The sequence below is a fragment of the Cibotium barometz genome, chromosome 21 (assembly GCF_041138505.1).
Source record: "Cibotium barometz isolate CiBa-2024 chromosome 21, ASM4113850v1, whole genome shotgun sequence".
In the NCBI taxonomy this organism is placed as follows: domain Eukaryota; kingdom Viridiplantae; phylum Streptophyta; class Polypodiopsida; order Cyatheales; family Cibotiaceae; genus Cibotium; species Cibotium barometz.
The window spans coordinates 22,918,217-22,990,305 of record NC_141066.1 but is presented as its reverse complement, the minus strand read 5'-3'; the positions used below and the strand labels follow the sequence as shown (position 1 = coordinate 22,990,305).

Below are 72,089 nucleotides of genomic sequence, written 5' to 3'. Positions count from 1 at the left end.
TGAGGTTGTCCAACCTTCTATGCAACTGAAGTACATGGTTGCATCACAAAATTTTATTTTATTTTTATTATAAGCGCAGTCGAATGCTAGGTACAAAACTAGTCCCAATGGATCAAGATGAAGATTCGTTTGGTGCAGAAAATAAACTTCTTGATATTGATGTTGTTGAGAATGGTGATGTGCTAGTCAATATCTCATTAAGACAATGTTGCTCCCTAGCTCAATTGCGCAATGACATTCTGTTTGAGATAGAAGGTTCTATTTCAAAGGACTTTTTATTTATCTACAACAATAAGAAGGTACACCATCTGACTTATCCTAGTCTCATTAAGCAGTGCTATTAGTTTACTTTACCCTATTGTTTCATATTGCTTTTTTGCAGGTGCTCAAAAGAAGAGAGAGTTCAATAAAATGCAAAGACATTGAAAATTTGAAAATTGAGATAACATAGACTCCATAAACAAAGGTATTATATTCAATAAAGTAAAATTTTGTACAGAAGTGTTTAATTATATATGTAGAACATATTCTTGACAACCATTTTCTATTTATCTATCTACAGGCTGATCCAAAGGCTGCTCTACATGGTCCAAGCTCACCGTATCATCTTTTTTTAGAGAATCTGTTTTCTGTTGCTCCATCCTGTCGTGTACAGTCTCTTGGTGCTGCCCCATTGTCTCCTCTACTGTCCCTGGAGCATCTGTTTGCTGCTGCTTCATCTTCTCCTCAATAACATCAGCACAGCAGGTCCTTGTTCTTGTGGCTTCTCCTCATCGGCACTAGGTCCTTGTTCCTGTGGCACCACATCAGCATCATCTGTGTCATCAAGGTGTATGACACCTTCTCGGACTTTAGAGCTCTCACCCAACTCGACAGTAGCTGGTACAATAGGTTTGGGGGAGGCATACTTCAGAAACTTCCAAATTGTATCAGCTCTGAAACTATATACATAGTTTGAGCTGAAGCTATCTTCTCTCATCTGCAATGAGATATGATGATTTAGAACACTTTGTACCAATATCAATTATTTTGAAGCTAAATGAAAATTATTTTTTCTTACAAGCTCTGGCTGTCCTATCTCAAAATAGCTTGAAAGTATATATTTGGCACTAATCAGCACTCTCCAGCCGCCGCAGCTACTTGAATCATCTTGTTGTGGTGTTTGGACAGTTGGAAAGATATGTTAGAAACTGTTAATATCTGAACAAAATAAAATTATTCAATAAGTTCAAAGGCATAGCATGAAATAGACATCAGTAGAGGGAATGACTTTCTACCTCTAAATCTATTGGCTCTATTGAATCCAAAAGATTGACATTAGGAGGACAGTGATCCAATGCATCTAGAAGCCTTCTAATACAACTGCAATACATATAATTCAGTTAGTGTGCATTAAATCAAAATAACAAAGTTTAAAGTTAAAAATAGCACACACACCACTTACAATTTCAGCTCTCTGTGTGTGTTTCCAAGAGAGTTGAATAAAAAGCATTGCTTCTGCTGGATGTCAATAGAAGCAAAGCTCCAGTGGTGGTCACTGCGTAAGGAAAAAAGCATTAAGAAATCAAAGGCTACAAGAGTTCTCAATCTTGAAGAAAAATCCCAAAAGAAGCAGTCACCCACATACTTGTTATGGTATGGAAGTAGCAAAATATCGACAACATCAAAATCGCAGTGTCTGAACCAATTGGAAATATCCATGGGAGTTTCCTTTGGATCTCTTAACTTGAAGGAAATGGCAGGATCAATAATATGAACTGTATGCTGTACAGCGTGGTTAAGCCAGCTTCTCATCATCCTACATTGGACCAAATAATAATTAGGGTATGGTGTAAAGGAGGTACAAGAAGGATTGTTTTGCAAACAAATGTAAAATAAAAGACACTTACTAGAGCATTGTAAGAATGATAGTATCTGAGCAATACTCATTCTTATGAGCCAATGCTGCCAAGCATGGTTTTGTTAAGTCAAAATTATTCTCTGAAGTTTCATCCTTAATATTGACAACTATGTTAGGGCCCAGCTCCTGCAACCTTCTCTGTCTCTGCAGCTCCATCTGTACAGTCTCCACATCTATAACAGATTTGGATTCTTTTATTTGCTGCTTCAGTGAATCCTCATAAGCAGCTTTCCCTCTGGTGCTCTTGAGTGGGTTACTTCAACAACCTTAACCTCATCTACCTTAAACTTTCTTGTAGGTGGAATTAATAATATGTCTCTCATTTTTATGTCCTTCCATTCCACAGGATGGACCAGCTTGTCATACCTCCATCTCACTCTGGACAAAGTGTTGAAGTCTTTGGCCATCAGAGTTACCCTGTGAGCATGGGCTACTACCAGCATTGCATCTTCAAAATATTTCTCCAAGTAATCCTCTGCCATTTCCTGTAAGGAAAGAATGGTAGTCCTGTTCCACCTGAAACCAAGGTGCCAACTATCATATATGTCTCTCACTAGTCTCTGAAAAGGTGCCTTGGGGATTGCAAAGCCTATAGCTTTTTGTTGCTTCCTGATCTCCTTTAGCACACCTGCACCATGTTTCAATCTCTTGGCCTTTTGCTGGAGCAGGCTCATTAGCTTCCCCTTCCTGCCATGTGCAACTCTTCCCTTTGGAGGCACACTACATTCCCTGATACCTGCCCCAGCTGCTGCTGCTGCTGCAAGCCCTGGCCCCTTGTTGCCAGCCCTCCTTGTAGTTGACTTGGTTCTTGCCATCACTCTGACAAGCTGCATGCAAAGCAATGGAAAGAGATTACAGCCATGGAGAACATGGAATGATACAAGAAGGCAATGACAGGGGTGGATGAAGCAACATTTATAAATTTGCAACAAAACGCGATTTCGACAATTTGAAATTCCTAATAGCTCACTCTCGCGTTTTCCTGTAAATACTTGAAGTAACATGCTATTACATTCCTACAGTGATTTCTCTGTCTTTACAACTAAAAACAATATGGATTGAGTTTATGCAAGGAGTGTACAGCCTTGGATAGCCTAGAAAGACACAAAATCACAATGATAGGGGTGGATGAAGCAACAGTTTTATATTTGCAACAAAATGTGATTTGGGCTGTTTGAAATTCCTAAAGCCTTCTCCTTGCGTTTTCCTCCAAATTCATGAGGCAGCATACTGAAACATGTCTTCAGTCATTTCACTGTGTTTGCAACTTGTTGCAAGATGGATTGAGTCTATGGAAGGCAAGAAGTGATCAATCTCTCACTCAACCAGCCCAATTCAAAAGTCTTCCTGCTTGTGGTTGCAGTGGAAAAAGCTAAGGAATGCATATAATATTTATCATAATATCTAAGCTACATCACATCACTCAGTACCTTATCCTAATATACTATTAAACAAGAAGAAAAGGATATAGAGTGTCTTACTGACCTGGAAGCTATCTGTAGGTGTGCTGTGCTGGTGATGAGTACCCTGTGCTAGGGATGAACCTGTGCTGCTGGTCAGGATGCTGATGGTGCAGAGTAGGGAGGTAGAGAGGCAAGAGAGCTGAGAGGGGAGGGCCTAGATAGGAGAGATTAAACAGGAGGGAAAAGATTAGTGCAAAATACAAACAAAGTAGCTAATAAATACCACACGTGTGGAATGGAGTCGTTTTTTCACATGTGTGGATGGGACCTAGATCTTTTGGAGTTTGAAACTTGGCACGTGTGAATGGCACTTTTTTCCTTGGAACTTGTGCCAATCATGATTTCATAATCAGATCCATAAACACTCTTCCCTCCTCGTTTTTCATCCCTGCCAGCACCCTCCCATCATCCTTTTCCTTCCCCCTCTGATCACTTCCTACCCAACACACTCCATCCAGACTGCTGCCTGAAGACTACTACCACTGCCAGATCTCTAGGTTACCTAGGCTGCAGCTCAAGTTTTGAAGAGAGCAGAAGAATCACCAGTGCAACTCAAACAGCATGGAAAAGGAAAAGAAAGGTCAAAGATCTATATTCTTTTCAATGTTTTTTGATATATATTTCTTCCATCCATAGAATTCTTGAATCTTACTGCCCAGGAATCTGGTACATCACCCTAGGATTTGATTGGAGATGGATATCAATAGGACCTAGAAGTTTGCAACAAAATGCGAGGAGAGTGCTTAACATTTTCCAAATGGCCCTATATCGCGTTTTTCTACAAATTCTTATATTAGTTTTGGTTTTCATTTCTTCCTCATTGTTTTGCTCTCTTTGGCCCTGGGGAATTCTTCCTAGTAATCATCTACTGTCCAGGACACTGTGAGATGATCCTAGCATTTGATTAGAGATGGATGTCAATAGAAATGGAGAATTTGCAACAAAATGCGAGGAGAGTACTTGACATTTTCCAAATGGCCCTACATCGCGTTTTCTTGCAAATTCCTATGTCCCTTTTGGTTTTCACTTATTCCTCATTGTTTTGCTTTCTTTGGCCTTGGGGATTTCTTCCTTGATGATGAGAAAAGTTTTTGCTTTGGAACAGTTGATTCTCAGGCCCCGGCTTTCAAAGGAAGCTGGACTTTTCTGCTGCTATACTTAGACCACAGCAATCACCAAGTGAGTCATGTGTGCTCATGAAGAGAGTTGTTTGGTGATATCCTATACATTACTTGATTGCATATGTCAGCATATAGAATTCATGATATATAAATTTTTGTTCAGGCAAAAGCAAGAGACTGGAGCAGAAAGCTAAGTCTTCCCTTTCAAAACAAAAGAAACCAGAAGAGGACAAATCTCCAGATTTGCTCCTATTTGACTTTCTTCACAAGTGCAGGGCTCAGAGGAACTTCCACATACACCACAGTATTTTCAACAGGGAGTTCACTATGAGCTCTGTACTGGAGCATCACAGAGATTTTCTTTCAGACCATTGGGATACCTTCAAACAACTGACAGAGGCAGGAAGAATTGTGGAAGGTGAAAAGGTTTTTGTGCATATAAATCATATTGTATCCATTGATAGGCTGAGGTACCATGTGAATAGAAGATTTGACAGCCTGCCTGAGGAATATAAATTCAGCTATAACTTGCACACCAGAAAGTGGAGTACTTGAGGAAACCATGGCATTCCTTATGTACATTGTCTTCCATCAGCACTCTCTAGAAGAGCAAGGGCAGGAGGCTGAAGAAGAAGACACATCTGTAAGCAGAGGAAAAAGAGGATGTTCCTGTGGCAACAAAAATGGCAGAGCAGGAAGAAGATATTAACCTCCAGGATGAGGGGCTGCAAGTGGCTGCTCTTGACCTTGTTCAACTAAGGAGTGATACTCTTAGGGCAGCACAGCCAGTTGAAGATTTTGATGTTCAGAGCAGCAACTATGCAGTGCCCATGCTTCCAGGTGTCTTGATTGGTGGTAAAGATTACGTTTTCCTCCATGATATAGAGGGTATGTTCAATTTGAGGGAGGACTATGCCATTTCCCTTATTGCCCAGGCTTCAAGGCTTGACAAGGAGGTTGGCATAGAGGATGACCATTCACTACTGGCTTTGGAAACAACTTTTGATCCTGCAGAGGCCCTTACTATTTGTTTCAAAGAGGCTGAAAAGTTCTAAGAGCCAGATGAAGCGGCCTTCTAGCTCACACAGGAAGCTATGAATCTCTCAGCACTATACAAGGGAAAGCTTAAAGAAGAGGCTGGACTGGAGGGGAGAGGAATAAATCTTTGGAAAGATGAACTTCTTGTTGCTGATGAAAATGAGAAGGTATGATCTTGTTACTTCAAATCAAATACTTTATCTTGTGTTTAAATGTTTTGTAGTTGTGTATTATTGTCTCACTCCAATCTTTTGATATGTGGCAGCTCCAAATTGAGGATGACACATTCCTCCAGAGAACAAGTGGAAGCAGGCCGGCTGGGTTTGGCAAAATGTCAAGCCTAGCTCATTATATTCATGATCTAGGTAGTGCTAAGATCTTGATTTACCATAGGCAGTTGAGCAACAATTGAGAAGCCATTGTTTACTTCTTTAAATGTTTGTCTAGGGTTTTAGGTGGACATGATCTTTCATGGCAAAAGGAAAAGATCATTTTAATAGAGAGGTTGTCTGCCATAGATATATTTGGGGATTATGTGAATAAGAAGGCCTCTAGGGCCTCTTACTTTTTGTCTTACACTTCTTATGCATTAGCATGTGGTGTTAAGCAACCCAAATGTCTGGAGGGCTATGGAAAACACAAGCTCATAAGGTTTTGAGAGCCACCCATGATTGCATCAAACGACACAATCCAAGAAGAAGAACACGTGGAGATAGCTGAAGACAAGGATACTCCTCCCAGGCAAGCAACAAAGGCAAGGATTGATAAACAGACAGTCGACATCAAGCCAACAAGGAAGAAAAAGAGTCCAATCAAGTTCAAAAAGAGAGTTCCGATTGGCAGGCCCTGGGAGTAATAGGATTTAGTCATCAAATATAGCACAAACATTATGTTAAAGTTGAATTGATTTGTACAAAGTCTTTGATCCTCATCAGTTCCTTGTCCGTACGGACGATCAGTATCCTTTTGCATTTGTCCCATCGCCGTACGACACTTCAGTACTCTTCCCACACTCAGTAGCTTCTAAAAGCGTTCTAAAAGCGTTTGACACTCAGTACCTTATTGGTAAGGATCAATAGTGTGTCTAGCGTAATTAAGTAGTATTGATTGAATTTTTTGTGTGTAGCTCATGGATGTATTGATGCTTGTTAATATAGATCACATGTTTCACAAAAGAAATACTTTTGATGGAGTCTCAAAACATATAGGCATAACACCAAGAGTCACTTGTTCCACAAAATAAAAATCTACTAATTGAGTTTGAAAACATGTGGACATAACACCAATAAGTTACGAACTGCTATTCATGTTTACTTGTCCATTTATGGTTTCTAAATATCTTCGAATCCCTCCATTGTCTATGTCTCTCTGCTGCCATTGAATTGTCCAAAGTTTGTCTTCGTCTTTGCTTTTGGGCTAGAATAAAAGCAAGCTTGACTTTGGAACTAGCAACTTTTCTTTTAGCATGCAGCCTCTGTAGAATGCCGCGGTAAAACCATTGGAAGACTTCCTTCAGACTATTTGCCTTTTGACTCCCTCCGTAGTGTTGTGTGTGTCTGAAAAATGCATTACGTGCCATGTAGTGAGACTTCTCCATGCCTTGGGTAGACCAAATTGCTGGGCATCCATACTTTTTGACAAAATAGGGAAGGTGGTTGTAGATGATATGCTGTTTTCACAGAGACATAAGAATGCATAGTAAGTTATAAAAAAAAAAGAGGATCACACTTAAGGAAAAGAAGAAGACAGAACTTTACCATATAGTGAGTTATATTGCAGGCTGTCCATGCGTCTATCATTGACTTCCCAAAATGTTTAATTGCCTCTTCAAAGTTCTTGTAATCACTCTTTGTCCATGTTACATTGTCACAGAACATGAAGAGTTGATCAAGAGACCTCCACACCTCTGCCTTCACATTTCGTGCTTCCCCATCTGCCTCATGATCTTTCACGGCATGATGGACTTGCTTCCACAATCCATAATTAATCCTTGAAACTATTCTACCTTTCCTTACTTGCTTACTACTGTGTTTGGGTCGAGACAAGAATCTTCTTGCCTTAACACCACCAATAGAGGGCTTGATTAGTACCTCCTTGCCATTGGTAGACTTTTAAAAATCCTTTGTGATATGAACATCACCTCCATGCAGACCTATATCGGATAACACTTTTTCCAATGCTTGAAGAGCATCCTTTCTATTTTTTTCAGGACGGAGTTTCCAAGCAAATCCAATATACAAAAATACCAATTTCTCAATAATTCAACATAGAGCATGCAATGTGCATGTGTGAACATTACATAGTGGAATGTCAAGAATGGCCTTGAAGTCAGGGTCAACTTTATCTCTATTAGGTGCTCTCTTCCACCATTTGGAATCCATTACTTGAGCTGATTCTTTGCAGTAAAGACAAGGAGACTTTGAGTTGCCTCCTTTACTAACGTTATACATGCACTTAAGTGTTTTAAGATCCCCCACCATGTGCCACTCTACTTGAAAATCACCTTTTCCTGTAACATGGAGATTCTCTCCTTGCACTTGTCTTTTAATTATTCTTGGTATTTTTGTGTGGTGAAACACCCAATCTAGTGTTTCATGGTCTTCTGTCTTCACTTGTGATTATAGAAAACAAAAGTCTTACTATAAAATATTTGAAAACAATGACTAAAATCAAGTACAAAACAAAAAATGATCATACCTGGAATGAGCCTAACCACCATATGTGTTTCTCCGACTGCACACTGAAATACTTCGAACTCGCTTCAGTCAATGATGTATCAAGTGCTCCATTCATCAATGTAATAGTAATCCTTTCCATTTTCTTTTCCTTTACAACCTCACACTCATCCAGTTTGATAACAAATTTCAAAATGCCTTTGCACTCCTCAAATGTTATTCCATAAAACTCGACCATTCTTCTTTGAAGTTGTTGTAGATCTACAAATATATTGTTCCAAGGGTCATACACAGTGGTTCCTTTACCACCATGAAATATTTCTTCAATATGGATATATTGCCCAATAAACTCATCTATACTTTCATTCAAATGACCTCTTATCCTCCACACAGTTGCTGGATTTGGCAGTAAAACTCGTTTAATCTTTTGATCTCTCAAAGTTGAGGATATCGCATGGAAAATTGAACTATATCCCTTCCTGCTAACTCCACTAACATCAAGAGCCTCTTGGATTGTAGTACCATCAACTTGATTATTGGTGGATATAAATTCCTCTACAACATTGCATTTGATTGTTTTGTATTTTTTTTCTTCAATCAAACCTTTTGCTACACCACAAGAAAGCAATCCTTTCATTTGTTTAACAGGAAGAAGGTTGGGATCCATATTTTCTTTTGCAGGCTCCAATAGTTTCCTATAGTAACAACACAATATGCCTATATTATTCAACACCTCCAATCTTGTTTTGCGTTAATGGAAAAAATAGATATAGTCATTTGAGAGCCTTTTTGAGTATAAAAAATGAAAAATTTCAAACTAGCCTTGCTTCCTAAATTCTTCGCTTGCATCCACCAGTCCCAGCCTTCAAATTTGCAACGTTTTTAATCTTCCTGCTTCGTTGTCTGTCTCCAAGCACGGTTCTCTTCCTTCTTGCTCTTGTCAACTCTTTTTTACTCTTTGAATGCTCCTCAATTTCATTCTGCAAACTGCTGCTCCGATTTTGCACGAATGGCTATCTCTTACATCCTGGCCCCCTTTTCTTGTAGGTACATCGTTTTATATGTTTCTGCAAATGCAGACTGTGCTGAAATATAACCAAGAAGTCCATTTTGTCCATCGCCCGCCGCAAACCTCAGTAGTGTGGTTGGATTGACAAATGGAGGTGTAGAGTTTTTTACTAGACATTTTGGATATATGCTTCCATCGCACCATAAGTCAATATGTTGAAGCCCTTCTCTTCTCATATTTTCCCGTTGTTGAGCATTCAGCACCGTATCCTTTCGTCTTTTTTGTGCTGGATCATATTGTTCTTCTAAGTCGATATGAAGATGGTGTAATCGCTTCTTCTGAGATTGTGACTCACTAGTTTCGGCCATTTTTTGTACTTCTGAGGTTGCAAAGTTTACTTGTCAATCTCATAGTCTTTTTGTAACATGAATCGTGGAAGTGTGGCGGTATCCATGCAATCATTAAGTTCAGTGATGGATTCTTTATGAGAGGCCTACACACGTCGTCAAAAGAGATGTGGAATCTTCGGGAAACAAAAAAAAACTAAGGAGATATTTAATGCAAAATCATGTTAGTTAGATTATCTTATTCCTTTCTGAACTGATAGTTCGGTAGTCCTTACTGACAGTTCTGAGCCACGTTTTCATATTTTACTATTTTTGAGGTCTTTTAGGAGAGAAATAAATCAAAAAATAGTGAATTTCTTACAGGGCCCCAAAATGAGCTCCCTTTTTCCCTAATGTAAGATTGATGCATTTAATCTATCACTATCTATTAATGCATTTAATTAAACTATCTCTAATCTATAATCTATTTTAAGTCATTTAATCTAAGATTAGGCTTATATTAACATGTTTTCTTTATTTTGATGATTTAGTCATTTGAATAAGAAAGACATATTTATTGCATACATGTACATGGATTCCTTCTCTTCAAATGAGTATCTTTGGCACTAGAGTTACACTACAAGTAAATGCCTCCACAAAAGTGGAAGACTATCTCTTTTAATCTAGAGGTCAATCGGTATAGAGGGCACACTCCTAACTTAGAAGCGGATGACATGTCCATGGCCTTGAATCATGGTGCATCACATCCATGGTCTTGAATCATGATGCTTCACATCCATGGCCTCATTCATGAGCGTAATGCTCACACGTTCTAGCTTCCGACCTTTCACAATTTGACACTCATCTAGCTTGAGCACAAATGAAAGTGTGCTCCCCAAAACTGCAAATAAACGGTAATTTACAATATTCAAAACAAAATAATCGTCTTCATTTTCTACTGAAAAACATGAATAGTAGCAATTGCAAGTTTTCACCTTCTGGTGAAAGACCATAGAACTTCACCATAGCTTGTTATAGTCTCTCAATATATGAATAAAGATGTTATTGTAAACATCATAGTGAAATTCTGTACTTGTTGTCTTGATTTTCTTTCTGCTTGACCTTGTGTCTAATGTTAGTGTGCCCTCAACATGATAAAACTATCCTATAGCTCGCTGCACATCATAATTATTGATACACTTGACATTATGAATCACCTTGAGTGTAGGAAATAAAGTGTCAGTGATTCCTTGTCTTAGAAATGCATCTTTTACAACCTGATGGACTATTTGCAAGGCATTGATATGCATAGGATCTTATGTGTAATCTCTTTTATATTTTGCATAAGAACATATAATTATCTTGTATGCATTATATATGTAATTGCTACTATAATTATGAGCTCACTATGGTCGTCTATAATAGTGCATGCAGTTTGAATAACCCTTTGTTTGAAAAATAACTCAAGAAAATTGGTCACATTTGGGGGACTTCCCACTCTATCAAAATGAAGTAATATTTTTTAAACATCCATAGAGAATAAGCATAGATAAAGTAATAGTATAAGTGCTTAATGGTACCCAAATTAACACTAAGATTGGTGAAGAACTAGTGGCACTTATATCGATGCAAGTACTAATGTTTTGATCTTAATACTTTTTTAAATCATTAATATAATCACCCCAAAAGTGGATTAAACTATTGTTTGGAAAAGAATATACTCGATGCTCCACCCTTGCCCTCATGTTATTGCTATGGGTAATAGATGTGCTCTATTTTGTAAGGCCTTTTATAATATAAGGAGTAGCTATTGTGGTGAGAAACCCATCACCCACCAATTCCTATTTTTAAAATGGGATGGTGGCACCATCCACTAGTGTTTATATATGAGGAGTAGCTATTGTGGTGAGAGGAAACCAACACCCACCAATGTCTATATGAGGAGTAGCTATTTTGATGAGCACCTCAGGAGGACTAGTTCCTAGTTTAGACACTAGATGATGCCAGATGTGGCTAGATGATGGCTAGAGATGGCTTATGTAGATTTGGCACTCTTCCAAGTAGGATTCATTCTTGTGCAAGCTATGTGACTGCATTAAAACTAAGTACACACTGTTCTTGGGTTGTGGGGCTTATTTGAGGGTCTAGATAGACTTAGATGGCTATGTGAGGATATGGTTGGTTGGTCATTTTGGACCAAGCAGTGGGTTGGCTACTACTAACGTGGATGCCCTATGTCCATGCTAATCTTTGACACAAAAATAGACTGGATTGGTAGCCTTAGTAAGAAAGGCGGCATCCATCCTCTAGAGTCTGTCTATATCTCCCATCAAAGCTCCTTATTCAAACCACACGGGTGATCAGACAACCATGAGTTATAGTTAACATTTTCAAGTAGTAATATTATTTACTCTCCACTTGTTTCTACAATTTAGTGCTTGTATTATATAGATCTTGGTCTTCTGCTGTTGGATTTATTTACATGGTACCAAAGCATATGTTATAGGTAAATCTTGTTTTTAATTTGGCAATTTTCTTTTTAAAGGTAGATTTGGATACATGGCCTAACCTACAAATAATGTAACCACTCATGCCCCTTCTCCATCATTTGGCGATGGAAAAGTGCATGGGATAAGTTACAATCTATGAAAGCTTAAGGTTAGCTCTATTCTTAATCCATATGAGTCATAGGAAACTAAAACAGTGGTTAATGCAAGGATGGGTTCTACTCTAGATCTAACAAACCCACTCTTCTAGACCTTGCTTTTGCTTATACCTGGAGGTAAAGGAATGCAGATACTAGCATCAGTGATTCAATTATGACCCTGATTCAGCATACTACCATAGCTTTTGAAACATGGCAAGTGCTTAAGAACTAGTATGAGAGGAGGAATTAGAATTCAAAACCTTGAGAATCATCTTTAGCAATAAGGCATTTCCAAACATAAGAAAATTACAGTAATTTATATTGCAAATACAAGATCAGATGGTAGTGGGGATCACCAAGGCTAGTGAGAAGAACTCCCACATGCATGTGTATCAAATTGTTCCCCCCAAAGTTCAATTTGGTGACCTCACTGGATACTCAGGTGTGTGACCCGACTCTTATTTTTAGAACTTTGGCATAATGCTAGTGGAGGAGGAGATATGTTTCAAATCTAGAAATGGTAGTGATGCTGCATTCTCACAAATGCAAAGAAAGTCAAGGGGAAGGGGTCCGATATTCCCAATTCTTCTGAGAAGAAGAAGAAATCAAAGATAGAGTGTTTCTATTACCACTATGATAGAATGAGGGCATCAGTGACCCTTATATCATCGCTTTTATGAATAGAAATAGTCAGAGTGTCAAGGTCAAAGAGCCACTATAGGTGACGGTATTGTTTTGACAATATAAGCAATGTTCAACGGCATTTTGCTGGATGATTATACCATCTCTTAAGTGCCATTTCTATAAATGTCAGTCATCAATGGTGCTAGGATAAAACATTTTTTTAGGGTAGATTGGGGGATTCTCCTCAATCTATCCCATTTTAGTTTAAGTAATAGTAGAATACAAGTTTGAGAAATTGAATGACATAATCTTTATGGGACCAAAAATGGATAAACTTGTGTTATGTCTATTATGCATACTTTAATGGTATATACATTTGTGAGTTTCATGTTTGTGATTAATTTCTTTGTAAATTTATAAGTATGAGTGTCTTTGTGTGTGTGTGTGTGTGTGTGCACGCATGCATGTGCACGCATATGAGAGAGAGAGAGAGAGAGAGAGAGAGAGAGAGAGAGAGAGAGAGAGAATTAAATTCTTTGTAAAGTTATAAGTATGAGTGTCTTTGTGTGTGTGTGTGTGTGTGTGTGTGTGAGAGAGAGAGAGAGAGAGAGAGAGAGAGAGAGGGAGAGAGAGAGAGAGAGAGAGAGAGAGAGAGAGAGAGAGAGGGAGGGAGAGGGAGAGATATATGTTTATATGTAATTCTACATAGATAGATAAATTATGGAAGATTTTTAAAGAGAAGGTGATTTTGATTTGAAACTTGGTTGGAAGTGGATTTTTGGGGGTGATGGAAATCTCAGGTTCTTTGATGCATCCTCTACAACCATTTTTTTTTAAAGTTTAAAAGGAATGAAAAAAGTAATTGTAAGAAAACAAGTTCCCATGTGTCACTAGAAAGTATTTCTAATTGTTTTAATGTAAGGTTGCATAATATTTCTTGAAGTAATGATGACATATCAATGCAAGAGACTCGTACTATAGAGAATGCATTAGGCCGAAAAGGAGAACTTGGTAATTTATCATCATCCATGACTTAGCTTAAATGCATATACATGGGGGAGAGGGCACAACATTATGCCATTAACTAAAAGTTTGAAACGTGATTAAAACTTAGTAGAAGTAAACTGAGGGATTGAAGCTTGATTAAAACTTAGTAGAAGTAAATTGAAGGATTGAAACTTATTCGAAGTAAAAATCTATGAATTTTTGAAACGTTTTTGAGAGTGATAATGAGGGAAATGGTAGAAAGAGCTAGTGAGGGTGTAATCATAGACAGAGCTAACAAGGTTGCAATTAGAAGGGTAGATATGAATGGGGTTTGCATGCATATAGACAAGGGAAAGGCATCAACACTATGTCACTAGCTAAAAAATTAAAACTTGGTAGAAGTAAACCTCAACAAATTACTAAGAACAAAACTTCTTTCAGAGAGTTAATGAGGGCAATGGTAGATGGAGCTAGTGAGGGTACAGTAGTAGATAGAAGAGTTGGTGAGGGTTTAATAAGAAGGGAAATAGTCAATGGAGCTAACGAGAGTACTACATTATCTGCATGTCTAGAACAAAATAAGAGAGTACTACATTATCTGCATGTCTAGAACAAAATAAGAGAGTGGAAACTCATCAGGTTAAGCGTCCACCAGTAATAAAACAAAAAATTCCCATGAATATAACTTCTTTGATGAATAAGCCAAAAAATGGTAGGAGGAGCTAACAGGACTTTGCCACTAGCACTCAGATTGATATATAATTTGCCAATTATCTAAATCTATATACAATATGAATATATCTTTGAGGTCATTGGCCATGTGTCCAAATATTCTAACTTCACCGAATACATGGATCACTTCTTTTGTGGGATTATTACCCAAATCTTGTATATATCCCATCCCCACTTCCAAATGCCACAAGTCTCTAAAGAAATGGTCAAGTGTCCAAATCTAACTCTAATATGGGATGTATCACATCCTAATTTTATGGACCTATCCATTAACATATATATATATATATATGTTTATATATATATATATATATATGTTTATATATATATATATATATATGTTTATATATATATATATATATATATATATATCCTTATCCAATACCACTTAATACACATTTGGCTAATTGTCCAAATATATATAAATATGAATTGCCTCATGAACATCACATGTGAACTAGCCATTTCTGCATACCCTCTCCCAATGCCACTTCTTTAGTATTTACCTAGTTTTGGATAATTTAGCCATTTCTGCACACCCCCCTCCAATGCCAATTATTTCCAAATTTTTGATCGTGTCAAAATCTAATAGGGTCCTACTTTTTGTCAAGTGTCCATATCCACCCTCAACATTTGATTTTTATCACCTCTCTTGGGTTTATAGACCTATCCATTTGTAATGTTGCCCTATTTTTGGCTGTGTCCAAATCTACCTCTACATGGATTTCTAAAAATAGGCCCCTAGTTTTGGCCAAGTGTCCAAATTAATGGCTAACACATATTTCTAACAAGATGCTAGTAATAATGTGCCAGTTTTGGCCAAGTGTCCAAATCAATCTCTTACATGGACTTCTAACAAGGTCCTGGTTTTGACCATGTCTAAAGCAACCTCTAACATGGATTTTAAGGTCCTAGTTTTGGATAACGATCCTAATTTTACCTTTAGCTATATTTGCATGTATATATAAACTAGGACCATTGGCCCTAGTTTTGGCCAATTGTCATGATTGTACTTTTATTTATATCTACATATATTTGTGTGTGTGTGTGTGTGTGTGTGTGTGTGTGTCTATGTGAATATATGTATACAAGTCTAGTCAGCCAAAGTTTAAATTCTAATGGAAAAGGTGTTAGGGTAGGAAATTTCAAAGGTTGTATACATATTTGGTATATAATATCTTTCGTTGTCAAAAATACTATCATTATACTCATCGGAAATAACATTGCAAAAATTAGTTTTGGACACAATTTTTGACTATTATAGCGACGTTTTTATAGATGCTTATATGGATGCTTTTATCAATGTTTTTTCTTACGCCTGTTTCGACACACTAGAAAAAATTAGGTTGCATATCTTCAACCTCCCCACATGACCTTTTGGTTGTCCTCTCTCTCCCTTGCATCTATGCACTCTCCTACACCGCTATCTTTCTTGTTTTCATGTTTTCTTACACCTGCGTAGTGTTCTAATCTTTTTTTTGGGGGGGAGGGGTTTCGTAGGTTGCATATCTCTACTATCTATCCCTAATCTCTCAGAGGTAAGCCCCATTTTCTCTCCCTAATCTCTCCATATTAATTTGATTTTATTCTTTTAAAATGTAGCTGATTAGTGTGGGTTTTATGTTTTTGTGATGCAAGAACTCTAACAACTAATCTCAGAGGTAAGCCCTCTAGTCTTATTCTTTAAAAAAAAAAGATATTTGTCACATGTCACATGTTCATATGCTCTTGCTTATAACTTTCATATCCACCTGCATAACCATATCCACCTGCATAACCATATCCATGCACATATGCAGATGGAGGACCATACATATAGCCCAAAAATCACCCCCGGAATTACCCCCCAACCAACTGTCCCACCTACTCCACGTGTCATAAGCCCTAACTAATTTTTTATCTTCATTGTACAAGCCACCCCTGAGAAAGCATCCATGGCTAGAGCCTATTTTACCCATGGGACAAGCCAAGTGCAGGCCCATCGTCAACCATGACCACGATCACACCCACACCCATACCATCCCCTACTCAACCCTCCCACCCTTGGGCCATTTCTCCAACCGTAGTCATGGTATGCATCATAGGGGTGGTGGTGGTGGTTGTTGTGGTGGTAGTGTCACGGATGCATTTACCCCTCCATGAGAGCATCCACCCATACAGAGTGTGGCCGACACCCCCATCTCATCATGTCAATCTAGTTGACGTTTTGGTAGTAGCTCTGTTTAAAGCAGATCAACATCTTTACAGAGTGCGATAAGGGAATGTCATTCTCGATGATGTTGGTCAGAAAATGCGAGCTATGTAAACTAGTATTTTCCCATGAAACTCTAACCAAATTCTTCCACCCCATGGGAGAAGAAAATAAGAATTTGTAATCAAATCAAGAGCAAGTTCAAGCTTGCCCCAAGTAGCGAGGAAGTACCTAACAAGTGGATCTACAATCTTATGAGAGATTGTATGAAACACAAGAGGTCCGATGTCACCCAAGTGGTGAAAATGGGGGATAAAAGCCTTGGTTCATTGACCAAGAGAGATGGGATGAGGAGCTGAGGAAGCACACTAAAAACCCTCGACGATAATCGTAGCGAAAGGAAGCAACGGCAAAGAGACTAGAGAGCGTGGGGAGCTCGCACCTTGGGAGCGGTTGATGGGACTCACTTTATGAGTATTTTGTAGGTATCCATGCTTTCTCTAGCCTCTCATTTGTATGTCAACTAGTTTGTAGTTGTATGTTTTTAATTATGTTTTGTTTTCATGTATGCAGGAGGAGAGGGTGGTTGGACATCAGGCTACCGAGTTGGAGGAGCGTTATGCATTCACGCATGGCACTTATGCCTTGCTTCAGCACATTGAGCATGATGGATAAAATATAGATTGGACAGTTGTGGTTTTGGTAAGTACATCGTACCATATGCTAATTTGATGTTTTTGGTAAGTTTGAAATAGTTAATTTGTGGGTATTGCATTTGCTGAGAGAGCAGTTATTGGGCCTCCTCGTTGAGGCTAGCTCTCACAGATTCGACACCCACTTTAGCTCGCATAGTTTTAGAATTGTATAGATCTTTTTGGAATTGCACAGATCTTTTTTACACCCCTTTTGGGCATGTATAGTTTGCTTGCATATGCGAAAACTTTTTTGTATAAACATTTATCATATAAGTATTGATATCATGCAATTTGGATCAATGTCTCACTGTGGTTTGACATCAAGCAATGAAACTTGATTTTGTACATCAATATATATTTGTTTGTGTTGATTCTTTAAGTGTGTAAAATTTCACTTGAATGCAATAAATTTTTTAGATATTTGGCATAATGGTGTATCTAGGTATAGAACTGTACCTGTATGCACCATTATGCCAAAAAATATATATACTTTCATCCGTCGGTATAAGCGTCAAAAATTCCTTGCATCCGTTTGGTATGAGCGTTGGAAATTCCTTGTGTCCATTGATATTTTCATTGGTAAATTCCGACGTCCGTCGGTGTTTCTATCGATATAGTTGCCCATATATGCATTAAAAAAAACATGGGAGATACCGATGCAATTAGCGACATTTTTTTACGATGTCATTATGGATGGTATTATCGACGACATCATAGATGGCAATTTTGACATTTTTGTACCAATAATTTTTTTGACACGAATATAGACTATTGAGCATGCAATTATTTTACGTCAAAAAAAATGTCGGTATTGTATTGTCCTGTAGTAGTGTCAATAGTAATAGATAGTTGTAAATAGTATTAATTATAAACTACAAGACGGTGTACCTATGTAAAAGAAGGAAGATGTACCTCTGTAAGCTCCAAGAAATGGGTGGGATCCTCTTCATACTATTTTGGGTTAAGCCTCTACTTGCAAACATCCTTCTTATTTGGAGACAGCTTAGTGTTGTCTTTCGAGAAGTCAGTGACACATTGCACAATCTCAAAACATGCGCTTTCGACCTCCTTTGCTATCAATATATTTCCATTATTGATTTGTTGGCAATCATGTGGAGTGTTGCTCTCTTTGCAGCTCACTTGTCAACACTTTGCACTCTTTTGATAACACCCTCCAGTGATGTCTTCAAATTCTCCACAATTGCCATTGATATTGACTGGCTTGGAAAATCTGTCTTATCCACAACCTATTTCATATATCTCGATGTTGTATAAGCTTGGTCAAAATTTTTGCCTTTATACTCAAGTCAAGGTTTCTTGTCACTTTTTGGAAATGTCACACAGTTGTCAATGTCAAGTGTCTCGTGTTCCTTCTAGAGCTTTTTGGTCATACATAGCACGATTCATCTTCACTTAATAGACATATGTCAGATGTTCGAGATGAGGTTCTGATGGGTGAAAGCATGCTACGGTGTATGTACTATTGGCAAAAATAGTACAAAAATAAATGAGTACTAAATTCTTATTAAAAAATCAATAAATAATACCCACATGTACTATTTGGGAAACATCCATGATATAAAAATTGAAATTACTCACAAAGTACACAAATGCTTTATAACTGGTTTGTAATTATTATTTAGTATCCAAATAGTATGGTAAAATTCATTGCCAAAAAGAGTACTATTTTAGACACCCTATCATGCTTTCACCTTGATAGCATTAGGAACAACTTTAGATTCCACTATATTTGAAGATGAATGATCCATCCTTCATACAACCATATTTCAATGGATAATCTTGAATTAATGAATAGATCAAGAAGAATTAACATTAATACATGCATGCTTGGAAAATTAATCTTATTGTATGGAGAAAGTGATTATCAACAGTGGCAAAGGAAGAGACCAGATGATCAAACAACAAATACATGTGTCCAACTTGTGTGTGTGTGTGTGAGAGAGAGAGGGAGGGAGAGAGAGGGAGGGAGGGAGCTATGCAAGTGATCCTTTGTAAGAGAGAGAGAGAGAGAGAGGGAGGGAGGGAGGGAGGGAGGGAGCTATGCAAGTGATCCTTTGCAAGAGAGAAAGAGAGAGAGAGAGAGAGAGAGAGAGAGAGAGAGAGAGAGAGAGAGAGCCTACACCATGAGACAACGAGAGAGGTTAGAGTGAGCTAGAGAGAATCAATTAGAATGATTGCAAATCACAAAAAACATGAACAAAATCCTCATTATGCAGAGCAAGATTTGAATTTTATACAATTTTACTTAGGCGCTAGCCCGTAACTACTATACAATTTAGTACTAAATCTATGCTTAGTATTGCATTGTTTTTTTTAAAACCAAAAAGAGTACTTTTTTGGAAACCATACCATGCTTTCACCCTTTTCCAAACAACTCGAATATCTTATGAGATGATCTTAGGATGCCCCTTCATGAGAGGGGTAAAGATGGGGCCTGACTAGTCCAAGAATCATGACTACCTCCAATTTGATGATTCCATCATGAAGATTGATCTTGTGACTGGTTGCGTACATCCTATGGGTAGTGGAGGACTTGTTGAAAATCCTTCAGACACCACCACTGATTTAGCCCCATTACAATACTACTATACTTGTAGAGAAGAGGCCAATGTAAGAAACAATCCACCCTACAAGGATGCTAAAAAACAAGCTATTGAGGCTGAAGATAATCCAAACTTATGGCTATAATTGATAGTTGGGGAACCAGAGGATCTACATGCCTTACACGTAATGGTGAGGAGCTACCCAAGTTGTGCCATTACGAATGATCTGTGCTCTACATTCTGATGTCAAAGGGATTGGCTATAGTGAACTCAAGTCTACATGGGATGACTTTGACACACAAGCACTAATGGTGGTGAGTCATCTGAAATAGAGACTAGCAACAACACCAACTCCTTAGATACTACAAGCAAAAAAGATTTGACAATATCAAAAGAAACAAAGGGAAGTGAAACCAAAACTATAGGGAGTAGTTCTAAATTTGATACTGCTCCAAAGGGATTGGTTATAGTGAAGTCAAGTCTACATGGGATGACTTTGACACATAAGCACTAATGGTGGTGAGTCATTTGAAACAAAGACCAGCAACGACACCAACTCCTTAGATACTACAAGCAAAAAAGAGCTCACAATATCAAAAGAAACAAAGGGAAGTGAAACCAAAACTATAGGGAGTAGTTCTAAATTTAATACTGAGTCCCAATCTAAAGAAAGGGAGAGGGAGAGAGTGTGAGTGAGAGTGATTTATAAAGTACCAAAGGTAGCTATACTTTGATGTGAAGAACGAAGCAAATTTGTTGAAAAGTTAGAGAGAGTGCCATAATGTTTTTGACATTACAAATACACAATTACAATGGCCAAATTATATTGCAAGATGTGAAATTTACATATCAAGCTCTGACGAGATAAGCCAAAATTTGCATACAATCTATACAAGCTTAAAGAAAGATGTGAGCTAACCAAAATGTGTATGTACAAGGGGAAAGACATGGGCAAGGCCACTCTATGCGGAGCCTTCACTCAGGAGGATCAGGCATTAGTCCCTGCTGCAAAAACCATACAAGATGCTTTTTTTGGTATACCAAAACAACGATCTAACATCACAAGCAAAGCAAGTATACAAATCATAAGGTTAAGGCTTGCCGCACATACCATATCTGCAATGCGCCCCTAATTGAGGTTTGCAACTTCTGGCTCAAGCTTCTCCAAAAGAAAGTATGTGTTATGGTGGCGAGCAATGTCCTCCTGTTCTCCTGTTGTTGCCGGCAGCGGCCGACCAACCACTTGATTCTAAAATTACCAAAACAACAAGATAAGCATTGATACTTACAAAGTAGACATAACATCAAGTCACTGATCACAATCCTCAAAATCTTTGGTTGAATCTATATTTCCAATCATTCATTCATCAGTGTACTTATGGCATCATTGGCAACCAGAACGCTCACCACCTGTTCACTCACAGGGGCCTTTTCGATAGTTCCTAGCTCATAGGAACCGGCAATATATTCACATAACAAAATGGAATCTTCGTGGAAGATCGGCAAGATCAACCAACAGATCCATAAAAAAGAGCCATGGACTCATCCGTTAAGGACCAGCAAGGTCAATCAACCAGATCCATGCCCGGTTTCAGAAAACATCTCTTACTCCTTATTTCAATATCCTCCACGATGCACGTGTGGGTATCTTCCGCGACCTAGAGTCCGAGCACCGTATGGTCAGCACCCTCTAGGATCCTTCGCAGGTCACCTAGCGCTTCATTCATAGGCCGCTTCCTTGGTCCCTCATCCACCGTACCGGAAGCTCACCATTTAAATCGAACCGAGGCTGGTCAAGACCTCGGTCGACCTTGCTACGCGAGACGTCCTCCATTGACTCTCCGTACATCAGTTGCAACTTTATCAGGTAGGTCTTCATGACCACATTCTCAAGATAGTCAAAATGCTTCCTCAGCATTCTTAACATAAAACAGTCATTTACAAACAGATCACAAATACAGTTTCTATAATGAATTCATATCTCTCCAGTTTGTTCCACATCAATCCATATTACTTAACCCAAACCCAATTCATAAGTGTATCCATTCTTGACAAGATACATCATTTTCCATCCCATCTCATCAGATTCATTCACTTCACATAACATCCATTCCTATCTTTCTTAATTTACATTACGTCTCATCACATCCATTTCTCATTACATCTCATTCGTTCACATTTCTAATGCACCTTCTGAAAATCTTTTTGAACTTCTGTTTCAGGGGAACTTATTTTAATAAGATGAGGTATTTTTCTATCCAAAAATATTTAAAAACTGAATTACCACTCTCTAGAAGATTTTCTCTCTCTAGGCCAAAAAACTGATAGAAACAAGATCTTTTATATTTCTGAAGAGGAAATTGATTACAGGGAAAGATACTGGACATCATGAGGGCTAGGGGGAGGAATCTTACATTCCACCCCACTTAAAAAACACGAGATGTCCTCATCTTGCAGGTGGAGTATGATCTTTTTCATCTTCTTCTTCGTCTTCAATCACTTTCAGCATTACTGCTTTGGAAGTGGATGGCCGATTTGGGAACAACTCTCTTTGACTTCCCCTATTCTAAGGTGGAGGTCTTGCATTACTTTGGGTTGAAACTGCAAGCTGGATAGAGGATCTACCTCTGGGACTTCCCTGATTTTGGCGAACCGTGATTACTCTGGACGGAAGGGGCTGGAGTCTGGAATCTTGATCCAAAAGGAGTTGGGCAATCCATGCTGTGATGTCCAAATCCTTGACAGTTATAGCATTTCACTCTCTTGTTCAAGGGTGGAACTTCTGAAGTTAAAATCCACGGGTTTCGAAAAAAGGACATTTCTTCCATTCTGGAACTTCCCATATCCTGGGTTTGACCCTGATATCTCTTAGGCGGAGGAAGGATGGAATCACCTTCTGGGAATAAAAACCTTTTGAAAGGTGATGGTGCTGGCTTTGGCGGGATTTTGACATCAAAGGCTTCCATTCTTGACGAGATACATCATTTTCCATCCCATCTCATCAGATTCATTCACTTCACATAACATCCATTCCTATCTTTCTTAATTTACATTACGTCTCATCACATCCATTTCTCATTACATCTCATTCGTTCACATATTATATTATTCATTTCACATTCTGATTCACTTGACATCTCATCTCATCCATTCGTTCATATCGACTTCATATCCATTCACATACATATTCGCATTCATATATCCACATCCACATCCACATCCACATCCATACATCCATTTCCACATCCACATCCATACATCCATTTTCACATCCACGTTCATACATTCACATCCATATTCACATTCATACATCCACATCCACTTCCACATCCATATATCCATTTCCACATCCACCTTCATACATCCATATCCCCATTCACATCCACATTCACATTCATACATCCACATCTACATCCACATTCATACATCCACATCCACATCCACATCCATACTTCCCTTTCTACATCCACATTCATACCTTCACATCCCCACTCACATTCATACATCTACATCCACATCCATACATCCATATCCACATTCCACATCCTCATTCACATTCACATACATCCACATCCACATTCCATATCTACATCATTTCTTTCACATACATATAACTACATCCATTCATTCACATACATACATCTCCATCTATTCATCGTTCATTTTCATCTATCTGATTCGTTTCACATCCTCATATCTATTTATAGAATACAAGAGAATTCTCATTTTTGATATAAGATTTCTTTACGCTTCTATTTATGCATAAATTCCATTTTAAGGAGAATAACACTTTCGAAATAAAAATCAATCTTCCTATGCATAAATTCATTTTAAATGAGAATGACACTTTTGAATTAAAAATCAATCTTTTATGCATCTTCCTATGCATAAAATCAAAATTGACGAAAATAACTCTTTTGAGCTAAAAATAGATTCCTTTATGCATCTTTCTATGCATAAAATTAAAATTGATGACAATAACATTTTTGGATTAAAACAAATTCTTTATGCCTCTTTCCATTCATAAATCCAATTTAGTAGGAATTACATTTTTAGAATAAAAGAATTTCTCTTATGCATCTAATTTAAGCATAAAATTATTTATGATGAAAATCACACTTTTAATATAAAAATATCTTTTATGCACCCATTTATGCATAAAAATCAAATATGATAAAAGTAACACTTTTACAATAAAATAATAATCTTTTATGCATACCTCTATGCATGAAAATCAAATATGATAAAAGTAACACTTTTACATTAAAATAATAATCTTTTATGCATACCTCTATGCATGAAAATCAAATATGATCAAAGTAATAATTTTATAATAAAATAATAATCTTTAATGCATACCTCTATGCATGAAAATCAAATATGATAAAAGTAACACTTTTACATTAAAATAATAATCTTTTATGCATACCTCTATGCATGAAAATCAAATATGATAAAAGTAACACTTTTACTATAAAATAATAATCTTTTACGCATAACTCTATGCATGAAAATCAAATATGATAAAAGTAACACTTTTACATTAAAATAATAATCTTTTATGCATACCTCTATGCATGAAAATCAATTATGATAAAAGTAACACTTTTATAATAAAAGAAAATTATTCCTTTATGCATAAAAATCTATTTTGATGAAAGTAACACTTTCATAATAAAAGAAAGATATTCCTTGATGCATAAAAGTCTATTTTGATGAAAGTAACACTTTCATAATAAAAGAAAATTATTCCTTTACGCATAAGAATAATAATAATCAATATGCATCTTCTATGCATGAAAATGACACTTTTAGAGTATAGAATTGATAGGAATTACTCTTTTAGCATAATAAAAGATAATTCTTATTTCCAAAAAAATTACCATAATCTCCTTTGTATGGCTGACCATTTTTTAATATTTCTTACTTAATTTTGTCTTAAAAATTAACTCTAATTGATTTAGAGTAATCTATACTAATCAAAATTCACTTATAAAAGAGAAAACATTATAAAAAGTTTAATTCCAACAATTTTCACTTAGCTAGGATAAGAAGGATTGATTCTAAGAAGAGAGAGGGGAAAAGCCTTTCGGTCAAGGCATAACATCCATTTATCACTTCAAACAATCATAAACATTAGAAAAACATAAAATCAATAAAAAAAAATACAAGAATCTCTACTTACATAATTTCTTGGAGCTTTCCTTTGGCTTGATGGTTTGAGGGTTCAACTCTTGTTTGTAACAAGAGTGGCCACCAATCTTTGGAAGAGGGAAATGTCAAAAACTAGTGAATTATTAATAAATTCATAGTTCTTGGCTTGGGAGGAGCACAGTAACAGTGCATAAAACACTATTAAGTTTCAACAAAGGGGAGGGCTTCTATTTATAGGAAAAAGTGATCCTCTAACCAAGCAAACTGATTCTAGAGTTTTTGAGATCAGTTTGGTTAATTTTTGACCATTTTTAGGTCAGTTTTGCTCACTTTTTGGATCTAGTTGAAACAGGAGAGAGGAGAGATAAAAATATCTCATTATTTGGGAGTTTAAAACTCATTCAAGCATGTGAAATAGGCGCCCTCTTCATGAGGGGAATTCCCCCATGCAGAGGTTCAAAAATGCATCATTACTTCTAAATATCTCCCTTTTAACCTTGTCCTTAGTCAACTCTTCATCTTATGTGAGTATTTACTCATTTTTGGGGGATTTTTCTTTTATTTCTTCATTTATCTCCTCCCTACATTTGGATGAATCTTATTGGTCCAAAGGAACCTTAATTTAAAATTTCGAAAAAATCTTCACCCCCATGATAATGCCTCTACTTAATTTCTAATGCACCTTCCGAAAATCTTTTTGAACTTCTATTTCAGGGGAACTTACTTTAATAATATGAGGTATTTTTCTATCCAAAAATATTTAAAAATTGAATTACCACTCTCTAGAAGATTTTCTCTCTCTAGGCCAAAACTGATAGAAACAACATCTTTTATATTTCTGAAGAGGAAATTGATTACAGGGGAAGATACTAGACATCATGAGGGCTGGGGGGAGGAATCTTACATTCTACCCCACTTAAAAAACACGAGATGTCCTCATCTCGCAGGTGGAGTATGATCTTTTTCCTCTTCTTCTTCTTCTTCTTCAATCACTTCCAGCGTTACTGCTTTGGAAGTGGATGGCCAATTTGGGAACAACTCTCTTTGACTTCCCCTATTCTAAGGTGGAGGTCTTGCATTACTTTGGGTTGAAACTGCAGGTTGGATAGAGAGTCTACCTCTGGGACTTCCCTGATTTTGGCGGATAGAACCGTGATTACTCTGGACGGAAGGGACTGGAGTCTGGAATCTTGATCCAAAAGGAGTTGGGCAATCCATGCTGTGATGTCCAAATCTTTGATAGTTATAGCATTTCACTCTCTTGTTCAAGGGTGGAACTTCTGAAGTTGAAATCCAGGGGTTTCGAGAAAAGGACATTTCTTCCATTCTGGAACTTCCCATATCCTGGGTTTGACCCTGATATCTCTTAGGCGGAGGAAGGATGGAATCACCTTCTGGGAATAAAAACCTTTTGAAAGGTAATGGTGCTGGCTTTGGTGGGATTTTGATATCAAAGGCTTTGGCGAAATCCTTTTCCATTCTTACTGCTTCAGCCATTGAGATAGGTTTGGCATTCTTGACTAAAGTATCCAATGGCTCGTTCATTCCCTGAATGAACTTTGCCATCAGCTGCTCTTCATCCAATTGAGGGGAGTATTTAAAGAGAATGGCAAAAGCCTGATGGTACTCTTCAATTGTTCGGCTTTCCTACTTTAGTTCCAAGAACTCATTCATCTTAGTTTCAAGAAAGCCTGGGGGACAAAATCTCTTTCTGAGGTAAGCCTTGAGATCGGTCCAGGTTTGGGTATTTCAGTCGAGACGGTTTGTCTCGCAGTGGTTTCTCCATGCCACTCTAGCTGTCTCCACTATCTTTAGTCTTGAAAGAGCCATTTTGCTCTTCTCATTGTACCCGGTGACATCGAAGTATTCTTCCATTGATTTGATCCACTTCTCCACAGTCTCTCCCAAGTTTTCCCCTTCACCTTTGAAAGGTCCAGGCTGCGAACTATGAAGAGTTTTACGAACATCTAGGTCGAGCTCTTCTTCATCGAGTTGGGGGTTAACATTTCTACCACGACGACCTCGATCCATGTTCCTATCAATACGAAAATTCTTGTTAAGAACACCATATTGGGGAATATGGGAATTTCCCACAAGTTTGGGACATGTGGTCAAAACTTTGGATTTTCCATAACTTGAACACCATTAATCCAAAATGAGTGGTTTATGGCTCTTTAGAACCCATTTTTCAAGCGCTTTCCAATGATAGGTCACATGATAGGGCTTTGAGAAACTTACAAACATGTTATCCATGTCCCCCTTTTTCAGTATTCAAAAATGGGAATTGGGAGATTCCCAAATTCTCTAATATGGTGTTTTAAGTCTCGTTATTTATGATTCAATCCGAATTTTGATTCAACTGATTCCGGGGTTCTCTAAATAGGTCAGCTCCCTACAGAATCAAGGGATAAAGATACTCATATAGAATTCAGAATATCTCATTCATATCTTTAACACAGTAATGGTCCATCATCAGACTAAATTTTTCCATCTAAATAGTCCTCCATGGGGATTTCAATTTTTGAGATTTTTAATTTATCATCCATTAACTTGATCCACTGATCAAAAGTTAACAGTAGAAATCTGGCAGCACAATCCACTAATCTGATAGTGATTGGCTGAAGTCATTAACTTCATTCTAGCTACGAACATTATCACAGGGACTCGTCCCATTCATCCTCATTGCAGTTTCGCTCAGCTTATTACATTTCAACCAATTTTCAGGGATCATCATTTTTCAATCAGAATCCAAATCAACTCATCAGTTCTCAACCAGAATTTAAAAATCATATCAATCACATTCCAATTCATCAACTGGATAGCATTAATGCTTATAATTTCAAGTCTTAGATTTACTCGTATATACTGCCAGTAAAGAGCTGCAGTTATACCCTCGGTATATACGGGTATTCATGGTTCTTAGAACTATAAGGTAAATACCATCATGTCTAGACCTCAAGTAAGTCAGGGATTCCGTACAATTGCGGTACTTCCATCTGAAGACCCAATTACCAATTTACAAATTTCAGTTTAAATATCAAATTGTATGAATTTTATCACACAATTACAACCTTTTAGTGCCTCTTAATATATTTTTGACATATTTGGCTTCTCGGTTGATCCTCATTAGCCAAATAGCTCTGATACCAACTGTGAGATCCCTGTCCACACCGTGCAACGGATTCGGGGTGCTAGCAGCGGAAGTAGCACATCTTGCATGGGGCAGGGTCCCATTCTCAGGGCCTTGCCCATGGAAAGCACGGGCGATTCCACCAGGATAACTTTTCCCTAACGTAGTCAAAAGCCTTACTTAACTGAACTGATCTGACCGAACTCGTAAGTCTCATAGTCAGATCAGGGAAGAAGACTGTACTTGGATCATAGAGACCAACGCTTCTTCCTCATTGAGAGGCACAACCGTTGATTCTTTTCCATAGAACAATTTTTGTTCGGGATTTACTTCATCTATCAAACTAAACAGAAATTGAGTCTCGATTTACTGATCCATCAGTCCAGCCTAATCCCATCCAGTCCCATGGATTAGCCAACCGCCCAACCACTGTAGTGATGGGATCCAATTTAGAATTTGATTAGGTTTTGTCTCGGGTACCAGGGAAAAGAGTTCCCAGGCCCCCTAGCCAGAAGTTCATGCAAACATAAAACTAGTCACACCACTTACACACCCAATATGAAATTGCCTTTTTCTCTGCATCAACTAACTTTAAAACAATCCTTTAATGAAACCATTAAGTCACTGATCACAATCCTTAAAATCTTTGGTTGAATCTATATTTCCAATCATTTATTCATCGATGTACTTATGGCATCATTGGCAACCAGAACGCTCACCACCTGTTCACTCAGGGGCCTTTTCGATAGTTCCTAGCTCATAGTAAGCGGCAATATATTCACATAACAAAATGGAATCTCCGTGGAAGATCAGCAAGATCAACCAACAGATCCATATAAAAGAGCCATGGACTCATTCGTTTGAGGACGAGCAAGGCCAATCAACCAGATCCATGCCCGGTTTCAGAAAACATCTCCTCGGGGGGATCACTTAGCATAAAAAATGAATATCACGTGCGTTCAACAGAAGGAATTAAAAAAAAATTGACTTACAGATGTTTATTCACAGAAGGATTTATTTCAGAGCATATGTATGAATTTACAGAAGGTACTTTTTTATTGATAAATTTGACCCAAGGTTGTAAAGATAAGAAAGGTATAGGTGTAGTGATTTAAGCTGCAAGAGCATGACTTTCCACACAATGGATCCAGGTTCAAATCTTGGGAAGATTTTTTCCTGGATATAAAATTTGATTTTTATTTGGGCTGCAACGTGATGATTCTGAAATGAAAAGACATTTGATAATATTTGAATTTGCTTTTACTACACACGATTCATGTTTCCCTCATTTCTCTTTATAGGTGCGCATTCAAAACACGCAGCCTTCCTCTTTCGCAACCTGGTTTGAGTTGTGGTTGAGGTTGAGCCTCTCTCCCTCTCCTCTCGACCAAGCCAACGAAATTTTGGTGATTGGCCTCTCACTTGCCATTTCCTCCTCCAATGGCTTCTCCCTTCAGTTGCTCCCTCCTCTCTGGTTCCTTCTTCCTCTTCTGTTCAGCTTCTTTGGCCCTGCTCCTATTTTTTATTTTTTGAAAATGTATTGCTGATATACTTTGTTGATATTGCATGCCACAATCTATTTTTTATGTGAGGTTGATGTTGCATGCCACAATCATAGCTTAAAAACATACTTTGTGTCGCAGGCTAGATGGGATCTTTTTATAAGATTCAAGTGATCAATGATGATAATGAGGATGATTTAGGCCTTGTGAGGCTAAAGAACGATAAAGACGAGCCCACCTTTGCTTTGGTTCGTGAGCAGATAGAGGGCGATGAGCTTGTGATTGGATCCTTCGTCTTCATAGAGGAAAATTATATTATAAAGAAACGACAAGAAGAGCGATGGACACTCAACAATAAGGTTCAAGTACGCATTAAGAGGAGTGCCAATAGCATGCATGAACTTCCTTCTCCAAGTAAGGGACAATGCTCAAATCAGATTGATAACAAGAAAGGTGACACTTTGAGTGGCTCCACTTCCGAAGCTTACAAGCAAATTGTTAAGTGCAAGTGTTCTTGAGGAATGGGAACAAGAATGTATTAGAACAAAACTAAAGCTGAAACAGATGAAGGTTGAAAGGGATGATAGGTTTGAATTACATAGTGAATATGTCAATGGGAAAGCTCTAGTTCGAATATGGTGTCATGAGTGCAACTCTTTGTATGGCATAGGTTCAATAGAAGGGAAGTATGCTGCATATAATTGTCTTGCTAACTTTATGAGAACCCACATCTTGGAGAGCAAAAGACATGAAAAAAATTATATGGCATTTCGGAGGCTTGGAAAGGAGTCGATGCAATGTGTGCAGGAGGCTGATGAAGAACAAGATGATAGGAAAGAAATAGAGGCTTCAATAGAGACTCTACGCTTTTTGATGGAGACCAATGAAGGTATTGTTCAACCTTCATAAAGTTACTTAAATGTTTGAAAGATAGAATGGTTTTGGAAAGTCGATTTTGTAACTTGTTTGACTTTGTTATGTGTTGTATTTGCATGTAGGTTGGGACTTTGAAGTCGTTGCAGCCACACTACATGATTTTAAAGACAAAAGCTTTGTTCGCGTGAGGTGTAAGTATGATGACACATGGCTGCGTTTATGTCCTCCAAGGTCAGATCTGTGTACCATTCTCACAGAGCACTCAAAGTCAATCTTGCACACAAAGGTAGTCATGAAGGAGGAGTTGCAAACATCCAAGCCAGTTCTAAGTGGCTTACGTGGATGTCCTCGAAAGGGGAAGGAGCATGATCCAATGCAAACATCTCTCAGCAAGTTTGTGGTTTCTACAAAGTTCGAAAGATCAGCTCATGGTGATTCTCCTTCACTCTATAACAATGAAGAAAGTGGGAAATTTTCAATAGGTTTGAATTTTTTATGTTGGGGTTTAGGGAGTACCACCATAGCCATGGGGATCTTGAAGCTCCAAGAAAGTATGATTTGATTAGTAAATGATTAGTTGACCCTAATTACAATTTGTTCACTTATATACTTGCCCACCTTTTCACACTTATTAATGTTGGGCCCCTGTACTTGTCCGGCCATATCCATGCCCATGGGCTTCCCTTATGTCCATGACCAAGCCCCCTTCATTACAAACCATCCCCGCCCAAAGGTCTCATCCTCGAAACCATGTATAGAGAAGTGTATGAGCTTTTGGAAATCTTCTTGACTTCCCTCATGAATGTGAAAGTAAAATCGTTGCAATCCCGAAAAGTATTTCACACAAGAGAACTTCACATACAGCCATCCACTTTTTTTGTGTACATATAGACTGCACTCTATGATGTCCATAAGCCCACAGAGTCTTGTTGAGCTTTGATTGATGAGTGCTCAAGTACACTAATGGCCATGGCTGTCCATACAGTAAATTTACATCAATGACACCCTTCATGCCATCATCCCAATCCATGCATATAGCTGTCCAAAAACACCATACAAATGTACCTTCTTTATCCACTATGATCCATTGCTTGTAGAAGCTCTAGATTGTCTTTCATGAAGCCTTTGGACTTCCAAGAAGCTTCTTCATTAGGCAAGCCTCTCCAATTCACAAGGTACTCAACAATAGACCTATTACGAAGGTGTCTTTCCCTCATTCTAATCACCTTCTCCACCACATTGAATCATTCCATCTTCATCCATATGTGGCATCTCATCAACCACTTCCAATTGAGGTCCCACATACTTCTTCAAATGTGACACATGAAACACATTGTGGATCCTCATGGTAGAGGGTAACAAGAATTGGTAGGCAACCTCACCAATTCTTCTCAACACCTTGTAAGGTCCATAAAAGCGATAAGCAAGCTTTGTAATGGTGTCTCCCTTCAATGAAGCATACCTTGACTTAGGGATTCTTAAGACTACATAATCGCTTTGTTTGAACACCACATGCTTTCTTGACTCACCGGCTTATTTCTTCATTTGGTTTTGTGCCTTCGCCATGTTATCCTTGCACCTTTGCAATATTGCACACATCTTCTCAATCTCCTCTTTGGCTTGAGGATTCACTTTTTCCTCATTGAATGCAATAGAAGGTATATGAACCTTATACCCATACATGGCTTCAAATGGAGACATGCTAATACTCATGTGATAGGTGTTGTTATGACAAAATTCAGCTAGGTGTAGCTATCTATCCCATGAAGCTTGGGTGTCATAACAACAATGTCTCAAATAGATTTCGAGCCACTTGTTCACCCTCTCGGTTTGGCCATCCGTTTGTGTATGATAGGACGTACTTGGGGCGAGTGTAGTCCCCATGGAATCAAAGACACTCTTCCAAAAATGGCTCATGAACTTGACATCCCTATCCCTCACTACTTGCTTAGGTTTTCCATGCAACCTAAACACATGCTCCATAAATTGTTGTGACACCATAGAAGATGTATATTGTGGGATGACAGGCTATGTGACAGCTATTCTAGAGACTGGCATAGTTATAGCGCCAGCTCTCTCTTTTAGGGTTTTGTGAGTGTGTGTGTGCTTGCAAGAGCTCAAGATCTCTTCTCCCCTGCATCTTTTCATCTTGCAATAGAGGTTATACATGGATTCCATTGATGGACACAAACCATGATCATTATAATGACTTTAGAGATTGTAAGGATAACAAGGTCAATGATTTAATAGATGATCATATCCATAGTAGATCATATGGCATATATCTTGAGAGATTTGCATTTGATCTAGACATCTCCATAGATCCTATACTATTGGATATAGATTTATCATGGGATGTAGGTCACATAGGGGAATCATTGATGGAGATAGACTATGTTTATGAGGATGACCTTGGAGGCCTTGGGGATGCCATAGATGATGATTTAGGAGATAATATCATTTATCTTTCATGTGAGGATACCTCTTCATTTTTCAATGATGGCTATGATGATGCTAGTGATTATATTAATATCCTAGGTTATCATACACACATAGAGGGTCTTGCACATGAGGATATAGTTCATGGGTCGCATTACATGCCTTTGACTTTTTGAGTAGAGCTATGTGGAATGATGATGGCATGGATTCCCATTTGATCCTACATGAGGCTGACCTCGAGATGAGTTCATTTTGGCTTTTGTATATAGCCTCTATATATGTGTGTGTACGAACACCCTTTGCTTTCAAGAACAAAATAATTATAGGAGGGGATGGTTTGTAATGAAGGGATTTTAGTGAGCACATACATATGGGGGATGGGCCTAGGCACTTGGAGCTTAGGGGCATTTGCACATATGTTGTGTAGGGCATATGGGGCCTTGTGACTATAAAAGGCACCAGCCCTAGGATATTGTACTTTTTGATACCTTTTACCCTTTTATGATGATATGAAATATTTTCTTCTTGGATCTTATGCCCAAGATTCCATGGCTGATTCATGGTAGTCCTTCCATGTTTAGGTGCTATTCCCTATGATGAGTGGGACGTTTGTACTCCATGCTAATGAGTGCAGCTCATGTGCATACTCTATGCTAATGAGAGTGTAACTCCCTAGGTCCCCTTCATTGGGCTAGACCAAATTATTTAGCCATTAAAAACATGTTTATCTATATATATATCTGTGTGTAACCCCTAGATCCCCTTCATTGCACTAGACCAAATTATTTAGCCAGTAAAAACATATTTATCTTAATATATACTCGTGTATCAAATGTATGTTAGTGTAGCTTTGTATTTAGTTGGGTGATTATAATTAGGTGTTTGCAAGATGATGTTATCTAGTTTCGTTTAGTGGGATCCCTTGGGTTTAGCCTGAAAACAGGCAATTTTTCAAGAAGAATAGCCAATCTCTCCTAATTAGCCAAGGAGTTTCACTTCAAGGTCTTCTAATGAAACATCACATGAAAAGTTAGGTAACTATAACTATAATCTGATCGAATATCCAATAATTACAAATCCCCTTTTCTTTGGGAATACAGGCCTTGTCGAAAGTTTGGACAAGTACACTAAATGTGAGTAAATTGCCAATAACTTTGACATTATTACTCATATGATTAGTAGAATGTGGATCTAAAGTAAAACTACAAATCTAACGATTGGATTTTTGTAGATTTACTTTAAAAAAATTATTATGACTGGAGGCCCATAAATCATTTGTAATTTAATTCTAGAAAATAAAATATTGAATCTTTTAATCTAAAAACTCTAGGGATCAATATAATTGTTACCATGAATTTATTAAAAAACTTGGCTTAATTTGAGTATGGGAAGGTCCATTTTCAATCCTCCGAAAGTGAAAATTTCCATATTGTGTCCACTCTCCCCTTTTCAAGTCTAAAACCAATCTTAGTTAGGTTTGGAAATCTAGGCTTGGTAATCTTCAAAGCCTAGATAGCATGCCATTTGTGAGGCTTGGGTGGGCACAAATCTTATATGTGCATGCCCCTTTATGTCCACATCAGCTTCGAGAGGATCCACATAAGCACCTTGCCACCTTCACCCTCCATGTCAACAGGGTCAACCTAGTTGACTTTTCACCTCATCATCCTAGTCATCATTAATGCCACATCTTCTTGTTACCTTTTCATACCATCTCGTGCTTGGTGACATGGCATGCCACATCATGGAATAGCCACATCAGCCACATAATAGTGCCACATGTCAAGAAAATGCCATGTGGCATGCATGCCTGTGACACGTGGCACCTCCTTCTCACCTTCCCTTTTTTACAAAAACATATATTTTTGAAAAAGTTAATTTGGTATATTTTAAGTATTTTTCAAAAAAAGAGAAATAAAATATAAGATTTTAAAGAATAAAATATATATAACTTATTAATATAAAAGAATTTTAAAGCACTAATTTCAAAGGATTATATTTTAAAATTAGATAAATAATATTTTTTAAATTTCGTATTATTTTATTTTATAATTTTACTTTTTTGAATTTAATATTTCATGTGTAAGAAAAACCTTTGAATAAAATTTAAAAAAAAATACACTATGAAAGAAAATATAGTTATATAATTAAAAAATAAATAATAAAATTTAAATATCTTTATATATCTACAAATGATAATATTTATATTTATAATATTCTTTATTTAATAATGTTGATTTTTAAGTGGATAATAGTTGATTTTTAAGTGGATAATAGTTGATTTTTAAGTGGATAATAGTTTTTTTAAATCTTTATTTTTATCTTAATTATCCAATCAATCATAGATAGGAAATCTAATGAGATTTGAAGTGGATAAGCTATTTTTCCTATATAAACACATATCTCTAGTACTATCCCAACATTGAGTCTTCATAATTTTCTCTCTTTTAGCCTCCTTGAGAATGGGTTCTCAAAGTCGTAGGAGTTAGAAACATGATAGGACTAGACCTCCCCCCCGTACACCAAGTTCAAGAGGAAGAGAGGAAAAGGGTAGCTCGTGAGAGAAAGAGAGAGTGGAGGGCACACCAACGAGCAACACCTTCCGTTGTTGGCAATGATCCAAGCCTTGCCCCTCCTCTTCCACTTTTGCTCCCTCTGCCCTCTTCTCCCGCACTATCCCTTAGTTTAGGTAATCCACATGAACCAGCCCTTCCTGAGTCGCCTTCTCTTCCACAAGAACCCACCCCCCTCCTTTCGGCACCCATACATTGGATACGAAAGAACTATCAAAGTCAGGGGTACATCGTCGTGCCCATTCAATCTTCCAATCCTATTTCAAAGACCTCACGCCTTCATCACCACAGGCATGTTAGTATACACTCAATTCCCATATTGAGTTAGTGGTGGCTAAAGCCCAGAGTAGCTGGGTTAGCTCACATTCTGATGTACTTAGTTGATGTTTATATGTTGTGAGTTATGTCTTTATGATGATCATTGCATTTTGGTTGATGTTAATGGTTTATGGATTTTTTAACAGTTTGGCTACCATATTGTTTATTTAACACTTAGTGCTCGAGAGGCCATGGAAAATCCCACTCTTCTACATGCCATCGTACCCAAATATGCCATGGCTCTTCCCCATGCCATTGGAGCATGTTTGGGTACGATGGGGCAGGGGGAAGAGCTAGATTTTCCATGGCCTCTTAAGCACTAAGAGACTTAAAAAATCCACACTGGGTTCTAATTGTTTTGAACCCAAACATGCTCTGATGGTGACCAAACTTTGCGAGTGTAATGAAAGGGGGCTTGGTCTTGGACATAAGGGAAGCCCATGGGCATGGATATGGCCGGGAAAGTATGAGGGCACAACATTAATAAGTGTCGAAAACTGGACAAGTATATAAGTGAACAAATTGTAATTAGGGTCAACTAATCATTTACCAATCAAATCATACTTTCTTGGAGCTTCAAGCTTCCCATCGCTATGGTGATACTCCCTTGAGGACATGTGGTGGTACTCCATTATGAGTGCAATTCTTTCTCTCTATCTCTCTCTCTCTCTCTCTCCATCACGACATTGGTATCAGAGCCTTGATTTTGATCCACTTTTTTGGATTTTCTTGAAAATCTTTTGAGTTTCTTAATTTTCTCGATCAAGAAATGGGAAAATGGGAAAACAAGATGGTTGAATCTCTTAATCTTTGTTGTTTCTAACCTTTTGGAACTTTGATGTTGATATTGGGAGTTTTTTGATGAAACATTTTGGGCAAGAAATTGCAAGAAAATATAAATTTACATGTGTTTTGATAATTTTCTTGATTTTTTGCATGATATTCTCTGCACTTTCTTGGATTTTCTTGATGTTGGTAGGGAAGAGGGTGGACATGAAAAAATTAACCTCATTTGGCTGATTTGTAAGGGTTTTGTGTGAGTTTTCAGCCAAATTTTGAATTTCGGGACCAAATTTGGATCCGAGACCAAATTTTGGGATAAATTTGGACCAAAATTGGAAAAAATGCACTAATTTTGATTAGGGAAGTTAATCAAAACGTTTTTTACTGTATTCCTTTTTCTTTCTTGGATCTTGAAAGCTTTTAGGCTTCAATCTTCACTGAAATGCTAACAAAAGCTTGGGGGTTTGATTGAGGATGATCAAGGCTACATAACAAGCTCTATTTTGCCCCCTTTCATGGAGAATACGCCATCGTCACGCTGCTGCTAGGCTGGGCCATTTTGCCTCTAGATCCGTGGAGATTAAGGGCCATGGATGGTTAATGCTGAGAAACACCTTGTATATGGTGTAGCATCTATATGGTTAATGCTGAGAAACACCTTGTATATGGTGTAGCATCTATTATGGGTTCTTAGAAGCCATTTTAGCTTTCTAACTATGGCAATTTTACACAAAAAGAGGCCGTGAGGATTGTGGGCATTATGGGGAGAAGGAGAAGTCCATAATCATGGATTTGTGGCTATAATGCGAAATATCAATACTAAGTGCAAGTAAGCTTCATGTTTCATCAATTTCTTCCCTCTTGCAAAATTAGGGTTCCATGAAGAATTAGGGTTTGGGATCAACCTTGTCATCAAATTCTTGCATAATGTTTTTATCCCAACCTTTCTCTCCCCATAGATGTATTCAATGTTTGATTCCATCCAAGATTTAGGGCTTCTTGGCTTTCTTGAATGATTTGGGTTTATCTTGAAAATTAGGGTTTCCAATTAGAATTTATGAGATCCAGCGTGTTAATTCTCTTCTCATATCTCTCCTATGTCCTCTCATGTCATTGATTTGATACAATGATCACAAATTTAGGGTTTCTTGAGAGAGGATTTTGGGAATTGCCTTCAAGATTAGGGCTTGTTGTGGGATTTCTTGAATTTTCAATCCACAATCCTTTTTCCCTTGATCTTCTCTACACAATCATGCATTGCTTGGTCAAATTGGCCAAGGGTATTAGGGATTTTGGAGAAAATAGGGTTTAGGGTTGATTCTTGCTTATCACGGGATTCTTATCACTCCTCCTCCCTAGCTTGCATTGCTTTGAACCTCTTTTTTCTCTTTGTCATACTCACACATTCTTCCAATCACTTTACCCAATACATGCAAACAAGACAACAAATTGGATTAAAATAAGAGAAGAGTATGCAATCATTGATGTTTCTTACATTTGCTTTGCCTTGGTGAGGGCATCGTTTATTTTTCTTTGGTTAGATGACAATTGCAAGCCTTGGAGCAAAAGGTTTTGATGAAGAAAGTGTACAAGGAGCATAATGCAAGCATGATTACATGCTAAGTTATAATGTACATGATCATGATGTTAGAAATAGTCCCCCAATCATGTCTTGTTTTCCCTAAGGTTATTTCCACCTTTTATCAAGCTTTTACTTTCACTTTACCCTAGCAGTTTTCCTTGATTTAGGGGAGTCGTATCCACCTCTCCACCATTTTAGCTTATCTATTCTCCACCGTTTTACCTTTAATCAAGGCCACGATTATGGGCTTGCCATTGTACCTAAAGCCTATAGGCTCAATGTCTAATGGTAGGCTCTTTATGCAAGCTTAGGGGACTTTGTGATGAGCTTGGGGACCCAAGCTTTGGTATGTCTTTGGTAGTCACCAAAAGCAGATCGACCACTAGTTTACAATGTTCATCAAAGATGGGTGCTTGTGCCTGCGCTTCAACAACAAGGATACTATGATGGTAATTCCATCATATGGTTGCCAAAATAGAACAATGTGAAGAAAATCTCACCACCACCCTGACTTCAACCCCAACAACTTCACCTAAAGTTCGACAAGAATGGAGGCCCAAGCAACAGCAAGCAAATCACTCAACCACTCTCGTGCATGAAGCACCAACACAAGAGCTTGTCTGTTCAAGAAAACGCTCAGTAGTCTTCCCTACTGCCTCAACAACATTTGAGCAACAAATTCAAGAATCAATATCCGCATCCGCAATCAACGGAGACCTATGAGCGCATCAAGGACAAAATAACAATGCTCTTGTCACCCCTCTGGATGTGAGAAATAAGTGCATAAGATGCAAGTGCTTGCAAGTCATGACCTAGATGACCCATTAAATAAAAAAAAACTCTTGGGGTCAAAACCTGCAAATTCACCGAATTAGGTCATTTCACGAAATAACCCTTCACAGATAATTTCTCATGAATTATATTCTCACGGCTTAAGAACCTGCACTTTCACGATTTAAGCCCCATCATGGATTAAGCCATATCACACAATAGCCATTATTTTTTAAGCTTATTGCTTACTATTCTTTTGGCTAAATTAATGTAGCATCTACTCCATGAGTACCTATCCATACTCATGCAGTGGAGAACATTTGCACCAAAGCCTCACCACCATCGACAACTTCCAGGTATATCTCTAGATGGGGGGGGGCCATGGTGGGCAAATACCTGGTCAATGGTATAACCCATTGCCTAGAATTTTCCTTCAGATTATAAACCTCTCCAAACAATGCCACAATCTTCACAACTCAATGATTTTCAATCCCTAGTGAAGATCTCTATATTAGCCTCGCAAGTTGACGTAGTTCTTTCAATCCTCACCAATAAATGGCTACTTCAACACAGAACAATTCAATAAGAGTCTATATGACTCAATTCTTGTACTTCATGTAAATCTCCTTCATAGGAGCACTTAAATATTATGCATTGCTGATTTTGTGCAGATTGCTCCTCCTTGATCTTTGTAGGCATAGCATGTCTCCCCCCTTCCTAATTTGTGTGAATCAAATGAGGAACTGAGAATCACCATCTCATCCTGATGATTAAGTCTACGTTCCTCCGGATCCTTCTCTCTCTTCTCTCCCATTATTAACATCTCTTAGTGTCCCCACTAACAAAAATCACATGTAACCTTGCGGGTAATTGCCAAAAACAAATTGAGCAAAAAAAAGAGGCTCACACAAATATAAAAATCCAATCATTTATAAAAAACCCCACCCCCCACCCCATTAGGAATTCCCAATACACCACTAACCTATCCATTCATTAACTAGCTTTTCTTATTCCTTCTGGAGGAATAAAGACCATTGAATGTCACTCAACATCAACGCCATCAACAAATCTTGTTCATTCTCTCCACACAAAGGTCTTCAATGCGATCATGAGGATGCGATCGCCATTTGAAAGAGGGAAATGCTAATCCAATTCTAGGATTAACAAGAGCTACCGCCATTATCTTACATCAACAAGGAGTCATGGTAGATACACGACAGGGTCAAGATATGAAGCAATAGTGTCTAAAAAAGCTACAACTTGGACGGGCACCCATAACGGTGTGACAGAGTATTTATGGTGATTCTCACTTCAAGAGTGTATGGTAGCAAGTTAGAATGAAGTACTAAGTGATGTACTTCATGGATATATTATGAGAGTAGACATTGTAATAGCATTAGGCCTTTTATGAGCCCAAATTGTCCGACTGGCCATAGTTTAAGTAAGTGTAAACACTAATGGCCATGATGTACTTCATGGATATATTATGAGAGTAGACATTGTAATAGCATTAGGCCTTTTATGAGCCCAAAGTGTCCGACTGGCCATAGTTTAAGTATGTGTGAACACTAATGGCCATGAACAACATACTCTCCCATTGTGCAATTGAGTCTTGCTCTTGCTAATCTTCTTGCTAATATCTCTCCTTAATGCATGCTAGTGAGTGTGTGTGAGTGAAGTGAGATGAGAGGGGGGACGAGGACCCATAGTGCACTGCAGCAGTGTGACAACGCTCGCGGGTGGCATAATGGAATTTCTTCTCAAGGAGTTGTGGAGCCTTGAGACCTCAAGGGTTATGAGCTTGGCCATTGGAAAGATCCTCATGACAGTTGCGGTTCACCAGGTAATATCTTTTTGGATGTGTTTCAAGGAGGGTTAGGGTGAGCCATAACAGGCATATTGAGCGACCGGTTGTGGCATCTCTGGGTGGGATTTGGTACGGGTGCGGCATGGGTTGGAATGGGAATACCAAGCTGGTTGAGAAGGGAATGGCCGCGTCATCTTGAGCGAACGAGCGCGCAGCATCGCAAACAACATTTGCCATTGCAAATTTGGAACAGCCGTGGCAATGGGTTGATGAAGGAACAGTTGTGGCACGTCACTTTGTGGGTTGGTACAGCCATGGCAAATTTGAAACAACTGGGGAAAATCTAAAGTCCTAAAGGGTGAGACCATGGAAAAATGGAGAATTCTAAGGATATGGCCATGTCACCTCAATCAAATTTTTTTAGGTGTACCCTGAATTAGGTTTTGTATCCATGGGCTATGCTGCTAGCACACCATTGCGGGTTTCGTATACAGACGGCATGCCCAATCCACCAAGGTTAGGAGTTGGTTCCAATTAGGTGATGGTGTGGTGGGGACATCCCATTCCTATGGGGATGCAGAGCTTGATGTGACGACAGAGTACTCAAAACTAGAGAGGTTGACATTGTCTTGGGAGTACTCCTGGACACCCTTACCATACTGGGTGGAGGAGTTGTCGATGTTGAGGGTATATCATTGGTAATATTTGTCGAGCAAAATGAGGGTTATAATGTCTTTTTGAAAATTCTACTTTCCTTTGTCCTGGGGCCACTCTTTATGGTGGCAGAGGCCACCTTGGGTTTCCATTGAAAGGTCGGTGACTGCTGCTAAGGGACACGCGGTGAGAGTTGGGATTTGGTGTGATTTGGGGATCCAAATATGTCAATTGCCCTCGTAGAAGTGTTGGGCTTGCAGTAGAGGTTTGGGGATCCATTTGAAGGTGGGTTGTGGGAAAAACAAAGGGTTTGATTAAGGACAGAGATGTCGTGTAGAGTGTTTGGATCCACCTCTACTATCATGTACCCTATAGGCTTTTTGTGGTTTGATTAAGGACAGAGATGTCGTGTAGAGTGTTTGGATCCACCTCTACTATCCACCTCTACTATCCTGTACCCTATAGGCTTTTTGTGGTTGGCAAATTGGTTGCCTTCAAGGGGGATGCAAAGCTTTGTGTGCCAGTGGATGAGGGTGGGATTTGGATCGTCTGGGGATCCACAATGTATATGTTCCCTCATAAAAACCCTTTTTAGTTAGGAGCTTCTTAGGCACCCAAGTCGGAGAAGGTGTGCCTATGCATCTGCTAGTACAGTTAGAAGTGTTAATGAAATTAGTTTTCGGTGGTGGATCGGCATCTTGTGTGATTAGGGTGATGTTGGAGTGGGTTGCTTCCGAGGGTGGTGGTGGGGAGGGTGTGAGAGGAAATGATGTGGTTGGAAGTGTGAGTGGCATCTTCTTGAGTAAAGGTGGAATGATGGTGGAGTGTGCAAGAGGGACTACTTCTTGGAATGTGGGAGCAATGGGCTCTTCATCTATCATGAGGACCGTAAACATGGCCAGAGGCTAGCTGTAAGGTCAACGTTCGTGTATCCCAATCAATGTTGCACCTATTATGGCCCATCCAACTTTGTCCAAGGAGTATTTCCTCCCGCATCGCTCCTGCATGCATCACATTTTTCCCTTCCAAGGGATTATTTCAAATGTGGAATAAAAGCATGACTGTGCCTAAACAGTGCAAATGTTGTGATGTCACTGTGGTGACTATGACAGGGGTATCTGTTAGTATAGGTTCCCCGAGGGAACACCATGTTTCATGGGACATTAAATTGTAATTAGCCGTCTACAAGAAGCTCGTCAGGGTAGTCATTCCTAACCACAACCGAGTAGGCTTCACCTCCCATTCCTCTTCTTCCAGGTTGACCACTTAGGCCATGTTGACCATGATTTGTCTCTACTGAAGCTTGGCGTGCCTCGCTTTGGCCTCTTGTTAGGTGGCTTATTTCATATTCTCATGGTCCTTTTTAAAAAAATTATGGATGGCTCTTAAGGTGGCATTGGTGAGAGGACCATAGTAGCGTTGAGGTGGTGTTTTAGTTTACTATCGTTGAAATAACAAGCCATTTTGACACCATCAAGTGTCTCGATGCACACAACACTTTGTGGGGTAATCTCAATGACCAAGAAGGGTCCTAAGCCTTTGAGATTGAGCTTATTTTTGTGTGTCTTTGTACTGAATAAGAGGACCATGTCGCCCTCATTCATTTGTTTGTCTTTAAGCTAGTTGTCAATGATGACCCCTGGATTGAAGTCATTTTTAGCAATTTTTAGGGTTTAAATAGGGTCAATTGTGGTTATTTTAGGTGCATTTTCATGGTATTTGAAAGCATATGTGTGTGGAATGTCATGGTATTTGCATGCATCATGATTGTCGATGTTGTCCATTGGTGGAAGCACATTGCATGGGAATGGTGACGATTAATATTATTTTGTAGACAGAGGAGGTTGTATGTAAGTGGGTAGAGAGAAGAGAGAGATCGAGGGGAGAGAACGAGGGTTAATATGGTTAGGTGGGAATGCAAGTTTGGAGACCTTAATGTGGTTATAAATGAAAAAAATTCCAGATCAAAAAAATGAAGGGGTGGGTAGTTTTAGGACCCGTTGGTATCCACCAACTTCTTGAGAAGAAAAGAAGAGAGAGAGAGAAAACGGTTCTTTCTCTGGCTGGCGTGGAGAACACGAGGAGGAGGAGGAGGAGGAGGTAAGTCGTTTTTGTTGTTTGTTGATTAATATGTGTGTGTGTAAGAGCTTGTTGCCGCTGCTGCCAGCGCTGCATAATCGAACAGAGAGAGAGAGAGAAGAAGTGGGCGATAATGGGTGAGCGTATCAGAGTGTGTGTGTCTGTGCGCACTCGGCAACAGTGCGGAGTCTGTGTGTGCACTCGAGTGCAAGGGAGCGTGTGCGCTAGGCATAGGCGTTGGGTGGCAAGAATGTGACTAGCAAGCGAGTGTGTGTGTGTTGCAGGGAGCGATGGCGCAGATGGTGCAGGCTCAGCAGCAAGCTTTAGCTATCGTCATGCCTGCCTCCGTGGAGCCACCCAGCCTGTACGTCACGACCTCCCTCTACGTGGGGGACCTTGACCCCAGCATCGCAGAAACGCAGCTTTACGAGATTTTCAACCAAGTAGGGCAGGTGGTTTCTATTTGAGTTTGCCATGACCTATCGACCAAGAGATCGTTGGGCTACACGTACGTTAACTACAATTCTGCAAACGACGCCGCTGATGCCATACATTTCCTGAATTTCACGCCTGTAAATGGGAAGGCAATGAGGATAATGTATTCGAATCGTGACCCTACTGTTCGAAGGAGTGGAACTGCCAACATATTTATCAAGAATCTAGATCCGTTAGTAGATAACAGGACGTTATATGATACATTTTCTGTATATGGTCCTGTCCTTTCATGTCGGGTTACCACCAATGTTGCTAGCGAATCCAAAGGGTTTGGATTTGTCCAATTTGAACGAGAAGAGTCAGCTGAAAATGCTATTAACAGAGCAAATGGCATGATCATACATGAAAGGCAGGTTTTTTGTGGGTCTATTCATGAAAAAAAGAGCGAGATTTGGCAAGTGCTGCATCAAAGTTCAACAATGTATATGTAAAAAACTTTATGGATGCAGCCTCAGAGGAAGATCTTCGAGAAGTCTTTGGAGCGTTTGGACCCATCAGCAGTGCAGTGGTCATGAGGGATGCTGATGGCAAATCAAAAGGGATTTGGTTTTGTCAACTTTGATAAAGCTGACGATGCTGCAAAGGTAGTGGAAAGCTTGAACGGCAAGTGTATATGGGACAAGGAGTGGTATGTCGGTAAAGCTCAAAAGAAATCGGAGAGGGGGGGCAGAGTTGAAAACAAAATTTGAGCAGGTCCGAAAGGAAAGGGAAGGAAGCCTTCTGCTTGTGGGTAGCGCTGCTTAAGTAGAGACAGAGAGAGAGAACTATGGTTGATAGTGGCTGGTCACCTGTAGGAGTAAAAAAAAAAGATAGAAACGTGGCTCTGCAAATGTCTGTAATGAAAGAAGAGAGAGGGCAATATGACTGCGTTATGTGTGTACATGCAAAATAGGAAAGAGAGAGAAAGAGATTTGATCACTTTGACATGGTGCATACTTAAAAGTAAAAGCATGAGAGTGTGGGAGAATGTATTAGATTGTGTGCATTATTCTTCTGTTTGTGTTTCAGGAGGAGGAAGAGAAAGAAAGAAGAGAAAGAAAGAAGAGAAAGAAGAGAGTTCACGAGAATAATAAGTAGAGAGAGAGAAGAAAGAAAGAAAGAGTTTTGAAGTGTGAAAGAGAGAGAGTGAAGAGTGGAGTGAAGTGAAGATTAGCCAAATGTTGAATGCAGTGATGCTGTTGCAGATTGACTGAAACGTGGAAGTGTTGGAAATATCGGTTCTTTTTCATTAAATTCTTGGAAACAATTTACACAAAACCATTTTGATATTAAATTTCTTTATTCAGTTTAGAATGGTGAAGTTGTGTCTTGAAGATCTGTTGGGTCGTAGTAGTTTGCTCTTTTCCATTTGTGTGTTTGTGTGGGTGTGTGTGATTAAAACATTATAAATTATTTCATACAAAAAGATGTCTTTTCGGTGTGTGTTTCTAGGATTTAGGCTGTGTGTGGTTGTTATTTAGGACGCATTCACTGTTTTAGTGGGTATTTAGTGCGTTGGACTAGGGAGTAGGAAGGCCAAACATTTTTGGTGCGTTCGCCGGGAGTCACTAGCTAGTTAGTAGCTACGGGATATCTCGGCGCATATATTTTGCGTGTGAGAACCAGGGTTTAGGAGTTAAAAAAAACAAACAACAAAAACAAAAAAAAAACGGCACGACTCCTAGGATCAGAAGGACTTAGGAGTGGCCGCGAGGAGTCAAATGAGAGAGAGGCATTGGTAAACACATGTGATTTTTTGGAGAGTTTTGCTAACTGGGTTCCGTACGAAGAAGAACGACAAGAGTGGGAGGACATATTCATTCAAGAATATTACCCACGGTTTCCCAGTGATGTGATACGTAAGATCAAGGCCACATACTACAAGGATTATCTTAGATCCATAGAGCCCTTTGGTTTGTTCCATGCACCAATTTGGTGGAAGTGGTTTATCAAGGCAATCTTAAGGTCCATCAAGCTAGATAATCCAGAGAATCACGAAGAACCTCAGGAAGTAAGAAGTGCATGAGTGAGTCTACTCAGGGTCGAACAATTGACCCAAGACAAGCAAGGGAAGAAAGGAGGACTGAACGAGCTGAAATCCGTCTCGCTGGGTGGTTGCAAGATGAGGTTATCTAGTTTCATGTCGTGGACGCCCTTGGCTTTAGCTGAAAAACAGGCATTTTTTCAAGAAGAATAGCCAATCTCTCATAGTTAGCCAAGGAGTTTCACTTCAAGGTCTTCTAATGAAACATCATATGCAAAGTTGGGCACCTAAAACTATAATCTGATCGAATATCCAATAATTGCAAATCCCCTTTTCTTTGGGAACCAAGTTTGTATACAGGCCCTGTCCTAGGTTTAGATAGGTATAGTGAATGTGAGTAAATTGCCTATAACTTTTACATTATTACTCATACGATGTTTCCACTTTGCATATCACAAATACAAATAACATAGAGCTTAACTTGATTTATCGAGTAATTTTTGATGTGTTCTACTATTTTCTATATTATTTAAAAGATATTAGAATTGTTAAAAAATATACTATTTTATCCTCCCACCACATCTACCATTTAAAATGCTCAAATTGTATGGATCTAGTGATGATTAGATTAGGAAAGATTAGTATAATGTGGGTATAAGATAAAATTACAAATCTAACGGTTTGATTTTTGTAGATTTACTTTGGAAAATTTATTATGACTGTCAGAGGCCCATTAAATGAAGAGTAATTTAATTCTAGAAAATAAAATATTGAATCTTTCAATCTAAAAACTCAAGGGATCAATACTCTTGTTGCCATGAATTTATCAAAAAAAATTTGGCTTGATTTGAGTATGGGAAGGTCCATTTTCAATCCTCCCAAGTGAAAATTCCCATATTGTGTCCACTCTCCCCTTTTCAAGTCTAAAACCAATCCTAGTTAGGTTTGGAAATCTAGGCTTGGTAAACTTCACAGCTTAGGTTTCATTCCATGTGTGAGGCTTGGGTAGGCCCAAACCTTATATATGCATGCCACTTTATGTCCACGTGAGCATCGAGAGGATCCACATAAGCAGCTTGCCACCTCAGCTTGCCACCTCCACCCTCCATGTCAACATGGTCAACCTAGTTGACTCCCCACCTCATCATCCTAGTCATCATTAATGCCACATCATCTTGCCACCTTTGCATGCCACCTCGCACATGGTGACATGGCATGCCACATCAGGAATTGCCACATCAACCATAATAGTGCCACATGTCAAGAGAATGCCACGTGTCATGCACGCTTGTGACACGTGGCATCTCCTTCCCACCTCCCCTCTTTTTTCAAAAACATATTTTTGGAAAAGTTAATTTAGTAATTTAGAAAAATAGAATATAGAAATTTATATAATAAAATATATGTAACTTATTAAATAAAAGAATTTAAAATCACTAATTTAAAAGGATTATATTTTGGGATTAGATCAATAAAAATATTATTAAAGATCATATTATTAATTTTAAAAAAAATAAATTTTTTATTTTTATATTTCTTGAAAATTTTTTATGTAGAATAAACCTTTGAATAAAATATGAAAAAAATACATTATTTAAAAAAAGCAGTTATATAATTATAAAATAAAAGATTTCTTTAAAGATATATTTATATATCTGATAATGATAAATATTTAGACTTGTTAATAAATATTATAAATAATATTAATTTTTAAGTGGATAATAGTTTATCTTTAAATATCTTTATGTTTATCTTAGTTATCCAATCAATCTTAGATAGGAAATCCAGTGAGATTTGAAGTGGATAACCTATTTTTCCTATATAATCACACATCTCTAGTACTATCCCACACTTATCTGTAGTACTATCCCATCATTGAGCCCTTATAATATTTTCTCTCTTAGCTTCCTTGAGAATGGGTTCTCAAAGTCGTAGGAGTCGGAAACGTGATAGGACTAGACTCCCCCCCATCCACCAAGTTCAAGAGGAGGAGAGGAGAAGGGTAGCTCGTGAGAGAAAGAGAGAGTGGAGAGCACGTCAACGAGCAACACCTTCCGTTGGCGATGATCCAAGCCTTGCTCCTCCTCTTCCACTTCCTCTCCCTTCGCCCTCTTCCCCCCCACTACCCCTTAGTTTAGATAATCCACATGAACCCGCCCTTCTTGAGTCCTCTCTTCTACAAGAACCCACCCCCCCTCCTTTGGGCGCCCTTCGTGTGGATAGGAAAGAACTATCAAAGTCAGGGGCACATCGTCGTGCCCATGCAATCTTCCAATCCTATTTCAAAGACCTCACGTCTTCATCACAGGCATGTGTGCTTGATGCTTTGATTGATCTGCCCAACATGGCCAACTGCAGGGCGCTTTCCGACATTGGAGGTCGAAGAGAGAGGAGAGCTGGCATGGCGGTGCTACAAAGTGTTCGTCATTCCTATATAGTTAACAAGAAGAGGAACTCTGCGGACGCTTTGGCTGCTCGACGGGCTATTGTGGCAGCCATAAGTAGCTCCCAAATGAAGGGTAAGGTTAGTGCCACATCTCGCATCCTTTCCATAGCACCACACGCACTTAGAGTTGGGTCTATTAGGCGACAAAGTTTAGATGCCAATGAGGTTGGTGCTATGTGGGCGAGTAGTGGTCGTGTAGCTAGGCATGATCGCCTACTAGATGAAACCACTAGAACCTTGATAGAAAGTTTTTGGGAGGAGAATTGTCGTGCATCGCCAGTTTTCAAGAAAGCTTTGCGTAAGAGAGTGACAAGAGGAGTGTTCATTGAGCACGGTACTTGCTTTCTTGAAATGTCCCAAACTGAGTTGTATTCTCAGTTTGTGGCTTCGTATCCAGAGCTTAAAATTGGGCAAAGGTCATTTGAGGGGTGTAAGCCTTGGTTTGTGAGGTACTCACGTCAGCGTGACACATGTTGTTGTCGCTACCATGTTGAGTTCAATTTTTTTTATGATGTGTTCCGTTCTCTTAGTGGGCATAGAGAGTTGCCTCGTAGTCCACGTGATTTCATCCACTCTCTTTTGTGTGCACGCACGGAGGATGCCCAGTTCCATAGGATGCCTTGTGTGGAGAGAAATTGCACATCATGTGGTTCACTTGCACATCTACAGATGGTAGATCTTGATGCAAGTGACCAAGAGATAGTGACATGGCAACGTTATGAGTATGTGACACACCAGCTCCAGAGTGGTGGACAGTCCAGGAAGTTGCAGCTCGTGGACAAACATACACCACGTTGTCACTTCACAGCCACATTTAGGGAGCAGATCTACCCCTACATACGGCACAGTCATTGTGCCAAGTGGCAGGATCGTCAGTTCCGAGCATGCCTAGCAGAGTTTCCTATTGGTGTGGTCGTCTCTGTGATTGATTTTGCAGAGAACTACACTTTCACACCTTTTCAGGAGATACAATCTGAGTATTACTTCTCAGAGCAGGTAATGGTTATATTTTGTAATATTTGTTTTATGTTTGAGCTTCATTACTTAATTGATTTTTTGTGTCCTAAACGTATGTATTGCTTCCCTCACCAGGTTGCTATTTTGGTCCACATTAGCTATCGACATGCAGAGGCTCATGTAGATGGGATAGCGAGTACCCCCGAGACCCGTGTCATTATTCGAGAGTATCATTTCTATATCAGTGATGATCGTTCACATGATGCACATTTTGTGCAACACTGTTTTCGTCTCCATGACGATTTTTTAGGAGATTGTGGGATCAGACATGTCCAGCGATGGGTTTGGTCGGATGGTTGTGGCGCACAGTTCAAGTCATCACGTCAATTCTATTGGCTCTACAGGTTGTACTTATGGCTTTCTTACATTTACAAATTAAACTAAATTCACTAGAACATCTTAAAGAAAACAATAACTAAGACTATCTTTTATGGATTTATAGGTGGCATGTGCAGTCTAGTATCCCAGTGATTTAGTCATTCTTTGAGACTGGTCACGGGAAGGGTGAGCATGATGGTGCAGGTGCGTGTGTGAAACGTGCCTTGAGGCGTCATCAGCTGCGACAGGATGCTCAGCGGTTCAGAGATGCGGGCCACGTAGTCGAGTGGTGCTCCCAACATTTGTGTGGGAGTGCAGCATCATCGTACCCCAGACGTGATGCTCGGATTGTCAGGAGATTTTTTTGGCATGTGGATGGTGGCACGATTGACCGCAGAGCCTCCCATGATTGTGACACAGTACCTGGCACCTTGGGCTTACATTCCATCAGGAGCACGTGCATGGCGGTCCCCACGATTTACACACGACGGTTTGCATGCTTCTGTGGAGCATGTATGGATGACGATTGGTCACATTGTGCCTCGAGAGGATGGGCAGATGCATGGATACAGACATTCCTCTCCCCCGAGCATCCTTCACATCCAGTGGTGTCTGATGAGCACACAGGTCCTGCGTTCATGGTCAGTTATGATGACCTGACAGATTTGCTACAGGAGGGTGATGTATTTGCTGTTATTGCCAGTGAGGGAAATAGCGAGGGAGTAGACTACTATCTGATGAGTTGCACTAGGCCAAAGTGCATGCTTGACCAGGATACAGTGGATGATCATGGGTTTTCTTATGACGCCCATAGCATGATTGTGGCAGGCCGGTTCTACCAGCAGATTCGACTTCATCGGGGGAGTCTTGAGTTCCAGCAGTGGAAGTGGGAGTTAGAGGCATTTCAGTTCTCTCATCTAGTGGTTGCTACCAGACTCACTCTTGTTCGAGTACAGAGCCGAAAACACAGTTCTCACCCTCGTTTTCGGCTTCGAGTGGATGACCATGAGAGCATTCTAGAGCAGTTGAGAGCTAGAGAGGGTGCTGCTGACTAGATCTCTATCTTGATAGTGACTAAACTCAGACTAGCTGGGTTAGCTCACTTACATTGTACTTAGATTTTTGGGTAGTGACTAACCTCAGACTAGCTGGGGTAGCTCATTTTCATTCTGATGTACTTATTTGATGTTTATATCATTATGAGTTTTCTCATTATTGAGTATCATTACATTTTAGTTGATGTTCTTGATTTTATTATATTTTTTAACACTTTGGCTATCATATTGTTTGTTGAAAATCTCCATGCCATCGTACCCAAACATGCTCCGATGGGGACCAAACTTTGCAAGCATGGGGAGGGGACCCACCCCCACACGCTTGCAAAGTTTGGTCACAATCAGAGCATGTTTGGATTGGCAATTGGCGCCCAGTGCGGGTTTTTCAAGTCTCTTGGTGCTTAAGAGGCCATGGAAAATCCGGGCCTTCCCCATGCCATCGTACCCAAACATGCTCCGATGGGGACCAAACTTTGCAAGCATGTGGGGGTGGGTCCCCCCCACACGCTTGCAAAGTTTGGTCCCCATCAGAGCATGTTTGGATTGGCAATCGGCGCCCAGTGCGGGTTTTTCAAGTCTCTTGGTGCTTAAGAGGCCATGGAAAATCCGGGCCTTCCCCATACCATCGTACCCAAACATGCTCCGATGGGGACCAAACTTGGCAAGCATGTGGGGGTGACCCACCCCCACATGCTTGCCAAGTTTGGTCCCCATCGGAGCATGTTTGGGTCACCCCCACATGCTTGCCAAGTTTGGTCCCCATCGGAGCATGTTTGGGTACGATGGTATGGGGAAGGCCCGGATTTTCCATGGCCTCTTAAGCACCAAGAGACTTGAAAAACCCGCACTGGGCGCCGATTGCCAATCCAAACATGCTCCGATTGTGACCAAACTTTGCAAGCATGTGGGGGGGACCCACCCCCACATGCTTGCAAAGTTTGGTCCCCATCGGAGCATGTTTGGGTACGATGGCATGGGGAAGGCCCGGATTTTCCATGGCCTCTTAAGCACCAAGAGACTTGAAAAACCCGCACTGGGCGCCGATTGCCAATCCAAACATGCTCTGATGGGGACCAAACTTTGCAAGTGTGTGGGGGGGACCCACCCCCACATGCTTGCAAAGTTTGGTCCCCATCGGAGCATGTTTGGGTACGATGGCATGGGGAAGGCCCGGATTTTCCATGGCCTCTTAAGCACCAAGAGACTTGAAAAACCCGCACTGGGCGCCAATTGCCAATCCAAACATGCTCTGATGGGGACCAAACTTTGCAAGCGTGTGGGGGGGACCCACCCCCACATGCTTGCAAAGTTTGGTCCCCATCGGAGCATGTTTGGGTACGATGGTATGGGGAAGGCCCGGATTTTCCATGGCCTCTTAAGCACCAAGAGACTTGAAAAACCCGCACTAGGCGCTGATTGCCAATCCAAACATGCTCTGATTGTGACCAAACTTTGCAAGCATGTGGGGGGGACCCACGCCCACATGCTTGCAAAGTTTGGTCCCCATCGGAGCATGTTTGGGTACGATGGTATGGGGAAGGCCCGGATTTTCCATGGCCTCTTAAGCACCAAGAGACTTCAAAAACCCGCACTGGGCGCCAATTGCCAATCCAAACATGCTCCGATGGGGACCAAACTTTGCAAGCGTGTGGGGGGGACCCACCCCCACATGCTTGCAAAGTTTGGTCCCCATCGGAGCATGTTTGGGTACGATGGTATGGGGAAGGCCCGGATTTTCCATGGCCTCTTAAGCACCAAGAGACTTGAAAAACCCGCACTAGGCGCGGATTGCCAATCCAAACATACTCTGATTGTGACCAAACTTTGCAAGCGTGTGGGGGGGACCCACCCCCACATGCTTGCAAAGTTTGGTCCCCATCGGAGCATGTTTGGGTACGATGGTATGGGGAAGGCCCGGATTTTCCATGGCCTCTTAAGCACCAAGAGACTTGAAAAACCCGCACTGGGCGCCGATTGCCAATCCAAACATGCTCCGATGGGGACCAAACTTTGCAAGCGTGTGGGGGGGACCCACCCGCACATGCTTGCCAAGTTTGGTCCCCATCGGAGCATGTTTGGGTACGATGGTATGGGGAAGGCCCGGATTTTCCATGGCCTCTTAAGCACCAAGAGACTTGAAAAACCCGCACTAGGCGCCGATTGCCAATCCAAACATGCTCTGATTGTGACCAAACTTTTCAAGCATGTGGGGGGGACCCACGCCCACATGCTTGCAAAGTTTGGTCCCCATCGGAGCATGTTTGGGTACGATGGTATGGGGAAGGCCCGGATTTTCCATGGCCTCTTAAGCACCAAGAGACTTGAAAAACCCGCACTGGGCGCCAATTGCCAATCCAAACATGCTCCGATGGGGACCAAACTTTGCAAGCATGTGGGGGGGACCCACCCCCACATGCTTGCAAAGTTTGGTCCCCATCGGAGCATGTTTGGGTACGATGGTATGGGGAAGGCCCGGATTTTCCATGGCCTCTTAAGCACCAAGAGACTTGAAAAACCCGCACTAGGCGCCGATTGCCAATCCAAACATGCTCTGATTGTGACCAAACTTTGCAAGCGTGTGGGGGGGACCCACCCCCACATGCTTGCAAAGTTTGGTCCCCATCGGAGCATGTTTGGGTACGATGGTATGGGGAAGGCCCGGATTTTCCATGGCCTCTTAAGCACCAAGAGACTTCAAAAACCCGCACTGGGCGCCAATTGCCAATCCAAACATGTTCTGATTGTGACCAAACTTTGCAAGCATGTGGGGGTGGGTCCCCTCCCCATGCTTGCAAAGTTTGGTCCCCATCAGAGCATGTTTGGGTACGATGGCATGGAGATTTTCAACAAACATGATAGCCAAAGTCTTAAGAAATATAATGAAATCAAGAACATCAACTAAAATGTAATGATACTCAATAATGGAGATTTTCAACAAACAATATGATAGCCAAAGTGTTAAGAAATATAATAAAATCAAGAACATCAACTAAAATGTAATGATACTCAATAATGGGAAAACTCATAATGATATAAACATCAAATAGGTACATCAGAATGAAAATGAGCTACCCCAGCTAGTCTGAGGTTAGTCACTGCCCAAAAATCTAAGTACAATGTAAGTGAGCTAACCCAGCTAGTCTGAGTTTAGTCACTATCAACAGCAACCCAATCAAAATCGTCATCTCTAACTGCCGGTCGACGTGCGCGTCGAGGCTGCTGTGCACGTCGAGGAGGCTGTGCCGGCTGCGGGGGTCGTCGAATGTCTGCGGGGAGGTCTGCCTCAAAGGAAGGATCGTGAGCTGGTGCCGGTGTACTCGGGAGCTCACGAGTCCCAAAAGCTGCTATGGCCCTCTCTCTCTCTCTACGTCGTGCTAATGCAAGACGCCTCTGTCTATAAACCCAAAATCGATAATCTGCAATGGTGCGTGTCTGCCACTCTGATCGTGTAAGCTCCTCTGCTGTAAGGACACGCTGCTCATGAGAAGCAGCACTGCTGCTAGCACCATCACCCGCTGTGCCACTAGGGCCAGCACCACCCACGCGCTCAAATGCTGTCACCTGGCTCTCATGCAGGACTCTCTGGTAAGCGTCGAACTCATGTGAGCTCCACTCTATCTCAGGAGGCACCTCAGGCTCCTGGGCTCTATCGTCGAAGGCGTCGAGTCCCAAGTCCATAGCTGATGTAAAGTCGACTGGCCTGCCAGTCCTGGCATCTACTCGTACAAGGCTTGGGTGAAGATCATCGATGCCCAATACCCTGTACGTCGCTAAGTCGACGCGTGCACGGCAGGATGGGCATGCTGAGAACCGGACGAGCTCCTGGGTGATGCAAGACAAGTGGAAAATATGTCCACATCCTAGGGCATATCCTCCTGTACTATCAATGTCCTCGATACATAAACAGCAGCACGCATCACGCAGGAAGGGTGGTGCATCCTGCGGGAGAGGTCGTCGAAAAACCTCTGTGACAGGCCGTGGATATAACGGTAGATAAGGCACTGTCACGTCCGATGATCTACGATACTCTCGAACATGCAGCATCAGCTGCTCTGCCCTGTGCTGGGCAATCTGCTCCATAATCTGATGATGCTGTGCCTCAGCTCTGGAGCTCTCTACCTCGGTCCGAGCCTACGCAAAAAAGTAAAGCATTAAAATATTTGATTAGTCTCTCATTAGGTATTACTTAAAGAAATTTGTAACTTAAACGTGCAAGAGAAACCTACCTGCTGGATGTCGGACTCTCTCAGATGCTGTGCCTCTGTAGTAGCTGCCTCTGCCATCTGTAATGCAGCTCGGAGGCGGTCTATCTCCGCTCTCGCCTCTACCAACTCCTGAGTGAGCCTCTGAGTGGCAGGTGTGGGAACCTGCGTGACACAATCAACCATGCTGCTCATGTAAAAATATAGAAAAGTACATATAAACATGAAGATAAATGACCAAAAAAACTTAAGACGTAATATATATGTAAATACCTCCACATCTGTCGTCGGTATAGATCGTGAGAATAGGCGCACCACGTGCTGGATGCTCTCCGTGGTGCTCCGTACGTCAATGCCGACCTGCGTGCCAAGAGCCTCTACTGTCGACAATGGCACAAAGGAAGGATCGTGAGCTGGTGCCGCACGAAGGGCCGGTGGAGGCCGCCTACCCTGGTCCTGGAGACGGCCTCGGCCAGCACCACCACCCGGACGATGGCTGGTGTAATCGACCTCCTCCCCTAAGACAAACTCCGCATATAACTGCTTTGCGAAGTATATGGAAATCTGGCGGTTGTTCGGCATCCTCCCATATGCGGCAACATATCGACTATAGATATGTGCCGCCATACGAGGATGCGAACACCGCGAAATAGTGAGGGGCTTGCCCGCCCCGGGCCTCATCCCACGACTATCTAGGAAAAGATCTAGGAAAGCCCCATCCCTAATAGGAGCAAGATCACAGACCTGACGATATGTCAGGCCATGTGACACAGGAGCAGCGCGATGGTGGGCTATCCACTCATCTACATAAACAATATCGTGAAGGCTACGAAGGGACGCAAGCATCGCCTCCAAGTCTGCCACGATATGTAATGTAGACGGAGTGTCTCCAGCACTCCTACGGATAGCCGCTAACTCACGGTCTATCTCCACGATGAGGTCCGCAATAGATGAGCGGCCCTCCTCGTGGCCCTCCTCGTGGCCCTCCATGCTAAAACCTAGGCCAAATGTGAAGGGTCCAATGTGAATGGTCTAATGTGAAACGTCTAATGCTTAGTGCTAAGTAGCACTAATTAAGCTAAAAACAAAGCTAATGGGCTCACTAATACTAATCCAAATCAAGAGCGCAAGAGAGTGAAAACGACTTGTGAAAATGAGGCAAAAAAAAAAGTTTTCCGATTTTATAACCTCGATCGAGGTTCGGAAACATCATGCAATTTAGGGTTTGCAAGATTAACGCTCTGGATATTAGGGTTAGTGCAACATACGGCCAAGATACACACCTAATTCTAGGGTTGGGGAAGGATCGACGGCTGCGATTTGATATTACTATCTCGTTCGAGGTAAATGCACGGCCACGATTTAAAGGCATTACCACGACAAGGTATCTCGACGGTCAAGATTCATTATATACCTCGATCGAGATATTTAAACGGCCGAGATCGCATCTTCCAGCGTACGTGAATGGACGGTTTAGATTGCTTTTCCGTATCTCGATCGAGATAATTGGACGGTGGAGATTGCATCTACGTATCTCGATCGAGATATTCGGATGGTGCAGATTGAATCTCTGTATCTCGATCGAGATATTTGGACGGCTGAGATTTGAACTCAGTATCTCGATCGAGATATGGGGACGGTGGAGATTGTATCCGATTACCTCGAACAATGAATGGTCGCGATTGGATGTAAATTTCTCGTTCGAGATACGTGGACGATGGAGATGTGCTAGTCAAATATGCCTACGGGGATACAGCGTGGCCCTGATGTGGATCCGAGTGGCATAGGTATCTCGATCGAGATATTGTGGTGGCGGTGACATGTATTGGTGACATGGATGACGCCTGGAAACCCGGAGCTGCTAGCGTGGCATTAGTTGGCATCTCGATCGAGATATGACGGTTTAGGCTCGGGAGGCACGTGTCGTCTTTTGATTCGCGGCACTATCACGATCGAGGTACTCCGCCCGAGATGCATGGATGTCCCAATTTTAGAGAGAGTGAACGAAAGTGAGTACCCTCATCTTGCAACCACCCCGCTGCGCAATTAGAGTTAGTGAACCTATTGTTGAGAGAGCAAGAACCGAATGTGACACAAGGAAGATCCTTGGATAGCGGTCAATTTCAGGTTAGCGTTCCTTCTAGTCTAAGCGGGGAAGATCTTTCGTGTGATGACCAAACAATAAGGGATTTAGGAGTCAGCAATCGACCTGTACAAGTTGATAGCCCAACAAGAGAAGAAAGAGAGACTATTGCAGGCACTAGCGGTAGTGTGCCTAGAGGACTTAGAGGCTATCCGCGATTACCTAGGGTAAGACCTAGAGCTTTAAATTTGGACGATCCAACTTTTGAGGTATTACCATTTTTCCAAATGGCTGTTCCAGCACAAAGAGCAACAATCCGGTTAGCCGACTTTGCGCAATTTGCGGGACTTTGGGACGAGGATCTTGATGCGCATTTGCAAAAGTTTGAGGTGACATGTGTTGCTAATGAGATAATTGATCAAGATCAAAAGCTGCACATCTTTTCGGCAACTTTTAAAGACGAAGCAGCAAGTTGGTATGGCAACTTGGATGCAGCCTCCAAGGCCACGTACCAAAATATATCAACATCTTTTTTGGCCAAATTTAGAAGGCAAGGTTTTCAAGATAGATTAGCCCAGCAATTAGACTACTTGTTGCAAGGAGTGAACGAGAGCATTGACCATTACATACAACGCATGGAGACCATTGTGAAGAAGATGGGAGTAGCAGCCCCTAATGATGACACACAAAAGCGTCGTTTGATTGATGGTCTAAGGGATCCAGAGGCTCAGAAGTATGTTGGGCTTCGTCGGCCTGTTGATTTGAACGTGGCCAAACAAGAAGCTAGAAACTGGGAAGAGGTACAGCTGGGACAGCAACGACGGAGGGAATTACTGTATGGCCCTATGGGGACATCACCTATGGTTAGCTCTATGAGACCCCAGGAGGTCTCAACAATTGCCGGTCCCTCACAACCACAAGTGGTTGTTAATACAAATCCAGCATCATACATGCCTCCAAACCCATATATGACTGCACCGGCATACATGCTTCAGACCGGAACACCACCACCACCTTTAGTGAGCGAGGCAAGGGTGGGGGACATTGTGACAAGTGTGTTGGGAAAATTTAAAGAGAAGATCTTAAGTGCTGTGCGAGCTCCAGTAAGGGACGTTATGGCTATAGAGCCACAGCTGCCTACTCTGCAAGCCAGTGTGCAAACTCCACCCCGATCGAATATATGGTGTGGGAAATGTCATGGCTATGGCCACTTGGCTACAGAGTGTCCTACTGTATCTCGAGTCGTACCTGATCAACCACGAATCTTGTTTTGTACTTATTGTTTGAAAAACAATCATACAGAGGAAAATTGCTTCATTAAGCAAGCACATGAGAGAAGGCAAGTGCAGGGGATGAACACTAATTTTAATTGCATGGATAAGAATAATATTACTTATGAAATTGGACCTCCACCTCGACCTTTCATGCAAAGAGGAATCCCAGAGCCCTATAAGCAACAATTGCAGCAAGGATTACCCGCACAAGCCTGACCTCCATTTCCACGAGGGCGAGGGCAAGGTGGAATGAGGGGACAAAGGCCAGGGTCACCATATCGGCCATATTTTGGCCGGGGTTATCAAGGATATGGAAGTCCTAATACAATTACCCAAGGAGCAGTGATTTGTTGTGGAACTGCCACCAAGTAGGCCACATTGCTGCATATTGCCCGAATGCAAGGGCACACCAAGATTATGTTCCTTTATGCAAGCAATGCAGTGAGGAGGGCCACGAGGAGAAAGATTGTCCTAAAAGTAATGCAAAATTATTAGGGGACAAAGGGAAGCAAATTGTAGATGAGGGTCCAGGTACTTCAGCAAATTTAGTGGAAGTAGTCCCTATAGTAGGTGCTAGGAAAGAATCGGCAGACAGAAAATCTAGAAAGGTGACATTTGCTCATAATCATCCAATGGTGGGAGTTGTTACTAGATCCCAGGGGAAAGTGCAAAGGACTGCAGAAAGCTTGCCAAAATCAACCCAATTAGAAGGAGGAAAAGTAAGCATGCTTAAGGAGGCATCTTTAGAGGAAGTTGCAGAGAGTCAAGAGCCAGTGATGACAGGTGAGCAATCGTCTGATCCCATAGCACGCGTAGAAAAAGGCCCTCACTTCCAACTTGGTGTAACACCTTTCCCTGATAGATTAAAAGTACCACGTGCTAAGAAGGTCGGGATAGGTGCTAAAGTTGATCCAAAACCTCAATTTGATCTATGGGATATATTGGAACGGTGTGAGGTGTCTATTAGTCTACCTACATTAGCGGAGATCTCTCCAATATGTCGAAAGCAGATGTATCAACGACTTGCACATCGACGTTCGCGGGTGAGAAAAGAAGTGACTCCTAAAGAACCTTTGGAAACAGGAGTGCAAGTAATTGATATGTTTATGGATTCTGAGGCTCCGACTATTACGGTAGAAATTGGACATCATCAGGTCATGGGGGTACAACTAGATGGAGGAGCTGCGGTGAATCTCATGACTGAATACACAATGGAAGAGTTGGGCCTAAAGGGTTTAGAGCCCACAAATATCATGTTGCGAGTAGCAGATCAACGTCGAGTGAAACCCTTAGGTCTGCTTCAAGGAGTAAAGACTATAATAGCTCGATTGGAGTTTTGCGTTACCTATCTAGTAGTGCGACCGCATTCCTATGGTGCAGCGTTTCCAATCTTGGTAGGACGACCTTGGTTAGTACAAGCTCGATGTGTTCAAAAGTGGCATAAAGGGATAATAATCGTAGGTCCACGCACGGATAGAGTTCAATTGAGGGTTGTGTCTAAAGAATTCTTGAGGGAGTTCATTAAACCACCTTCTACAACCGAAGAAATGACGGGATATGGAAGCGATACATCTGTTGGTGAGGAAGTAGTCCAAGAACGCTTTGCATTAAATAAAGATAAGTATGCTCGTTTTCTTCAAAATGGGTATCAAATGCAAATGGTTGATACGGATGAGCCTATAATGCAAAAGAGAGAGTGCTCTAACTTTGCTTTGGATGCTGGTATGGGAGAATATTGAGTGCATTTTTCTTCGGAGAATGACTCTGACAATGAGATTACCGATTGGTTGTCATCACCAGAGGAGTGTGTAGTGGATTGCTTTTACATGGATACAATCAAGCAGAGGAGAGCAGACGATGGGGATAAAGCAGGGCACCAAGAGCTGTATGCCTTTATTGAGAAATTGCAAGAGCAGTTAGAGCTAGAACGAGTTTTTTCTAGTGAGTCGATGGACACATTATTAAGGAAGGTGAAGCTGCTAGAGGAAGATAAGGGACGAGCTGAGATAAAAATTAGACATTTGGAAGATTTGACCTTGCAACTTGAAGAGTGCCGTCAGGAAGAAGAAACTTCTTGGGAAGCCTTACTTCGAGAAAAAGATCGTGAGATTGGTCATTGTCGACAAGAACTCAAATATAATGTGAGCTATACTCGAAAGTTGCTCAGAGAATGTGAGAGATATAAGCAAAAAGATAGCAAGAGTGAGGATGGCTCGTCGTTGCAAAAGATGAGTAGAAGGAAAAATAAGTCATTTTTCAGAGAGTTCTTGAAAGCACAATACAATGAAACAATAGGAGGTGATGGAGGAGAGTTCAATGATTGGACTGATTCCAAGATGATTGAGGTAGTGAGGGATGCTTTTATGGTCCAAATTGAGGAGCCTATCAATGATGAAGAGGAAATAGACCCTTTAATGGTGATACCTTATACCCATGAAAGTCTTGTAAGTGCTCATTCTTCGCACGAAGAGGAGGAGGAGTGTAACACCAAGCAAAAGTTTTTAGAAAATGTTTATTTCAAAGTGAGAGACCATCCACCTATACAAGCTAGATCTCGTCGACGATCAGCCTTTGTTTCTGTTGCATTAGAAATTACTCAGTGCTGGGAAGTTGAAGAGGGAAAATGCTTTACATTAGGGAGTCAATTGCAAGAACGAACCTTAACTAGATTGAGAGAGGTTCTACAAACATACAAACATGTCTTTGCTTGGTCCTATAAAGACTTGCAGGGAGTGAAACCTGAGATATGCCAGCATTACATTGATTTAGAGCCAAACGCTAGGCCGGTATGCCAACGTCAAAGGCGCACAAACCCTGTCTATGCAGAGCTTGTGAAAGCAGAAATAACAAAGCTGTTAGATGCGGGTTTCATTTATCCTGTGGCATACAATGAGTGGGTTTCCCCAATTGTAATTGTTCCAAAGAAAAATCGTAAGATTAGAATTTGTGTGGATTATCGAAAGCTAAATGATAAGACTAAGAAGGATCACTTTCCATTGCCTTTCACTGATCAAGTTCTAGACCGAGTAGCAGGGCATAAATTGTATTCCTTCTTAGATGGTTTTAGCGGTTATAATCAAATACAAATCCACCCAGATGATCAACCAAAAACCACTTTTACAACAGAATGGGGAACTTATGCTTATCGAGTGATGCCATTTGGATTATGTAATGCTCCATCTACGTTCCAACGGTGGGTGATGATGGCTTCATTTCAAGAGTTTTTACAAAAGTGGATGGAAATCTTTTTGGACGATTTTTGAGTTCAAGGGGATAAGGAGGATATGCCTGAGAAGTTGGCTAAGGTCTTTGATCGTTGTCAGCAAACCGGTATTTCCTTGAATCCGGAGAAATGTGTTTTTGGCATTAAGAAAGGAATCTTGTTAGGTCACGTGATTTCATCTGAGGGCATTACTGTGGATGATAGTAAAATTAATAAGATACGTGATCTGCCTGCTCCTACAACCATGGAGCAATTACGAGGGTTTTTGGGACATGCTAATTATTATCGCCGATTCATATTGAATTTTGCTTCGATGGTAAACCCTTTAACTACTCTTCTTCGGAAGGATGTACCCTATGATCACAAGATTGTCAGGAGGCTTTTGATACGATCAAAGATCGATTGATAAAAGCACCAGTCTTGATACCCCCAGATTGGTCTAAACCTTTTCATATTCATGCAAACGCTTCACACATAGCTGTAGGAGCAGTCCTTTGTCAAGCAGACGATAAGAAGGTAGACCATCCGATTTATTATGCGAGTCGCAATTTGACAGGGACAGAGAGAAATTACACTACAATGGAGAAGGAATGTTTATCCATAGTATTTGCCGTGAATAAATATCGACGTTATTTATTGGGCAAGTTTTTACAATTTATGTGGATCATCAAGCACTAAGATACCTTTTGAACAAGACAGATCTTGCGGGGCGAGTAATTCGATGGATGTTACTTTTTCAAGAGTTTGATTTTGAGGTGGTTACTCGTCCTGGAAAATCTCATGTATTGGCAGATCATCTTTCTCGACTTTTGACTGAGGATATTGAGGAGGGAGTGGATGATGAATTGCCTGATGCGGCATTATTTTTGACCGATTGTACACTTCCTTGGTTTGCGGATATTGCAAATTTCTTGAGTACTGCTCATTATCTAGGAGGCGCCAGCAAGCATGAAAAAAAGAAAATTTTATTGCAATCTCGCCACTACACCCTCTTTGGTGGTTATTTGTATCGTTATTTTCCTAGGGAGGGGGTGTATCGTCGTTGTGTGGGAGAGAATGAGATACCTTCTATCTTACGTGCACTTCATGATGAGCCATGTGGAGGTCATTTTGCGGGGGAATTAACCGCTTGCAAAGTATTGCTAGCAGGGTATTGGTGGCCAACTGTTTATAAAGACTCTTTCGAGCATTGTAAACGTTGTGATAAGTGTCAACGGGTTGGTCGACCCACACCACAATTTGCGACCCCTTTAAATCCAATCTTGGCTTTAAAACCTTTTGAGAAATGGGGAATTGATTTTGTGGGTCCGATTGATCCACCCACTCGTTATCGATCCAATCGATACATTCTTGTGTGCACGGATTATGTGACCAAGTGGGTTGAAGCTAAACCTTTGAAAACGGATAGGGCATTGGATGTCGCCAAATTTTTGTATGAAAATATCATTACTCGTCTTGGTTGTCCGTTGGAGTTGGTGGGTGATCGTGGTTCTCATTTTTTAAATGAGACTATTACGGAATTCACGGAACTTTACAAAATCAAGCATCGAAAATCCACTCCGTATTATCCTCGAGTTAATGGTCAAGTGGAGGTGACCAATCGAATACTGGGAACGATTTTAACCAAGACAGTATCAGAAAATCAACGCGATTGGGATGAGCGATTGTTTGAGGCTTTGTGGGCATACCGTACTACATTTAAGGTTACGACTCAAAATACACCTTTCACTCTAGTGTATGGTACAGAAGCAATTTTCCCAATAGAGAAGGAAATACCCACATTACGCATTGCCTTGGAATCTCGACTAGGTGAGAAGGAATCTTTAGAGGCTCGATTACTGGCCTTGGTGAGGTTGGATGAGATACGTTTAACGGCTCTGCAAAATGTTGAGGCGATGCAACATAGACGAAAGGCTTGGCACGATCGTCACAATAAGGTGAGGGAGTTTCAAAAGAATGATCAGGTTTTAGTCTATGACAATCGATATTATAAGTTTCCTGGCAAATTACAAATGAGGTGGTTAGGCCCTTTCAAGGTGTTAGAGGCCTTTAATAATGGTTCTTTGATTGTCCAAGACCCTGATGCTGTAATAGCTCCTTTTCGTGTTAATGGTCTTAGGGTGAAACATTATTTTATTTAAGTTGGTAATTACGTGGGTCAAGTTGGTTCATTGTATATTTTTCACATGAGTTTTGCTCTTTATTATTTTGTGTTGTTCTGATGGGATTGGTGGGTTTATCAGGTGTTGGTGCGATCGATTTGATTTTCTTTCATACAGGTGGTATGGAGTTTTCTCTCATCAATGCTTTGTTTTATTTTCTTCATCCTTATGTGGTTTGGTTTGGTTGGGATGGTATTATAGCATTAGTTGTAGACCCTGTTTGGGTTGATGAGTTGGAGTGGTTGTTTCGGTGGTTGGTTGCCAGGGAATCTCTTCCAATTGCTGAGAGCGACTTTGGTCGCATGGCCCAATCTTTGACCGTTATTGCGCCATAGATTTTTTGTTCAGGTGTGGACACCTTAACCGATGCGTCCGATGATTCTTCGGATGATTCTTTTCATCCTGAAGATGTTGTGGTAGACTATCATGATGAGGAGGATAAGGATGAGGGTTTGGGCTTTGGCCTCCCTCATGGCTTGTATCGGATACTTCTACCTAGAGAGAGTAGTTTTGTTTCGAGAGCTGTACTTTTGAACGAGACAGAGGGCCATGGGGTGACATCTCAACTTTTGCCTTTTGGGGTAGTGAATGTGCCTGTGAGTTTTCGCACCGTTTTTTCTGAGTCCCATGATGTTAATTAGTTTTGTTTTTTTGTTATTTATTTCAAAAAAAAAACTTTAAAAAGAAACAATTGTTTTGTTTGTGTGATTTGTTATGTGTTTTTGTTGTTTGTTTTGGTTTGCATGTGGATTGGTTTTTTTTGTGTGTTTGTTTGTTTTAGTTTTAGGTACATTATGTTTCTTGGAGGTTGTAAGCTAATTGTTTGAATGGTTAGTATGTGCAGATATGGTATTTTCTTTGTATTTTTGCATTGCTAGGTGCAAGGAGATGGGGGAGTAACTTGGGAACAATGATATCATAGTATTGAAGATTGTTTCTGGACATGCAATTTTTGCTACTCAGAGGATATGCAGTGTTCCACAGGTGTATTTTCTCCAATATATTTGGTTTTTTTTTTTTTGGTATCACTTGCATGGTGTGTGTAATAATGGGGATTGTGAGTTGTGTTAATCCAGTTGCAATTGCTTGGTACTTGACTTATATGATTCTTTCTTTTGGAAAGATTTGGGGTTTATTAGTCAAGGATACTAATTCTATGAGTTTCTTGCTGAGCTCTGTAGTAGAAATTGGTCATTACCACATTCATCTTAACTAGGCATGTACTGCATTGACTATATTTTTTTCTCTTTAATGGTAGGTAACAGCTTGGAAGTGCTTAAGAACTCTAGTGGAAGGAACTTTTCTCCCTTATTCCTGGGTTATAATGACCATAATAGTCTCGATTTTCATGATGAGCCTGGGGAGGGTTTTCAAATCATTGCCTTTGAAAAATGATGAAAAAAAAGAAAAAAAAAGAAGAAGAAAAGGAGGGAAGAAAATAAAAATTCAAATGTATGTATGTGGTATATGTGGTCTATCGCCTTAATGGTTCTTGGTAGGTGAGGAGAGTCATGTTGGCAGGGTTGTCAGTACTCTAAACTGATGCCTTGGGCTGTTTTGGGATAGCCATCGTCATGTGAGCTTGGTAGGTTCTTGGAGTCAACCTAGCCGGGTGGCAAGGTCTGAGAATCGCAGCCTAGTTTCATATGGGGTGGTTGCCATTGTGGTGTACATTTGGTGGAAAAAAAAAAGAAAAAAAAATCAAGCAAAAAAAATGAAACGAGAAAGGCATGGTTCTGATATAAGGGAATTTCAATCAGGCAATGACTTCCATGGTTAGTTGTGCTACTATTGTCTTTATGAAATATGGAAGTGAGTGGAAGGTAGTTTTCCTAGAGTTTTGTAGTTATGGATGGGTTGTTTCCTATTTGTTAAAGTGGAAATATTATAGGCATAGTGAGGATGTTATGGTAGTTGCTAATTTTTACTGTTTTTTGGGATTTGATGTTTGCTTAATAAACCTTTTTGGTTTGGATTTTCATTCACTCATTTATGTGTGTTGATGTGAAGGTGTTGAAGGTTTGTTTTTTGTTTTTGTTTGTTTGTTTGGTACGGTATAATTCTAGTGTATGGTTGGTGATTGTTGGAGAGTGATGAAGTGGAGATGTGATGCTAGGCAGTGATGGTGAAGAAGTTAAGTGTGGGGGAAGCTGTGAACTGAAGTTGCTACTGTGTTCGCGAGGACGCTCACATTTCAGTGTGGGGGGAATGATGACCCCTGGATCGAAGTCATTTTTAGCAATTTTTAGGGTTTAAATAGGGTCAATTGTGGTTATTTTAGGTGCATTTTTATGGTATTTGAAAGCATATGTGTGTGGAATGTCATGGTATTTGCATGCATCATGATTGTCGATGTTGTCCGTTGGTGGAAGCACATTGCATGGGAATGGTGACGATTAATATTATTTTGTAGACAGAGGAGGTTGTATGTAAGTGGGTAGAGAGAAGAGAGAGATCGAGGGGAGAGAACGAGGGTTAATATGGTTAGGTGGGAATGCAAGTTTGGAGACCTTAATGTGGTTATAAATGAAAAAAATTCCAAATCAAAAAAATGAAGGGGTGGGTAGTTTTAGCACCCGTTGGTATCCACCAACTTCTTGAGAAGAAAAGAAGAGAGAGAGAGAAAACGGTTCTTTCTCTGGCTGGCGTGGAGAACACGAGGAGGAGGAGGAGGAGGTAAGTCGTTTTTGTTGTTTGTTGATTAATATGTGTGTGTGTAAGAGCTTGTTGCCGCTGCTGCCAGCGCTGCATAATCGAACAGAGAGAGAGAGAAGAAGTGGGCGAGAATGGGTGAGCGTATCAGTGTGTGTGTGTGTGTGCGCACTCGGCAACAGTGGGGAGTCTATGTGTGCACTCGAGTGCAAGGGAGCGTGTGCGCTAGGCATAGGCGTTGGGTGGCAAGAATGTGACCAGCAAGCGAGTGTGTGTGTGTTGCAGGGAGCGATGGCGCAGATGGTGCTGCAGGCTCAGCAGCAAGCTTCGGCTATCGTCATGCCTGCCTCCGTGGGTGGGGCCACCCAGCCTGTACGTCACGACCTCCCTCTACGTGGGGGATCTTGACCCCAGCATCGCAGAAACGTAGCTTTACGAGATTTTCAACCAAGTAGGGCAGGTGGTTTCTGTTCGAGTTTGCCGTGACCTATCGACCAAGAGATCGTTGGGCTACGCGTACGCTAACTACAATTCTGCAAACGACGCCGCTGATGCCATACATTTCCTGAATTTCACGCCTGTAAATGGGAAGGCAATGAGGATAATGTATTCGAATCATGACCCTACTGTTTGAAGGAGTGGAACTGCCAACATATTTATCAAGAATCTAGATCCGTTAGTAGATAACAGGACATTATATGATACATTTTCTGTATATGGTCCTGTCCTTTCATGTCGGGTTACCACCAATGCTGCTGGCGAATCCAAAGGGTTTGGATTTGTCCAATTTGAACAAGAAGAGTCAGCTCAAAATGCTATTAACAGAGCAAATGGCATGATCATACATGAAAGGCAGGTTTTTTGTGGGTCTATTCATGAAAAAAAGAGCGAGATTTGGCAAGTGCTGCATCAAAGTTCAACAATGTATATGTAAAAAACTTCATGGATGCAGCCTCAGAGGAAGATCTTCGAGAAGTCTTTGGAGCGTTTGGACCCATCAGCAGTGCAGTGGTCATGAGGGATGCTGATGGCAAATCAAAAGGGTTTTGGTTTTATCAACTTTGATAAAGCTGACGATGCTGCAAAGGCAGTGGAAAGCTTGAACGGCAAGTGTATACGGGACAAGGAGTGGTATGTCGATAAAGCTCAAAAGAAATCGAAGAGGGGGGGGGCAGAGTTGAAAACAAAATTTGAGCAGGTCCGAAAGGAAAGGGAAGGAAGCCTTCTACTTGTGGGTAGCGCTGCTTAAGTAGAGAGAGAGAGAGAGAACTATGGTTGATAGTGGGTGGTCACCTGTAGGAGTAAAAAAAATAGATAGAAACGTGGCTCTGCAAATGTCTGTAATGAAAGAAGAGAGAGGGAAATATGACTGCGTTATGTGTATACATGCAAAATAGGAAAGAGAGAGAAAGAGATTTGATCACTTTGACATGGTGCATACTTAAAAGTAAAAGCATGAGAGTGTGAGAGAATGTATTAGATTGTGTGCATTATTCTTGTGTTTGTGTTTCAGGAGGAGGAAGAGAAAGAAAGAAGAGAAAGAAATAAGAGAAAGAAAGAAGAGAAAGAAGAGAGTTCACGAGAATAATAAGTAGAGAGAGAGAAGAAAGAAAGAAAGAGTTTTGAAGTGTGAAAGAGAGAGAGTGAAGAGTGGAGTGAAGTGAAGATTAGCCAAATGTTGAATGCAGTGATGCTGCTGTGCAGATTGACTGAAACATGGAAGTGTTGGAAATATCGGTTCTTTTTCATTAAATTCTTGGAAACAATTTACACAAAACCATTTTGATATTAAATTTCTTTATTCAGTTTAGAATGGTGAAGTTGTGTCTTGAAGATCTGTTGGGTCGTAGTAGTTTGTTCTTTTCCATTTGTGTGTTTGTGTGGGTGTGTGTGAATAAAACATTGTAAATTATTTCATACAAAAAGATGTCTTTTCGGTGTGTGTTTCTAAGATTTAGGCTGTGTGTGGTTGTTATTTAGGACACATTCACTGTTTTAGTGGGTATTTAGTGCGTTGGACTAGGGAGTAGGAAGGCCAGTCAGTCAAACAATTGTTTGTGCCTCAGGGGGTTCACCTAAAAATATATAAGTGTAGCACGTGAGTTCATCAGAAGAAGTATATTAATTCAAAAACGTTCCAAGGTTACATTTATAGGAGGCTTTTTTAAACCAAATTTTTAAAAAAACCGTAAGTTTATTAAGAAAAAGGCTCGTTTTATTCATAAAAGTACGTAAGGGGATTTTTAAATACCCCTTGAATGCATGTGATACATAAAAATTCTTAGAGGTGAGCCCCCCAAGATTTGTGCCTTAGCTTCTCGATGATCATGCTGTATACTACTAAAAGGTTGATGGGATAAAGGGCAGTGCTGCCCAGTGCAGTGCCTGTGCCCGCCCTTAAGGGCTGGGCTGCTGTACATGCATTATATACCTATCTAAAAGATTATTAAGGTGCTCTTTAGTACCACGAGATATTGTGTCTCTATCTCTCCTCTCTCTCAACCTGCATCAACAATAGCTTCACTCCATTGATCCTTGCTCAACAAAGTGGTATCAGAGCACAGGACTCGGGAGCTGGAGCTTGGCATTGTGAAGCTAGAACTTGGCAACGGGAAGAACAAGTTTGTTTGAAACTTCACAGGTTGTGGGCAGCCATAGCTCATACTTCTTGGAGCTTTTCTCTCCCTATCTTACCTGCAACCTTTTATCAAAGCTTGTTTAGGCTTTGTGTGGGCCTTCTTTGGCCACCTTTGGTGCCTTCCTTGAGCCCCCCCCATCTTCAACACACGCTGCAGGACCCAGGACAGCATCATGTTGTTTGCACCTACTGCTGTAGGCATCTAAACAGCAAATCTCATCATTGCCAACATCATACACCTTCAAGAAGCATCATTGGCATCATGTTTGGGCTCCCGACACTGCACCAAATGTCTGGCATTGAGCATTGAGGTGTTACATCTTCATTGGAGCTGCTTAATATTCAGTACAGTGGTTGAAATACACTACTGTTCACAGGTCTGAAATTACAGGGCAGCACATACCTCTATGTGGTTGATGCTTATGTGATGGTCTTTTGGATGTATTTTGATGCTGGATGTCTTGAGTATCATGTGGCATTGTCTTGAGGCCATTTGGAGCTAATCTTGGCAAAGATTTGGCTCAGTTTTGCAGACATATGTTTGGTTGGAATACACTGATTATAGCTTGCAATTTTATAGGGATTTGTTGGGTGTAATGAATAGGGTTGAATGCCATTTTGAGGATTTATGCATTATGTCCTGCTTCCAAACTTAATCTTGGGCATTCTAAATCATGTATTGATGCTGAACCTTGATGTCACATACCTAGAAATGACATTGGGAATGTCTTGTGCTTGTTTTAGGGGATTGAAATCTTGCTTTTGACTGTAATAAAATTACAGGTCACAGGGACAAATCTGAGAGAGTTTTACTTGAACTCTATGCTTCTCGATTGAGTCGGTTGACATTGTTTTGGTATTGGATCACCCGCATACACTCTGGGCAGTGATTGGACATGCTTTATATGTCATCTTTACACTAAAATGCATCAGTTCTTGCAGGCATTTTGAAGTTGTAAACAATTGATAGCAGGTCTTGTTTGTAGACAGGTCTTGTCTGTAGACAGGTCATACATGGAACTGTCAAATGCTTGTTGGATATACACTGTTGTATGTAACTAAGTTCATATGCACTGTTGTATGTAACTGAGTCCATATGCCATTGATATGCTGGGATATGATCTCTTGCTGGTTGAAATTTACAGCTCTTCTTGGTCACTTGTCTTGACATTTTTTGGCTTACATCTGTGTCATTTTGGGCTACAACTATGGCTGGTAGCAGTGATAGCAGCAATCTACTGCACATCAAGAAGCTTGAAGGGGCACATAACTTTGCAATTTGGCAAAAGCAGTGCTACAACATCCTGGTGCAGAAGAAGCAAGTGAAGCCTATTAAGGCGAAGGGAATACAACCAGCCGACATAGCACAAGATGATTGGGATGATTTGGATGAGCTTGCACGCTCTACCATTGAACTGTCAATTGCAGACTCTTTGTTATTTAACATAGAGGGATTAGACACTGCCTATGCTATGTGGACGAGACTACAAGACTCTTTGTTATTTAACATAGAGGGATTGGACACTGCCTATGCTATGTGGACGAGACTGGAAGAGTTGTATGCTCGAAGTACTATCCAAGATTATTTACTTGGACTATGGGGGTGTCAGTTATTTCATGGGGTATAACGAGTTCATCTTTCTCAGACTCATTCGAGATGTGTGGCTCCATGGATTTGTGCATGCCTACCCCTAGGCATCCTTCCATCCAGACCTTTAGATATTTCCATAAACTTGGGCTACCTTGAGGTAAGGTTCTAATAGGGACCTAGATTTAAAAGGAAATGAAGTAAGAGAGACCAGCAATGTCTTTAGGGGCGGAGAGATGAAGGTAGCCTTGCGAGCAACATAAAAAAAAAACTAAATTTCTCCAGTGCTCATTAGTCACAGAGTGAAAGTTAAAACAAAAAAAAGAGACGCTTACGAATGATGAATCCCGCTGCCGATGGCCTTGTAAGCTGTGAGTGTTACGTGGGTTGTTGGCAAGTGCACTAATGTGTGTTGCAAAGCTTTTGCTGAGTTGTTGCACACATTGCTAGGCAAGGAGGGATTGAATGTGAGTGTGTGTGTGTGTATTTGTGTGTAAGGTAAAGTGAGAAGGAGAACAGACAGTAGAAAAAGGCTTGAATTAATATTATAGAGTGTAACAAATACTTAGTAGTCTCATGAGTGATTCACGCATCATCACGTTGCTTGATTAAAGCCCCTCATCATGCAAGCGATTGCAACTTCGATTAGTGAGTCTGGAGTTAGGTGAAATAAACCATTGTCCATGATTCCCAATGCGCATCATCAAATTGATAAAAAATGCTTTTAAAAAAATAAGAAGAAATTAGAATAATTACTAATACTAGTAATTACATAATACATTATATATATATATATATATATATATATATACACACACACACCTTAGTAATAAAAATTGTAAATATTATATATAAAATTAAAAAACCTTTTAAACCATTTCAATACTAGGTCTAAAAAATGTTTAATTTTTTTCTTTCAAGTCACCAATTTTTATGCCCTAAAAACTCGCAATTCATGAAAACCTTCTATTGTTATTTTGCAAAGTCAATTTCCAAAATTTGCCATTTGTCCAACACTAAACCTTGGTTTTTTGTCAGCACTGCACTCACCTAGGGAGTTGTACACACTTATTCACCGAATGTATGACTCCCACAAAATTCTATTAAGCTTACTAAAGAAGGATAGATCTTGAAAAAAAAAAACTAATGTATTAATGGTTTTAATCATTTTAATGCATTAAAAATAACCAACTATAAAGTATCGTCGAGTCATAAAGAAGATTTTTTGTTTCTTTTATTGAAATCTTGAAGGTGACATGAAGGCCCATGATCCATCTCTATCTATTCATAATTTATCACTTTTAATGTATCACACATAAATGGCACGCAATGG

At 40.3% G+C, this 72,089-nt stretch overlaps 1 pseudogene; it reads left to right on the top strand.

The window, feature by feature from the left end:
- The first annotated feature begins 43,930 nt into the window (after positions 1 to 43,930).
- On the top strand, positions 43,931 to 67,548 carry LOC147626964 (polyadenylate-binding protein 8 pseudogene; annotated as a pseudogene).
- Positions 67,549 to 72,089: the final 4,541 nt, after the last annotated feature.